This window comes from Ovis aries, chromosome X (genome assembly GCF_016772045.2).
Source record: "Ovis aries strain OAR_USU_Benz2616 breed Rambouillet chromosome X, ARS-UI_Ramb_v3.0, whole genome shotgun sequence".
Classification (NCBI taxonomy): domain Eukaryota; kingdom Metazoa; phylum Chordata; class Mammalia; order Artiodactyla; family Bovidae; genus Ovis; species Ovis aries.
The window spans coordinates 140,846,800-140,918,888 of record NC_056080.1 but is presented as its reverse complement, the minus strand read 5'-3'; the positions used below and the strand labels follow the sequence as shown (position 1 = coordinate 140,918,888).

At 37.2% G+C, this 72,089-nt stretch overlaps 2 protein-coding genes across 12 annotated transcripts; one reads left to right on the top strand and one right to left on the bottom strand.

The window, feature by feature from the left end:
- Window positions 1–25,443: 25,443 nt before the first annotated feature.
- Window positions 25,444–28,028, bottom strand: NAP1L3 (nucleosome assembly protein 1 like 3). Its single transcript, XM_027962924.3, is given in 3 exon segments — window positions 25,444–26,607; window positions 26,610–26,795; window positions 26,798–28,028. Coding segments are annotated over 3 exon segments (1,416 nt in total). The 5' UTR covers window positions 27,705–28,028; the 3' UTR covers window positions 25,444–26,284.
- FAM133A (family with sequence similarity 133 member A) lies at window positions 27,879–68,334 on the top strand. 11 transcript variants are annotated; one of them, XR_006058216.2, is made up of 5 exons: window positions 28,595–28,663; window positions 29,083–29,152; window positions 46,764–46,850; window positions 65,364–65,470; window positions 68,126–68,334. XR_006058216.2 is itself a non-coding variant. In XM_027962927.3 (4 exons), the coding sequence occupies exon 4, from the start codon at window positions 65,467–65,469 to the stop codon at window positions 66,217–66,219; it is 753 nt and encodes a 250-aa protein (XP_027818728.1). In that variant the 5' UTR covers window positions 27,879–28,288; window positions 29,083–29,152; window positions 46,764–46,850; window positions 65,364–65,466; the 3' UTR covers window positions 66,220–68,334. The 11 variants fall into 11 exon arrangements, 9 of the variants coding, with proteins under 9 accessions (XP_027818728.1, XP_027818727.1, XP_027818733.1 ...); XR_006058217.2 differs by having other exon boundaries at window positions 28,595–28,816; XM_027962927.3 differs by lacking the exon at window positions 28,595–28,663 and adding an exon at window positions 27,879–28,288 and having other exon boundaries at window positions 65,364–68,334.
- The last annotated feature ends 3,755 nt before the right edge of the window (window positions 68,335–72,089 follow it).

Sequence of the window (72,089 nt, the reverse complement as noted above, 5' to 3'; positions counted from 1 at the left end):
ACACTGACAAATACGGAATACTATGCCAGAATGCCTATGTATGTTCTCATAAATGTACTTAGTGACTTCTACCATGTGAAAGAAGCCAGAATTCACTCAATTGGATATTAATTACTGCCTGGAAAACCCTTCTTCCACACTAATATCTCCATGAATGTTTCCCTTTAAATATCAAAGCTTTCCCTCTACGAAAACCTTGTCACATGCAGAGAACTGGTTAACCGGGGGGTGGGTGGCAAAGAGATATTTGATAGGACGTTTTTTGCCGACATGCATCTAATCTGGAAATCTCCAACTTGAACACACACCTTTAAGCAAATTTGTACTTCAGAGACTTTGAAAAAGATCCTAAGTCCCAGCCTCTAGGAAAAAATTCATCTCCTGCCAGTATATTCCATAAAATGGAATGCTTCTGTGAAATATACTCATCTTGAAAGTATTAAAGGATTTAGAGAAGATATGTTGTTGCTAATATTATTAAGCTACATCTGCAAAGTCATGCACACTGGATAATAAAATAGGTAAATATATTCAGCTATATTTATTTGCCATGGTCCAGTCTAACCCTTATGATTATACAGTGGAAGTGAGAAATAGACTTAAGGGCCTAGATCTGATAGATAGAGTACCTGATGAACTATGGAATGAGGTTCTTGACATTGTACAGGAGACAGGGATCAAGACCATCCTCATGGAAAAGAAATGCAAAAAAGCAAAATGGCTGTCTGGGGAGGCCTTAAAAATAGCTGTGAAAAGAAGAGAAGCAAAAAGCAAAGGAGAAAAGGAAAGATATAAGCATCTGAATGCAGAGTTCCAAAGAATAGCAAGAATAGATAAGAAAGCCTTCTTCAGCAATCAATGCAAAGAAATAGAGGAAAAGAACAGAATGGGAAAGACTAGAGATCTCTTCAAGAAAAGTAGAGATACCAAGGGAACATTTCATGCAAAGATGAGCTCAATAAAGGACAGAAATGGTATGGACCTAACAGAAGCAGAAGATATTAAGAAGAGGTGGCAAGAATACACAGAAGAACTGTACAAAAAGATCTTCACAACCCAGATAATCACAGTGGTGTGATCACTCATCTAGAGCCAGACATCCTAGAATGTGAAATCAAGTGAGCTTTAGGAAGCATCTCTATGAACAAAGTTAGTGGAGGTGATGGAATTCCAGTTGAGCTATTTCAAATCCTGAAAGATGATGCTATGAAAGTGCTGCACTCAATATGCCAGCAAATTTGGAAATCTCAGCAGTGGCCACAGGACTGGAAAAGGTCAGTTTTCATTCCAATCCCAAAGAAAGGCAGTGCCAAAGAATGCTCAAACTACTGCACAATTGCACTCATCTCACATGCTAGTAAAGTAATTAATGCTCAAAATTCTCCAAGCCAGGCTTCAGCAATGTGTGAACTGTGAAATTCCTGATGTTCAAGGTGGTTTTAGAAAAGGCAGAGGAACCAGAGATCAAATTGCCAACATCTGCTGGATCATGGAAAAAGCAAGAGAGTTCCAGAAAAACATCTATTTCTGCTTTATTGACTATGCCAAAACCTTTGACTGTGTGGATCACAATAAACTGTGGAAAATTCTGAGACGGATGGGAATACCAGACCACCTGACCTGCCTCTTGAGAAATCTGTATGCAGGTCAGGAAGCAACAGTTAGAACTGGACATGGAACAAAAGACTGGTTCCAAATAGGAAAAGGAGTATGTCAAGGCTGTATATTGTCACTGATTATTTAACTTATATGCAGAGTACATCATGAGAAACGTTGGACTGGAAGAAACACAAGCTGGAATCAAGATTGCTGGGAGAAATATCAGTAACCTCAGATATGCAGATGACACCACCCTTATGGCAGAAAGTGAAGAGGAACTAAAAGCCTCTTGATGAAAGTGAAAGAAGAGAGTGAAAAAGTTGGCTTAAAGCTTTACATTCAGAAAACTAAGATTATGCCATCTGGTCCCATCACTTCATGTGAAATAGATGGGGAAACAGTGGAAACAGTGTCAGAATTTATTTTCGGGGGGCTCCAAAATCACTGTAGATGATGACTGCAGCCATGAAATTAAAAGATGCTTACTCCTTAGAAGAAAAGATATGACCAACATAGATAGCATGTTGAAAAGCAGACACATTACTTTGCCGAATATGATTCGTCTAGTCAAGGCTATGGTTTTTCCAGTAGTCATGAATGGATGTGAGAGTTGGACTGTGAAGAAGACTGAGCACCGTAGAATTGATGCTTTTGAACTGTGGTGTTAGAGAAGCCTCTTGAAAGTCCCTTGGACTACAAGGAGATCCAACCAGTCCATTCTGAAGGAGATTAGCCCTGGGTGTTCTTTGGAAGGGAATGATGCTGAAGCTGAAACTCCAGTACTTTGGCCACCTCATGCGATGTGTTGACTCTTTGGAAAAGACTCTGATGCCGGGAGGGATTGGGGGCAGGAGGAGAAGGGGACGACCGAGGATGAGATGGCTAGATGGCATCACTGACTCGATGGACGTGAATCTGAGTGAACCCCGGGAGTTGGTGATGGACAGGGAGGCCTGGCATGCTGCAATTCAAAGGGTCGCAAAGAGTGGAATACGACTGAGTGATTGAACTGAACTGAACTGAGTGTAATCCTGAAGATTTCAAGAATTCTAAAAGCCACAGTGCTACCACCCTACCCAATCATCTCAGTCACAGAGAATAAGACCTGCTGGCCCAGTTCTCTAGTCAGAGTTGATAATAAACAATAGATAATGTATTGTGACAGAGAATATATTTTTCATGAAATATGCATGGAAATGTTTTGTTTAACAGGTATGTTACTTATCTGGAGAAGATCTCCTGTGACAACATTCCTGTATTTTCATGTAGGTGGCCAAAATCATGTTTTGGGCCCGTTGTTAAACTTTTTTTTTTTTTTAATAGCAATTGGAACTAGGTTTGAACCCAAAAGTCTAGAAATATTTGAACTACTAATTCCTAATACTCTGAACTTTTTGTTAAAAGGTAAACTCTCATTTCTAACAAGTGCCTCACAATAGACTCAATGATCTGAAATATTTCCTCTATGTATATATGTATAATTAAATTGCAAAAGTTAATACATATAATATTTATTAACTTTTATTAGTATAGTATTTTATTAATAGTATAAAGAATATGGACAGAGACCTGATTCATAATTCATATATCCACTACTTTTAAAAGTGATTACCTTGCCCAAGATGACACAACTAATAACTGAAAAAGCAATATGCTTTTGAATCCCAGGTCATACTCACTCCAGAGTGAAAAATATAAAAATTTTATGGAGATTTTGCAAAGAACATACTTCTTTGTATGCAAAGAAAAAATTTAAAGCAAAGAAAAATTTAAAGCTTATTCATGCATGAATTTTTACTTTAGTAAAAATATAAGCAATGATCTACTTGAGCAACTGGAATGTAATATCATTATAAAATTTCCTTTGCTTAGAAACTCAAGAACAGGGGTTGTTTTATGACAGGTAATGATAAAGCTGTCTATTTTGTAAAACTGCACTCAAAATAACATCATTATTTGATCATAATTTTCACATAGAAAGTCTTAGGCATGTACTTTGCGTGTGTGTATGCATATGTGTATATATATGTGTATGTATGTATATATAGTGGTATGTGGGATCTAGTTCACTGGCCAGGGATTGAACTCATGGTTATTATTATCAAAAGGAAGCACACACACCTATGGTCAATTAATCTTTGACAAAAAAGGAAAGAATATACAAAGGGAAAAAATCTCTTTGTTAAGTGGTGGAAAACTTAGACAGCCACATGTAAATCAAAAATAACACACCCTCTCACAAAAAAAATGCACAAAAATAAACTCAAAATGGCTTAAATACTTAAACATAAGACATGACAACGTAAAACTCCTAGAAGAGATCATAGGCAAAATTCTGACATACATTGCACCAATGTTTCCTCAGGTCTGTCTCCCAAGGCAACAGAAATAAAAACAAATGAAAATAAACAAATAAGACATTTCAAACTCACAAGTTTTTTTGTATATCTAAAGAAGCCATAAAGAAACAGAAAGACAAATTACAAAATGGGGGAAAAATATATGCAAACAATGTGATTGACAAGGGTTTAATGTCTAAAATATGCAAATACAACTTAACAACAAAACCAAAAAACCCAATTGAAAAATGGGCAGAAGATCTAAACAGACACTTCTGCAAAGAAGAAATACAAACAGCCAACAGGTACATGGAAAGATGTTCAACATCGCTAATTATTAAAGAAATGTATATCAAAACTACAATGAGGTACCACATTGTACCAGTCAGAATGGCCATCATTAAAACTCTATTACTACAAACAACAAATTCTGGTGACAGTGTGGAGAAAAGGGAACCCTCCTACAATACTGGTGTGTATGTAAGTTGATACAGCCACTATGAAAAACAGAATGGAGGTTCCTCAAAAAAACTAAAAATAGAGTTATCAATTCAGCCGTTCAGTTGTTTCCAACTCTTTGTGACCCCATAAATCACAGAACGCCAGGCCTCCCTATCCATCACCAACTCCCAGAGTTCACTCAGACTCACGCCCATCGAGTCGGTGATGCCATCCAGCCATCTCATCCTCTGTCGTCCCCTTCTCTGCCTAACCCAAATCCCTCCCAGCATCAGAGTCTTTTCCAATGAGTCAACTCTTTGCATGAAGTGGCCAAAGTACTGGAGTTTCAGCTTCAGCATCATTCCTTCCAAAGAAATCCCAGGGCTGATCTCCTTCAGAATGGACTGGTTGGATCTCCTTGCAGTCCAAGGGACCCTCAAGAGTCTTCTCCAACACCACAGTTCAAAAGCATCAATTCTTCAGTGCTCAGCTTTCTTCACAGTCCAACTCTCACATCCATACATGACCACTTGAAAAACCATAGCCTTGACTAGATGGACCTTTGTTGGCAAAGTAATGTGTCTGCTTTTCAACATGCTATCTAGGTTGGTTATAACTTTTCTTCCAAGGAGTGTCTTTTAATTTCATGGCTGCAGTCACCATCTGCAGTGATTTTGGAGTCCCAACAAATAAAGTCTGATACTGTTTCCACTGTTTCCCATCTATTTCCCATGAAGTGATGGGACCAGATGCCATGATCTTCGTTTTCTGAATGTTGAGCTTTAAGCCAACTTTTTCACTCTCCTCTTTCACTTTCATCAAGAGGCTTTTTTGTTCCTCTTCACCTTCTGCCATAAGGGTGGTGTCATCTGCATATCTGAGGTTATTGATATTTGTCCTGGCAATCTTGATTCCAGCTTGTGCTTCTTCTAGCCCAAAGTTTCTCATGCTGTACTCTGCATATGAGTTGAATAAGCAGGGTGACAATATACAGCCTTGATGCACTCCTTTTCCGATTTGGAACCAGTCTGTTGTGCCATATCCAGTTCTAACTGTTGCTTCCTGACCTGCATACAGATTTCTCAAGAGGCAGGTCAGGTGGTCAGGTATTCCCATCTCTTTTAGAATTTTCCATAGTTTATTGTGATCCACACAGTCAAAGAATTATCATATGGTCCAGCAAACTGGCTCCTGGTATATATCTGGACAAAACTCTTAATTCAAAAAGATACGTGCATCCTTATGTTCATAGCAGCACTATTCACAGCAATCAAGACATGGAAACAACCTAAATGTCCTTTAGCAAAGGAATGGGTAAAGAAGATGTGGTACATACATGCAGTGGAATACTACTCAGCCATAAAAAATGAAATAACACCATTTGCAGCAACATGGATACAATAGAGATTATCATACCAAATCAAGTAAGGCAGAAAAAAAACACATAAATACTATATAATATCACTGACATGTGCAATTTAAAAAAGACACAAAGGGACCTATCTAAGAAATGGAAACAGACTCACACACATAGACAACAGACTGGCGATTACCAAGATGGAGGGGACTAGGAGACAGAGTGGGAGATTGGTGTTAGCAGATGTAAGCTATTATATATGGAATAGATAAACACTAAGGTCCTAGCATATAGCACAGAGAATTATATAATGTAATGTATGATAGACCATAATGGAAAAGAATACTTTAAAAAATTATATCTATCTATCTATCTATCTATATATGACTGAATCACTTTGCTGTACAGAAATATTAACACAACACTGCAAATCAAAAATACTTTAATAAAAATAAAAATTTAAAAAGGAAGTAGATCTACTCCTTTCTCTTGTTCACTTTTAAAAAGTCAATTGATAATCAATAATTATATATCATCTTTTAGATCTGGCTCAACATCATTAGTCATCAAGAATATTCAAACCAAAATCATTTTGAGAAACCACTTCACACTCTCTAGAACCACTGGAATCAACAATAGAGATAATGACAATTATTGGAAAAGATACAGAGAAATGAATCCTTCATATTTAACTGGTAGGAATGTAAAATGATGCAACCACCTTTGAAAACAGCCTGTCATTTTCTCAAAACGTTAAACAGAGTTATCACATGACCCAGAAGTTCTGCTTTTAGATATATACTCAAGAGAAATTAAAACACATGTCCACGTAAATGTTCATAGTAGCATTATTCATAATAGTCAAAAGTGGAAGCACCCAAATGCCATCACATTATACAAGAAAATGTGATACATCCATACAATGGAATATATTTAGCCATTAAGAGGAGTGAAGTATTAACTCGTGATACAAAATGGATGATCTTTGAAAACACTGTGGTAAGTGAAAAGTGCCAGTCATAAAAGGCCACATTATATATGTTTCTATTTATAGGAAATTTCCAAAACAGGAAAATCTATAGAGACACGTAGTAGATTAGTGGTTGCCTAGGGCCGGAGAAAAAGAGAACTGGGAGAAATAAGGAGTGACCACTAGTAGGTATAGGATTTTTTCATGTGATGAAAAAAATGTTGATCATGGTGATCATTTCACAATTCTGTAAATATACTAAAAACCATTAGATTGTATTATACATTGTAAAAGTAAATAGTAATATCCATGAACTCTCTCTCAAAAAAGCAATTATTTTCAAAAGGATAGAACAACAAAATAATAACTTTTGAGGGTTGGAGGAAGGAGAGGATTTCTTGATTTTTCCTTTGCGATCATGAAGAGGGAGGAAAGGGAAATTAGAGAGGGAAAAAAATGTGTGCTACTTTTACTCTAGTATTAGTTAAAATAAAAGTTATAGAGTTGTTTCAGGTATTTAGCAATTATAAAAAACATATTAACAAGAGAAGTGGAAGTCTTAGAAGAATATAGAAGAAGGTATGTTCAGTATCAATATATACTCTATTTTGATTTCTATACTGGGGATGTTTGAATTTTTCAGGCATTTTCTGCTACTGAGGGTTCTGCTGTTAGTGCATTTTGTATCTTTATGAAGACAGTGTCTCTGTTGGGATGTCTTCTCATCTGAGATATTTAGAACCAGATACATTGGCAAATCTATCATACTTAATTTAGAAGTAAAAACAATCCCCTTGTCTGAGAATTTCAATTCATCTTTATATATTATAGTACATTAACTATCAAAAACGGTATAGAAAAGGAGTAAGTAAGTCAAAATTTACTTAATCATTTGTCTAGGAAGCAAAAAGCAACAGAACATGTGAAAAGACAAGAGAAGGAGGAGTGAAGATAGACAAAGTCAGAGAGAAAGTAGAACACTAGAAAAAGTGAGAGACAAACTGAAATAAAGAGAACAAAAAAGAAGCAACTGAAAAGATGATTTAGGCCTTGCAACTGAAAATCCTTTGTTGGTTCACAAAATAATAACTTCAGAGAGTTTAAGGAAGGAGAGTAGTTGGATAACAGAAGAAGCAAAAGATCATAGAAAAAGGAAGAGAATTCCAGAAAAACATCTACTTCTGCTTCACTGACTACACTAAAGTCTTTGACTGTGTGGATCTCAACAAATTGGGGGAAACACTTAAAGAGATGGGAATACCAGACTACCTTGTTTGCCTCCTGAGAAATCTGTATACTGGTCAAGAAGCAACAGTTAGAACCAGGAGTATGACAAGGCTGTATATTGTCACCTTGCTGATTTAACTCATATACATCATGCAAAATGCTGGACTAGATGAAGCACAACCTGGAATCAAGATTGCCTGGAAAAATATCAATAACCTCAGATATGCAAACATCACCACCCTTATGGCAGAAAGAGAAGAGGAACTACAGAGCCTCTCAATGAAAGTGAAAGAAGAGAGTGAAAAAGCTGGCTTAAAACTCAACATTCATAAAAACTAAGACCATGACATTAGTTCCAATCACTTCATGGCAAATAGATGGGGATACAATGGAAACAGTGACAGATTTTATTTTCTTGGGCTCCAAAATCTCTGCCAATGGTGACTGCAGCCATGTAATTAAAAGACGCTTGCTTCTTGGAAGAAAAGCTATGATCAACCTAGACAGCATATTAAAAAGCAGACATTATTTTGCCGAAACAGGTCCGTCTAGTCAAAGCTATGGTTTGTCCAGTTGTCATGTATGAATGTCAGAGTTGGACCATAAAGAAAGCTGAGTGCTGAAGAGTTGATGCGTCTGAACTGTGGTGTTGGACAAAACTCTTGAGAGTCCCTTGGACTGCAAGGAGATCAAACCAGTCAGTCCTAAAGGAAATCAGTCCTGAATATTTATTGGAAGGACTGATGTTGAAGCTGAAGATCCAATACTTTGGCCACCTGATGCAAAGAGCTGACTCACTGAAAAACACCTTGATGCTGGGAAAGATTGAAGGCAGGAGGAGAAGGGGATGACATAGGATGAGATGGTAGTATGTCATCACCAACTCAATGGACATGAGTTTGAGCAAGCTTCGTGTGTTGGTGATGGACAGGGAACCCTGGCCTGCTGCAGTCCATAGGGTCTCAAAGAGTCAGGCATAACCAAATAACTGAACTGAACGTACATATAAAGACCAGACTGAGAAATATACTATTAAAATTATTCTATCTGGAACATTGTTGTGGCAATGATGGAGTTTCTGCTGAAGGAAATGAGGTTTTTAACTTTCCCATTGGCAAAACAACAGTCCTTTGACAAGGAGAGAGGAAGAAATTCCTTTTTCTCTAATCTCCAAGACCAATTAGAACCTTAATCCCCTATAATGAAGAAGCGGGTCAAGAAACCCCAATGTGGGAAATAAGCTGGTGCTTGCAAGATATATGGCATCAGGGAGGACTGCAATTCAGGGACCCCTGTTCAAATGCACAGACAATGGACCTCTGATGGCTAGTTTTAAATTTTCCTGTTTCTAAAATAATAATAATAATAATAATCCAGTAGTGCAGACATAGAAAACAAACATATGGTATGGGGGCACAGGCATAGGAAAGGTAGGTAGGATGAATTGGGAGATTGAGATTGACATATAGACACTACTATGTATAAACTAGACAACTAACAAGAACGTACTGTATAGCACAGGGAACTCAATACTCTGTGGTAACATAAATGGGAAGTAAATCCAAAAAAGAGGGGATGTATGTATACATATGGTTGATTCACTTTGCTGTACAGCAAGAAATTAGCACACTGTAAAGCAACTATACTCCAACACAAACTAATTTTTTAAAAAACTTCCCTTTTCTGTCTGATAATTTTCTTCTGCCATTCCCAAACCATGAATAAATTATTGTTAAGCATTTAAGAGTCAGATATGAACTGTGTTTAGGGGTTTACTTTCTACAGTGATGTGTTCATTCTTAGTGTAATGTGGGTTGGGTAGGAGGCAGTCGCATGAAGAAGAAATTGTAAGACAGCACAATATGACCAGGGGAAAAGTCCGAAGCACATTCCTTAAGAAAGAACTTTTAAATAACCATCAGGCACACTTTTGGAACATACGACCAATCATTCTCTAGTATTTCTAGGAAATACTTAGAAAGGAAACTGGGCAGAGACTAGGTTACTTGATTAGGTTAGTTAGGTGACATGGGGGAAGGAAGGCTGAGGCTAGGTTATTTGGATATTTAAAAGGAAAAGAAGCCACTGAAGGTTAGAGAGGTTGGAAAAACTTGGATTCATAGTAATAGTTAATTATCCCAAAAATGGAAAGGGAAAGCATTATGGTTTTGTAAACCTCTTGTTACCTGGCTGTTGCATGACCTTAGATGGTATTTAGATGCAGTAAGCCCAATATTTTTCATCTATAAAATGAGGAAGTAGATCATCTTTAACATTCTGTTAGTGTCAGCATAATTGGAGTAAATGTTTGGTCTTAAGGTGATCACTGGGAAGGAAACTACACTTGTGCATATACTTTAAAAAGTTAGTTTCCAATATTACATAGCTCAAATATGTGCCTTATGGCACCTTCACAATTCCTCATTTATTTACTGACTCTACACATCTACATAATTGTTTATAATTCTAAAATGTTCCTATTTCTCCTGCTCTCTTTTCTGATCACAACAGTAAGCTCTGATCATTATATAAAATTTAGAATACCAAAAATCATGAATATAAATTACCTAAAACTCCATTACACATAGATAACTACCATCAACATTTTTGGGCACTACATATAATTTACATATATATGCATACATTTCCATATTTTGAGATGTTTTTCATTAAACAATTTATCTTAGCTACCTTTCAATGTTAGCATAGATTATTATTTTAAATGCCTTTACATTATGCAACTGTATGAATAAACAATAGCTTATAAATCGAATCCCCTCTTTTTGGACATTTAAATTGCTTCAGAAATCTCAGTATTGTGAGTTCAGTTCAGTTCAGTCGCTCAGTCGTGTCTGACTCTTTGTGACCGCATGAATCGCAGCACCCCAGGCCTCCCTGTCCATCACCAACTTCCCGGAGTTAACTCAAACTTACATCCATTGAGTTGGTGATGCCATCCAGCCATCTCATCCTCTGTCGTCCCCTTCTCCTCCTGCCCCCAATTCTTCCCAGCATCAGAGTCTTTTCCAATGAGTTAGCTCTTTGCATGAGGTGGCCAAAGTGTTGGAGTTTCAGCTTTAGCATCATTCCTTCCAAAGAACATCCAGGGCTGAGCTCCTTCAGAATGGACTGGTTGGATCTCCTTGCAGTCCAAGGGACTCTCAAGAGTCTTCTCCAACACCACAGTTCAAAAGCATCAATTCTTCAGTGCTCAGCTTTCTTCACAGTCCAACTCTCACATCCATACATGACCACTGGAAAAACCATAGCATTAACTAGACGGACCTTTGTTTGCAAAGTAATGTCTCTGCTTTTGAATATGCTATCTAGGTTGGTCATAACTTTCCTTCCAAGGAGTAAGCGTCTTTTTTTTTTTTTTTAATTTTAGTTTTTTATTTTTTTAATTTTAAAATCTTTAATTCTTACATGCATTCCCAAACATGAACCCCCTCCCACCTCCCTCCCCATAACATCTTTCTGGGTCATCCCCATGCACCAGCCCCAAGCATGCTGCATCCTGCGTCAGACATAGACTGGCGATTCAATTCACTTGATAGTATACATGTTAGAATGTCATTCTCCCAAATCATCCCACCCTCTCCCTCTCCCTCTGAGTCCAAAAGTCCGTTATACACATCTGTGTCTCTTTCCCTGTCTTGCATACAGGGTCGTCATTGCCATCTTCCTAAATTCCATATATATGTGTTAGTATACTGTATTGGTGTTTTTCTTTCTGGCTTACTTCACTCTGTATAATCGGCTCCAGTTTCATCCATCTCATCAGAACTGATTCAAATGAATTCTTTTTAACTGCTGAGTAATACTCCATTGTGTATATGTACCACAGCTTTCTTATCCATTCATCTGCTGATGGACATCTAGGTTGTTTCCATGTCCTGGCTATTATAAACAGTGCTGCGATGAACATTGGGGTACATGTGTCTCTTTCAATTCTGGTTTCCTCGGTGTGTATGCCCAGCAGTGGGATTGCTGGGTCATAAGGTAGTTCTATTTGCAATTTTTAAGGAATCTCCACACTGTTCTCCATAGTGGCTGTACTAGTTTGCATTCCCACCAACAGTGTAGGAGGGTTCCCTTTTCTCCACACCCTCTCCAGCATTTATTGCTTGCAGATTTTTGGATTGCAGCCATTCTGACTGGTGTGAAGTGGTACCTCATTGTGGTTTTGATTAAGGAATCCAAATTGGAAAAGAAGAAGTAAAACTGTCACTGTTTGCAGATGACATGATCCTCTACATGGAAAACCCTAAAGACTCCACCAGAAAATTACTAGAGCTCATCAATGAATATAGTAAAGTTGCAGGATATAAAATCAACACACAGAAATCCCTTGCATTCCTATACACGAATAATGAGAAAGTAGAAAAGAAATTAAGGAAACAATTCCATTCACCATTGCAACAAAAAGAATAAAATACTTAGGAATATATCTACCTAAAGCGTCTTTTAATTTCATGGCTGCAGTCACCATCTGTAAGCTTCACCAAAATGAATATTCTTATAACTGTTTTTGCTCACTATTATATCCTTGAGCTAAATTTCTTGAAGATTTGCCACATGAAAGAACATGCACATTTTAAAGGTTTTTATTAAATATTGCCAAATCATACTCCTGAAAATCTGTACCATTATACCTTCCCACTTGCAGCTTGTGGTCAGGTATTTTCTTCACATTTTGGAATGATGATGGAAAATTTTAAATTTTACTTTGCCAAGAAAACAGGTAAATAGCAGTATCTTATTTTAATGTTCATCTTTTTTATTAGTAGTATAGCAGACCATTTTTCATATATATTATCCAAAAGACTAACCTATAAAAATATTCTTTTGAATTACTTATTCATTTCCTTTCCAAATAATTTTCTCCTAAGATTTTCATTCCTCTTATACATTACCTTATAAATGGTGTTAGTGTGGTTTTAAATAGGAATTATCAAGACAGACTCTAAAATTGGATGAGAAATGTCAGCCTGTGTTCTCTCTCCTATTTTCCTTTAGGTACAAGGTACCGTTAGGAAAGTTATCACAAATCAGGTTGCTAGATAAAGAAGAAAAGCTAAATAAAAGCTCTTAGACATCAACAAATTCTGGTATTTTTAAAAAAATCATTTAATACATTTTTGGTAGATGAGAATTTGTTAATCTGCCCTGAGTAACAAAACTTTGACTCAACTGCACTTCACAATACACAAATACTTTTTGTGTACTAAAAAGGATGATAACATTAGGATAGAGATTTAAGCCATATTTAATATGAAATAAATGTTTCTGCAATAAATATTCTTTTTCACATATAAACATAGTAATTGAGGTAAGCCATTTGTGAGCTCTTGCTTCCTTGTGAAATCACTAATAATTATACTAATGGGAATATTTAATAACATGAGCTAAACAAACCTAAACACAACATTTCAAAAGATCTAACTTATTTCCAAAACAGTTGTGCAGAAAATCAACTGGGTATTTCCCTAAACTAGAGAAATTTTATGATACTTTCCCATGTTCTGCTTAGAGACTGATCATTTAGTAAAGTTGCAGTTGCAAAAAGTCGATCCATTTCCGTAAAGCCTCATCATCTATACAGATTTTTTGAAAATACCTATGCTCTTTTGCTAGCCCTTCAGCATAATTAAATGCAGCTGTAGTCTTCATGTAAAGGAATTTCTAACAATTAATTGGAAACCTGCTGAAAGTAATTATGCTGTGAAAATTCAACTTTTCCAATATTCAAAAGTATATTACGCTTGTTGAAATGTTTTCCTAGCACCCTGAACCTAGTCAAAAATAATGAAAAAATGTTTAAGCTATATATTTGTTTTGGTGCATTTTTAAATTTGTTTTTCAATCCAGAGACTGATGAATTCTATTATAACTTGAATTACACCTAAATAATTATAAGTAATGCATCATATTCCCATATTTTTACTGGATTAAAAGGGATGTTTTCCCTTAAAGCAAGACAGGCTGGTGCGAGTTAATACCAATTTCAACAGCTTTACAGCTGATATTTTATGTGAAGCTGTATATAGTTGTGACAGTTTAAAGAAATCATTACAAGAAAAATTTTTACTTTCCTCACATTTCATTTCTTACACAGTGCAATGCAAATGTTTTAAGTGATGCCATCTGCTACTTCTTGTGTTCTCTTAAACTTCTGCAAGAAGTTCTTATAAATGAATTTCCTGACCAAAAGAACATTTTTAGAAACCATGGCCAAATAAATAAATAAATAAATAAATAAAAATCACTGATCTGACTTCTATGTTCCCAGTTAATATCCTGGTCAAACCTAAGAGGAGGTTATGGGGAAAACAGTTCACACTGGTGATGGTTTGTAAACCACTATCTTGCACATAAATGCATGTCTGGGTTCTGGGAATGGTCCAGATGTATTCAACATTACCAAAGAAAAGGATTTGTCATAGACTTTTAATTAGAAAACAAACTGGGTAGAGTCCTGACTCCTTGGAGGAATGGATAAAAATTCAAATCACCTTCAAGGACTGTAGACATAGGGAGTAAGGAAGTATGCAGGCAGGTTGGTGTTTACCAGGAATTAGTTCAGAGCTAGTGACTTAGGGAGGAAAAATTCAAGAAAGAACAGTAGTGGTTATATGAAATCCATGAAAGAAAGAGGATTTTCTTCCTTGAAGACAGATAAACCTAAATAAGTTAATATCAACTCTAACATCTTTAACATCATGATATATTACCTGGAGTTATCAAGTAAAACTCAATTATCCTAAATATAGCAATAAATTCTTATTTGAGTGGTCACTGCATATCAAACACTCTAAAAGCACTTGATAAACAATATATCATGTAAACATTACAATAATTCTATGAGTAGTCAGATAACAAGCTTCCCAGATGACTCAGTAATAAAGCCTGCCAAAGCACAAGGAACAGGAGATGTGAGTTGGATCCCCAGGTCAGGAAGATACCCTGGAGAAGGAAATGGCAACTCACTTCAGTATTTCTGCCTGAGGAATTCCACGGACAGAGGAGTCTGGCAGGCTATAGTCTATGGGGTCGCAAAGAGTCAGACACGACTGAGTGACTGAGCACACACACACACACACATACACATACATTCAGATAAATAGGCCCATTTTAGAGATAGGAAAAACAAGGATTAGAGAGGCTTCGTAACTTGCAAAAGGTCACACAGCAATAAGTGACAAAAGTGGGAGTCAATACTAAGACTAATAGACTTCAAATATGAGCTTTCATCCTCTATATTGCCCAATTCCTGTAAATGTCCCTTGGGTGCTGCTCAAGGATGCTTAGGAGTAAACCACATTTTCAGCTTTTTTTCCCCTTCTTACACCTACTGATTGTTAGACTCTTGCAGTTCAGTTCACTTCAGTCGCACAGTCGTGTTTGCAACCCCATGAATTGCATCACGCCAGGCCTCCCTGTCCATCACCAACTCCCAGAGTTCACTCAAATTCACGTCCATTGAGTCAGTGATGCCATCCAGCCATCTCATCCTCTGTTGTCCCCTTCTCCTACTGCCCTCAATCCCTCCCAACATCAGAGTCTTTTCCAATGAATCAACTCTTTGCATGAGGTGGCCAAAGTATAGGAGTTTCAGCTTTAGCATCATTCCTTCCAAAGAACACCCAGGACTGATGTATAGAATGGTCTGGTTGGATCTCCTTGCAAACCAAGGGACTCTCAAGAGTCTTCTCCAACACCACGGTTCAAAAGCATCAATTCTTCGGCACTCAGCTTTCTTCACAGTCCAACTCTTACACCCACACATGACTACTGGAAAAATCATAGCCTTGACTAGATGGACGTTTGTTGGCAAAGCAATGTCTCTGCTTTTGAATATGCTATCTAGGTTGATCATACTTTTCCTTCCAAGGAGTAAGCGTCTTTTAATTTCATGGCTGCAGTGACCATCTGCAGCAATTTTGGAGCCCAGAAAAATGAAGTCTGACACTGTTTCCCCATCTATTTGCCATGAAGTGATAGGACCAGATGCCATGATCTTCGTTTTCTGAATGTTGAGCTTTAAGCCAAAGTTTTCACTCTCCATTTTCACTTTCATCAAGAGGCTTTTTAGTTCCTCTTCACTTTCTGCCATAAGGGTGGTGCCATCTGCATATCTGAGGTTATTGATATTTCTCCAGGCAATCTTGATTCCACCTTGTGCTTCTTCCAGCCCAGTGTTTCTCATGATGTACTCTGCATATAAGTTAATACGCAGGGTGACAATATACAGCCTTGACGTACTCCTTTTCCTATTTGGAACCAGTCTGTTGTTCCATGTCCAGTTCTAACTGTTGCTTCCTGACTTACATACAGGTTTCTCAAGAGGCAGGTCAGGTAATCACGGAATGATTAAAAATACAAGCAGTTGAAAAGGTAGAATAAATCTTTAGTAGTAATGGATCACTATATATTTAATTGAAATAGAAACTTACTAAGTCGTTCTCATCATACTTATGTGTATGATAAATACGACCTAGGGGCTTATCATTACCCAGTGGTCTCACTAAGTTACAAAATTTGATAAGATTTCTCATACATGGGTGACAAATGGATTCAGGGGACACTACTGCTGGGGAAGTGGAAAGGCATCCCCTTTTCTTCCAGGTTGTACTTATTTCTTCTCTGCTGCTTCCCTTGGGCCTTATCTACTCCTAAGTATGGACAAAGAAGGTGCTTCTCTAGGTGGTATAGCATGGTAGACAGGCGGAATAATAGAGCAGTTTAGAACATGGACTAGAACCAGATTCCCAAATTTAAAGCCTGACTTTGTCACTTACTGATTGTATGAGCTTAGACAAGTTACTTAATCTCTCTATACGTCAGTCTCCCCATTTGTTAAATAAAAGCAATAATTTACCTAATTAATAACATTGTAAGAAAAATTCAGTTCAGTACAGTTGCTCAGTCATGTCTGACTCTTTGTGACTCCATGGACTGCAGCACGCCAGGCTTCCCTGTCCATTGCAAACTCCCAGGGCTTGATCAAACTCATGTCTATCGATTTGGTGATGTCATCCAACCATCTCAGCCTCTGTCATCCCTTCTCCCACCTTCAATCTTTCCCAGCCTCAGGGTCTTTTCCAGTGAGTCAGTTCTTTGCATCAGGTGGCCAAAGTACTGAAGCTTCAGCTTCAGCATCAGTCCTTTCAATGAATATTCAGGGCTGATTTCATTTAGGACTGACTGGTTTGATTTCCTTGCAGTCCAGGGGACTCTCAAGAGTCTTTTCCAACACCACAGTTCAAAAGCATCAATTCTTTGGTGTTCAGCCCTCAGCTTTCTTTAGAGTTCAACTCTCACATCCGTACATGACTACTGGAAAAACCATAGCTTTGAGTAGATGGAACTTGTTGGCAAAGTAATGTCTCTGCTTGTTAATATGCTGTCTAGGTTGGCCATAGCTTTTCTTCCAAGGAGCAAGAGTCCTTTAATTTCATGGCTGAAGTCACTGTCTGCCATGATTTTGGGGCCCCCCAAAATAAAGTCTCTCATTATTTCCATTGTTTCCCCATTTATTTGCCACAACGTGATGGGACCAGATGCCATGATCTTAGTTTTCTGAATGTTGAGGTTTAAGCTAAGTTTTTCACTCTCATTTTTCATTTTTATCAAGAGGCTCTTTAGTTCTTTGTTTTCTGCCATAAGGGTGCTGTCATCTGCATATCTGAGGTTATTGGTATTTCTCCTGGCAATCTTGATTCCAGCTTGTGCTTCCTCCATCCTGGCGTTTCTCATGATGTACACTGCATATAAGTTAAATAAACAGGGTGACAATATACAGCTTTGATGTACTACTTTTCCGATTTGGAACCAGTCTGTTGTTCCATGTCCAGTTCTAACTACTGCTTTTTGACCTGCATACAGATTTCTCAGGAGGCAGGTAAGGTGGTCTGGTATTCCCATCTCTTTAAGGATTTTCCACAGTGCTGTGATCCACACAGTCAAAGGCTTTGGCGTAGTCAATAAAGCAGAAGTAGATGTTTTTCTGGAACTCTCTTGCTTTTTTGATGATCCAATGGATGTGTAATAAAGATTAATAAAGATTACACAAATAATAACATGTATACTCCTAGTGTACAGTAAGCACTGCATAAACATTTTCTGTAAGGAGATAAAACCAATCAATCCTAAAGGAGATCAACCCTGAATATTCACTGAAAGTACTGATGCTGAAGCTCCATACTTTGGCCACTTGATGTGAAGAGCTGACTCAGAAAAGATCATGATGCTGAGAAAGATTGAAGGCAGAAGGGGATGACAGAGGATGAGATGGTTGGATGGCATCACCATCTCAATGGACATGAGTTTGAGCAAGTGTCAGGAGATGGTGAAGGACTGAAAAGACTGGCATGCTGCAGTTCATGGGGTCACAGAGTCAGACGTGACTGAGCTACTGAACAACAAGAATTAAACTTTCAGAATTTGGGAAGAAGGACCTTTTAATTATTCCTTTTGTCCCTATGGGAGGTTCTTGCCACTGGCAGTCCTGTTTCCTTTCCACTTGTTTTTATTCTCCTATGGTGGTTGTGGTGGTTTAGTTACTAAGTAGTGTCTGACTCTTTGTGACCCCATGGACTGTAGCCTGCCAGGCTCCTTGTCCATGGGGTTCCCCAGGCAAGAATACTGGAGTGGGTTGCTATTTCCTTCTCCAGGGGATCTTCCCCACCCAGGGAACAAACCTGCATCTCCTGCATTGCAGGCAGATTCTTTACAGACTGAGCCACCAGAGAAACCCTTATTCTCCTATAAAGAGTCATAAATCAGTGATTAACATGCTGGAATACTATTCGGCAATAAAAAGAATAGCTTATTGATACAGGTACAAATTCTACGGATTGTAAGGTTATTTAGCTTAGCGAAAATATGTCATCCTCAAAAGGTTACATGCTATATCAATCTATTCATGTAACAATCTGTATAATTTTTTCATTTCAAAATTGAGAACAAAGTAATAGTTTTCAGAATTTAGGGGCAAGAGGAATAGTTTTGAATTTTGATTTTAGTAGTAGTTCCATGAATCTATACATGTGATAAAATGACAAGGAACTACACACAAATACACATTCACACTCATACACACACAGAGAGAGGAATGCATGTAAAATCTATCAAAATCTGAATGACATCTGTAGACAATCCAATGTTAATTTCCTGGCTTGGGTATTTAGTCATGTAAGATGTTATCATTAGTTGCAGCTGGGTGAAGGGTATACAGGAATTTTCTGTACTATTTTTGCAACTTTCTGTGAGTCATTAATTATCTCAAAATAAACTTTTTAAGTGCTGATTAAGGATGCTTTTCCTAGTAGATAAAGCTGGGCTAATTTCCTTATTTGTCCAAGGCCAAATTCACCAGACTGGTATTTCAGAACACTATAAGTTAGGACAATTGTTAATAGCTGTGCTGCAGAAAAGCTTTCTGAGGTCAATACATTTAGGGAACATGACATACCCCATCCCCTCTTGGAGAGTCCCTTCTACATTGCTCTGTTGTTTTCAATCCTTCCTGTGGACCAGAATTATCCAAATAAAAATTAAAGGCAGAAATGATCTTTAAATCAAAGAAATCATCACAATCCTTAGCCACACACTAGAAATAATATCTTCCACTTACAATGAAATTTAAACAAAAATATTGTATGACTCTGAGCTAACGCTTGCTTTTCCCTTAAGTGTTCAAGCTGTGAATATCTGATTTAGGCCTGTGACAGACATTGAAAGCAGCAAGAAATGGCCTATTAGGAAAATAGCTTCATAAGATAGAACAAAAAGGGAGCTGGAGTTAAGGAGAAATTATACCAACACATCATCTTCATTTTCAGAAGGCAGCTGGAGACTGCTTCAATATGAGGAGGCAGATAAGCAACAGATAACGAAAGATGCCAGCCAGTCTGTTGAGCAGAAATTAACGAGAAGATTGCCACAGAATACCTCTAAAGCAGGCATTTCACTGAGTCATGCTGACCTACTCAATCCAAAGCTGGCACTAGTGAGGGCTGAGAAAGTAGAGAATACACTAACCTGAAGATAGAAATGGCCTCCAGCAGAAAATGAATACAGCAATTCAGAAAGAGAATGAGACAAACCTGAATTGAAGTTTCTGTCATGCACAGGCTCATTCCTCCTACCACTTCACACATCAGCAAACGCTTGCTCCCATTCAAAGCTGGAAATAAAAGGGACAATGCCTAAGCACAGATGATTTTAAAACATGAAGCAGAACAGCATAAGCAAAAAGTAGATGAAGGAAGAAGAAACTGAAGAACAGGCTTTGAATATTCTTTAAAAGCCTCTTTAACAGGTAAACTCTACAGTTCTACTGAAGGATATTAAACACAGTTTGTCCTTGGATAAGAAGACAATAATATGCTACTCCTGATTCTCTGTAAATGAAATCATAAAATAATAATCAAAATATCAATAGGCCTTAGGGAGGGAGCCTGAAAAAAACTGATATTACAGTTCATCTCAGAAAATAAATAGATGAAAATATCCCTCCAAAATCTTAAAAACAAGTTTTATAAGGACCTTTCTTACCAAATAATAAAATGTATATGAGAAATTTGTTTTAGAAGATTTATACTGGCACAAGAATAACACTACTAAACAGAACAGTCCAGTTCAGTTCAGTTCAGTCACTTGTCGTGTCCGACTCTTTGCGCCCCCATGAATCGCAGCACGCCAGGCCTCCCTGTCCATCACCAACTCCCGGAGTTCACTCAGATTCACGTTCGAGTCAGTGATGCCATCCAGCCATCTCATCCTCTGTCATCCCCTTCTCCTCCTGCCCCCAATCCCTCCCAGCATCAAAGTCTTTTCCAATGAGTCAACTCTTCGCATGAGGTAGCCAAAGTACTGGAGTTTCAGCTTTAGCATCATTCCTTCCAAAGAAATCCCAGAAATTGGTACAAACACATAAGGGAATGGATTACATAATAAAGGCAGGAATTAATTACATTGGATATTCAATATTCAATAATGGTGTCAAAACAAGTGATTAGTTGTGTAGAAAGACAAAAAGTCATATAGCTACCTAAATTCTTGCTTGGGCTTGTGCTTACTCATTCAGTTGTGTCCAGTTCTTTGCAACTGCAACACTTTCCCTTAATTCAAAGACAGTTCTTAAAATTACCAATCAATTAGAAAAATTTGCTCTTAAAACTATACCCTTGTAACAGAGTTTGGGATTTCACTTTGTCCACTCCTGGCATGTCACTGTTTGTTATCAGAGCAAAAAACAAACAAACAAACAAACAAAAAACCAAGATTCTTCAAGTCAGACTCAGTGCACTACAATTATCTACAAAAGCACAGGGATAGAGAGGGAGGAAAAATGGCTAAGAGTAGATTTAAGAATCAAAAAAGAAAGAAAGAAAGAAAGAAAACTCCCCAAATAATGATAGCCTGAGTTTTTATAGTTTTGGGGAAGAGATATGGAACATGGTGGTTAAAAGTATTAGATCTGGAGCCAAAACCTATGGTACATCCATAAAATGGAATATTCTTCATCAACAAATAGAAATGAGCTATGAAAAGACATCAATGAATGATAGATGCATACTGATAAATCAAAAAAAGCTAATCTGAAAGGGTTACATACACTATAATTCCATTAATATGACACTCTGGGAAAGGCAAAACTAAAAAGATAGTTAAAAGCACAGTGGTTGCCATGGGCTGGAGGGTGTAGTTAAATAGGCAAAGAATCTAGATTTTCTTTACATTTGTTAAAACCAATAGAACTTAACGACACAAAGAATAATGTATACAAATCTTTATATATGTAAATAAAGTAAAACATTTAAGAAGTTGTTGGATCCCAAGATGAAATGATAACTGTAACAAGAATCTAACTGTATTACAACTATATGAAATAATTTCAATGAAGGTGGTGGTGGAAAAATGTTCTAACGTAGGTGACCTTGGAAATTTAGACAAAAAATAATAATAATAAAGCAAAAAGGAACCATAGTCCTCTTTTGGGTAAAGTATTTCTCATGGAGAACTGGTTAACAATTTTGAAACCATTCACTTCAAATATATAGTGGGAAGAACAATTATGTAAAAGGATAGCAGATAGTCAAATCCATGTTTCTCACTGTTGGAGTGGTATGTTAGAAACAAGAGGGGAAGGCTAGATTAACATATATTAATCCATGTGTTAACAGATTAGAGTTGGAGGCATCAGTATGAATTCATGAGTACCTAAATATAGAAATGAGTAGTTAAATATAGAAATATAAGTATAGGCATATGTTAATACATATACATATATTACCTTGTGCTCTCAGTTGAAATGGATTAGAAGCAAGAAAACCTATGGAACAAGCATACCCAGCTTCCAATGTTGTCTCCAATAAAAGGAACCATGATCTTTGCAGAAATGGTTGGTTTTTAGGACCAGGGCAGAAATAAAAAAAGCAAACCTGGAGCATCTTATAGTCCCAGAAAATAAGAAAGTGATAAAAAAAAAAAAAAGATGGATCTATCAAAGCGACACAGGATCCAACTGAAAGAGCTCCCAATGGTCAGAGTGGAATTATGTTGTATTCAACAACATACCCAAGGCTTAAATTTTATATGAAAAGATGAGACACAATAAAATTATTGTGGAAAAGTCAGACATAGCTGGTGCATCAAATACATACAAGGAAATTCTATATGCTTGTAAAAGGGCATTAGGTAAAAATGAAGGCAATATGAATAAAATATTAATATATATTTAGTTAATAATTATGTATCATGTTCTTTATTAATTGTGAAAAACACACCATACTGCCATAATATTTGAATAGCAAATGAAACTAAATGTGGGATATTTGTAAACTCTGTGCTATCTTAACAATTTGTATATAAAGCTTAATTTTCCTGAAAAAAAAAAAGAAAAAAGATTCTCCTAACCTAAATGCCCATAAGAAACTGATGAAACACATTATGATATATTATGTTAAGCAGAATGAAGTTTACATGCTCTGATTGAGAAAGGGTTCCAAAATATATCAAATGAAAAGTTAAAGGGATAGCAGTACATTAATAAAAATGATAAAAATATTTTCATGTGAAATGTGGTTATCTTTGAAGATAGGATTGTTTAAAATATTTTTTATACTTTTCAGTATATTTTCCATATTTTCTGTAATGAATGTATTTTATAATCAAGATATAATAATAAAGTGATAACTTACAGTGAAGTATACTGCAAAAATATACTTAATACCCATAGTTTACATAACTTATGTCTAAAAGATGAGAAAACCGCTTGCCAACACTTTTACTAGCAACACAGAAGGAAATAATATCTCCATTATGTTTATTTTTTCTTTGGAAATACCTCTGTTATGCAAAATTTAAAAACATAAATAATTTAGAAGTGGAATTAATGTGTTATTAAAATTCATAACTCTATGCTTACTTTAAGTCAGTGATAATAATGTACTATATGTAAAGTACTATAGCATAATAAATAATTTATAATTTATAGAACAATAATAAGATACATCTGGTCGAAGTTGATTTAAACTCTTTGTAACTCTGAGGAGCAGACATCACACATGTAAACTGGCTCTGTAAAGTACTTTTTTTTCCTCAAGTAAATATTAGCTTCAGTGGAGTTCTGATAATTTTCCCAGTTACACTCTAAAAGGGCATCATAAGGACTAAACTATATAGAGGCTTTACAGAATGTGTTGTGTTCTACATCTCTTGTAAAGAAGTGTATTTCTAAACGCTGTGTTACAATACTTAAATTTTTCATTTTTAAATTTGAAAGACACTTACAAAAAAAACACAAAACATAAAATTTGAATGCATGTGTATTGGAGTTATTATACTGCAGGTTGTCCTAATCCTCGTGAACACCTAATCAAGTGAGGATTTATCCTTTTTTCCAAAGCGGCCAATTCCTTTTTAAACTCAGCTTCTATCTCATCAATTAACCCCTGAAGCTCTTTGAGGTCTAGGACACCTATACCGTTAGACCCAGTCAGAATGGGGGCATTTGCATCATTTGACTATCTGTGTAGTCTCTTTCTTAACTCCTTTCTTCCCTGACCTCTTCAGGAGCCCCTGCTGCTGTTTAGGAAAGCCCTTCCATTATCTACGTTTGCCATGTTAAAGGGAAAGAACAAACTTTTAGAGTGACGACCTGGACCCTCAAGGCCAAATTCAGGTTGCTAAAAACTCTCAAAGGAGAAGGCGGGGATGACTGCAGCAGCGGAGGAGGTGAAGACCTTTAGGTCAGGCTGGGGGAAGAAAGGAAACGGCTGGCCTCATCCTTAAGCACTGCCAAAGGAAACAGCACACTAGTAAGAAAGCACTGAGGAAGACCCCATAAAACAAGCAATCATTTGCTTCCTGATTTTGTATAAATCATAACCTAAATATCCAAACATGCATGACTGGTTAAACATATATTTCATGGGTTGGGACATTTTTACATTTATAGACACGAAGGGGCTTCACAGTGGCTCAGGTGTAAAGAATCTTCCTGCAATGCAGGAGACACCAGTTCAATCCCTGGGTTGGGAAGATCGCTTGGAGGGCATGGCAACCCACTCCAGTATTCTTGCCTGGGAAATCCCATGGACAGAGGAGCCTGGCAGGCTATGCTCTGTGGGGTCGCAAAGAGTCAGACACAACTGAAACGGCTGAGCACACAACAAACACATAGACATGAGGGGCCACTGTTAAGCAGGGATAAATGCATGATACTAAACTATATATGGTGGGATCTGGGAAGACTATTGGGTAATTTCATGGCAAGAGACCCTGAAATTCGCAAATCCTGTCTTCCTCCTGCTGCAACTCTTTCCTGTAAGGTCTTGAAGAAAATATATGCAGTTGGGGAAATGGCAGATGTGAAATAAAGCATTATTTGCTGTGCTTGTGACTTTGTGCCTAGTACAAAGCACTCTGGTAAACTGAGTTTAAGGGGTCTCCTCCTTAAAATAAATTCAAACCAAAATCTTAGGATCATGCATAATATTACTTACAAGGAAAAATAAACCACACAAGGGAGGGAGACCTCCTCCCAAGTCACAGTGGAAGATGGGCCTGGGTCATTTCAGATCCTAGTCTGGGAAGTGAAAACTTTTATTGATGTCCTTTCTGGGTGAGGCACTCCTGCCTATCTCCCCCCTCCCCCATCCCCACTTCTTCCCATTCTTCCCACTCCCTACCCTCCTCCCTTCCCTTCTCTCCTCTCATTTCCCATCCCTCTCTCTTCCACTCTGTTCTCCTTCCACCCCCTCCTCACCCTCCCTCCCCCTTCCCACTTTCTCTACTTCAACCCTCTTCCCCTTCTCTTCCTCTCCCCCGTCCCATTTTTCTACAATCACTTGAATGTATATCCTCCAAAAAAGACCTAAGATCTAGCAAATGCATCAGAACATTAATTATAATCATATATTTTAAAATATCCCTTTTCCTAAGGATTCCCTACTTTTTCTATAATAAGCAACACATTTTTTATAATGAGGCAAATATTGTAGATTTTTATAGCATGATACACTTTATTTGACATTTCTTTATTTTAGGTTGCAATAGAACATGAAAAATAAATACCAAATGATATAAAGTGATCATTTCCAGTGAAAGGCAAAATAGAACATATTACAAAGAAAATGTGGTTAGTACCTTTAGTTCACAGTTACACAGGATAAGATGAGCAGAATTTTTAAAAAAATGCTATGTTATATTAACACCTCAGTAGTAAACAGTAACTTCATTATCCTTAAATTTATAAATCACTATGTCACATTAACATGCTCAGTCATATCATACATGGTTTGATGGACATTATTAAATGTATGGTAATCTTTTTTCAAGCAGTCAAATTTCACAATGCACTGTTCAAGATAGTATAATATTGTATTTCTGTAGCAAATGAAAGCACAGCTAGTACAAAGCAGATTTAAAGCCTTAGTCTTCCAGTCTGGGAAAAAAAAAAAAAAAAAAAAACACTTGCATTGATATTTCAGGAACTTTGTTTTATTTCAAGGAAATATTGTCTTGGTTAACAATTCTTACAGTTTTCACAGCTATATTGTAATAGGAACACAACAAAAAATTTCACAAAAATTAGAACCTTGTAGCACCAAACAACATGCTTTAGACAACTGACAGCAAGTTACACGTTTTGAAGAATATTACACAACAACAGGCTAGATAGAATTTAAGACAATTTAAGACAATATTTTAGGCTATGAAGAAAGTACAAAAACTCAAGACTATGAGGAATACTAGTGTTGAGATTACAGGGCAGGTTTTTTCAAGGCTATATAAACCTGTTTCATTTCTGCTTGAAATTTGAGATTCCTGAAAATTCTTTCATGCAGCCTCTTTTATATTTTCGTTATTTCCTATTTCCATAGTCTTTATGGACTCATAGGTACCATTGACTTCTCTTGTATAGTAATAGATTGATTTCAGGATGACGTTATCATGCAAAGTTTGACCAATTTCAAAATCTTCATCAAGGATAGCATCTTCTCGTGGTTCAAGCTTTCCGATAGTAGGAATCTCAGGAGGGCTAAAGATATTGAAGAATGATGCATCAGGAACCACTCTTGGCTGGGTTTCAACTTGTCCAGTAGCTGCTGTGCAACTCTGGGTGGTTGTCATTGTAACATCCTTTCCTCTTCTCCAATCTTACAGCCTTTGCAATCTTGGATTTCCCAGTCCCAAGAGAAGAAGGGATCATTGTGATCTGGCTTTGACTTTATTATATATCTCTTGGTCAGCACCTCATTCTTGAAGTATGGATTGGGTAGAAAGCAAAATTCAAATGTGTAACTTACAGGCCTGCTGGGTTTTTAAAACTTCAGGCTAACATCAGACAGAAGTTCAGAATGGGCTCATCATACTTCTGAATCATGGGCCCCAGCTTGTCAACATTCTTGAACACAGTCAGCCAATAGTCAGGAATGCCTTTAGGATCTTATCTTTTAGGCTTTCCTTTTCGAGCTCTTTTAAGAGCTCTATCTTTAGGCGTGACCTCAGGAACTCTTTTTGGAGCCTCTTTTCCTGGAGTCCTTGCCTTAGCCTCTGCTGCTTTAGCCTGCCCTTTATCTTCTGCCTTTGCCTGGAGGGCTTATTTTGGATCTTCTTTTACTTCAGGCCTGGCCTCCAGAGCATCTTTGGACTGTGCTTTTTCTTCAGTCTTTGCTTCGGAATTTTCTTTTGGTGTTACATTTTCTTCAGCCTTGACCTCAGGTTTTGCTTCCAGGTCATCCTCTTCTTCCTCACTCTCTAAAGCAGGCATCTCACTAGAGTCTTCCTGCATCTCTTCATCGCTGCTGAACACCTCATCCTCCGAATTCCATTCACATTTTTCTTCCGTGGGCTCATATTCTGCATTGATGATTTGGAATCGCCGGTTGTACAGAGCCCTATTGAGTTCGGCATATTTTCGTTCGAGATCATGAACTGCCTTTAAGAACAGGGCGTCTACCTTGTCACATTCGTCTTGAATATTTCTGAGAGCCTGCACACGATTTCTAACCGCCCGAGGCAGCTGATCCACGAAACTTCTACCTGACGGAGCCCGCCTCACACTTCTGGAGGGCCCAGGTACACTTATACGTCTATAGAATGGGCTGCGGCCACTGCTGCTACTGCAACTACTGCTGCTGCTACAGCTGCTGCTGTCAGATTCGTCCCCAGAATCGCTAGACGAGATAGCTACCATCTCTCCATCCACCCCCTGGGCGGCAGGTTCCGAGACCCTGTTAGGATCCGCTTCTGCCATTCTGCAAGTCTGCAAACCTCTTAGGTGGTCACTACCGCGTGCCCAGAGATGGGTAGAAAATGACTCACGGATGCTTGGGTGGTGGCGGCGGAAGCCGGGGCTGAGGAAGTGGCAGCGGTGAAGGCAGCAGGAGCGCTGGGCGGGGCGCGGCTGGGCCGAGGTGACTGCACCGGAGGTGGCGGCGGCAGCGGAGGCCTGGGCGACAGTGGTGGAGGCAAGGCCTCTCTGACCTGCAGCTGCGGCGGACTGAGGTGTGACGCAGCTGAATATCGCACTGCGAGAGCCCGAGATCTCTTCACTGCTTACATCTTGAGCCCCCTCCCCTCGCAGTCAGACCTCCAGTTCCTTTAGTTCCCAGTGTGCCTTTAGCTCGCACCTCATTTGCTAGACAAACTTGATTGACCTTGATTGACAATGCATCAGCCCAATAAGTGCGCAAGCACACCGCCGCCTCTAGGCTCCGCCTTCCTTTCCAGTCGCTCCTTGGTTGCTGAGGCACACACCACTGAAGACTTTTTTCCCCTTAAAATTCTGTCTTTATAGTTTTATAATTTCAAAAAAAAAAAAAAAAGCTTAGATATGAGGTAAAAATACTAGTCATGGTTCCTAACAAGGGAAGAGGAGTACGCTCCCATCCACTCATCCTTAATTCCCATTTGGTTTGTCAGGGGCCTCGTGACAAAAAGCTGTTCTTAAAAAATTGGAAGAAAATGCTCCAAATGGCATCATTGGATAGTATGATTATGGATTTCTTTTTAAATTCTCTTTCTTTTATCTGAATGTCTTATGAGCATGTATTTTTACACTGGGTAAAAAGGGGGAGTCGTTTATTGGCGAAGGGGGGAGGGGCTAGAAAGCAGGCATATTGAATTCCACGTAGCAGCTTTAATAAGTGCTGTTTGTGATGTTTGGCAAGCCTGTTTTATATCCATCTACAAGGTTTGCGAACCCATGTTGCCGTGAGTCAGTTACACCATTTTTTTTTACTGTATTTCTCTTTTTAATCTGACATGTCATAGACCCTGTCCTTGCTGGTGATTTGCCACGTAGTCTTTCTCCATGCTTTTAACAATCTTGTAGATAAAAAGGATAAACGGGCATTCAAATGTTAGGTAGTAGTATTTAAAAGCAGATGGTTTATTCTATACTTTTGTGGCAGCAGCTTTTAATTTCACGAATAGCAGGATGGGAGGGGGAATGTGTTGATGAAACTGCATCCTCTGTCAGGGTGTACTTTACAATGGCATCTGCCACCAGTTTCCTTCTAACATTGTACAATTCTAGCCATACTGAAGTATGATTTACAGGTTCAGTAATAGATGAATACACTTTTGCAAAATGAAGTTTAAAAACAGGTATCTGTTATTTTTATTTACAGGATTCTTTTCTGCAACAGAACGACTCCCTTGGTACAACCAAAAAGACCAGTGTTTACTTTTCATTGAAAGGTAAGGAACATATTTAGCCCATTTTTATGAATGACAAGAATTACCTATCTATATTTAAATAAAAATTCACAAGATGTAGCCTTTTATTTGGAAGATATCTTGTTAGTTCCATGGAAGCAGAAAAATCCACAGAGGTGATTTGGAATACTAATGTAGAAAATAACCTAATTAATCACATTCACTTTTCTGAACTTGCTCATAGACTACAAGTAACAAATTAAAATATAAAATATGATGAATTATTCATTTCAAATGAGGAAAAGTATTAAAGTTAGATTACCTCTTATCTTTCCTTTTTATTACAGAATTTGTGCTTATTTAGTTGTATTTTTTAAGTTAGGAAACACTTTTATTTCTATTTTATAAATGAATTTACTTTTATTATTTACTCCTGATTGTCAAAGTATGTAAGTATTGTAAGGAAAAATACAGCATAGAAAATTTCAATGGTAATACAAACACAATCAAATGATAACCACTGTTAGAATTTTGATGCATTTTCTTCCAGAATTTTCTTTGTAAATATATACATATGCCTGTTTACACATGCTGTTTTATCTATGTGACATCATATTGTGTTTTGTAATCTGCTTATTTATCAATTAATTGTGGCTATATTTTCACAGTAAATGGTTGAACATCTCATTTTTAAATAGATGCATATTCCATGAAAATATTTCCCGTAGTTTAACCAGATTCCTATTGTACAGCAGCTACTTATACTACCTCTCTACTAGTAGACGTATTTTTCCTGTTAGAAAATAGTTATCTCAGATACCTACTCTATGCACTTGTAAAAATTAGCCATATGATGAATTCCTAGAAATGAGAGTCCTGAAATAAACTGCCTGATCATTTTACTCTTTGATACATAGTGCAAAACTTCTCTCCAGAAAAAATTATCACAATTTGCAATTATACCAACAATGCATCAGTTCATTTATTTAGTCATTCAACTATTATATTTTTGTGCCTGCCATGTGCCAGGCACATGTGGTAGAGGAAGATGATATAAGTCTCACTAAAACTTACTGGGTGCATATCCTTTCATTTTTATAATTTTAATTAAAATATATACTATAGAAACAATGATTTAAATCAATGAAGCTATGCTGTAAATATTGTTCTATAAATTATTATTTTCCCTTAAAATGATGGACACATTTTGTTAATGAAGGAAGTTATATTTTATAGTACTTTAATGGTTTAATATACATGTTAAGTTTTGTACCAACAAGAATTAGTATTTTGGTTCTTTTTTAATTTTTTAAATTTTTTTATTTTACTTTACAATACTGTATTGGTTTTGCCATACATCAACATGAATCCACCACAGGTGTACATGTGTTCCCAATCCTGAATCCCCCCTCCCACCTCCCTCCCCATACCATTTCTCTGGGTCATCCCAGCACACCAACCCCAAGCATCCTGTATCCTGCATCGAACCTAGACTGGCAATTCATTTCTTATATGATATTATACATGTTTCAATGCCATTCTCCCAAATCATCCCACTCTCTCCCTCTCGCACAGATCCAAAAGACTGTTCTATACATCTGTGTCTTTTGCTGTCTTGCATACAGGGTTATTGTTACCATCTTTCTAAATTCCATATGTATGCGTTAGTATACTGTATTGGTGTTTTTCTTTCTGGCTTACTTCACTCTGTATAATAGGCTCCAGTTTCATCCACCTCGTTAGAACTGATTCAGATGTGTTCTTTTTAATGGCTGAGTAATACTCCATTGTTTATAATAGCCAGGACATGCAAGCAACCTAGATGTCCATCAGCTGATGAATGGATAAGAAAGCTGTGGTACATGTACCCAATGGAGAATTAGTATTTTGAAGTAAGCAGTGAGTTTGGGATTCAGACTTTTTAATGTATTTTTATTAGCTAGTTAATTTTCTGAGTATCACTTATTTGATAATCTTTCTATCTCACACATATTTGAAGTGTCACCTTTATTGTATTAACTAAATCATTTGGTTCTGTTTCTGAATTCTGTTTTCTGATCCATTCTCCATAAAGTTAGTTAAAGTGTTAGGTGCTCAGTCATGTCTGAATCTTTGCAACCACATGGACTGTAGCATGCCAGGGTCTTCTGTCCATGGAATTCTCCAGGCAAGAATATAGGGGTGGGTAGCCATGACCTTCTCCAGAGGATCTTCCCCACCCAGGGATCAAACCTAGGTCTCCTGCACTGTGGGCAGATTCTTTACTATCTGAGCCACCAGGGAAGCCTGATCCAATCTCCATAATTTATCTACAAATAACTAAGGAGGGAGTTTTTAAAATAACTTTATATTTTCTAGAAATAATATGGATTGAAGGAAGTCAGTATGTTGAATTCCAAAAAATAAATTTAAAATAACTCAAAACATGCTGATAGTCACCATTCACATTTTAATAAACATCTCCAAGTTAATTTCTTATTATTATGCATTTGTATTTCTTAGATTAGTGGTAAAATTGAATGTCTTTTCATATGTTTATCGTCCACTTGGGAATTGCTTATTCATATCCTTTGTTTTTATGCTGAATTCAGAAAAAAACTAATCAGTGGTTGAAATCCTAAGGGTGAAATAATTTTGACCTTAAGACAACTGTGACTCATTTAGAAAATACCTCTCTTCTAATTTATGATATTGGATAAATATGGCTCAACCACAGCTTTCATTCTAAAAGTACCTACTTAGAGCATTGTTTACATGCTTTTCAAGCATTAGTTTCTTAATCACTCATGCTGATACAGAAAAATTTGGAATGGAACAGGGAGAGTAAAAAGAGAAAAAAGTACTTGTGAAAAAAACCTCATACAAAGATAATATATTAATGAGCTATGCTGTTTTTGATTGGAAGTATACCCTCTCCCACCAAGCCATAGATTTTAGGTGCCTATTTCTAACAATGGTCTATTTTTGATGTGCGTGCACTACTTTAGGTATCTCAAGAAACACACTTATTTCTGTAGCTTTTTTTGGGTCTATAAGTTAATTTTATAATGGCAGGTCCCTAAAAGAAAATAAATATTGTATTCATATAATGAATTTAATTTATGTATAATACCATTGTTTTTCTATTTTAAGTATTAGGGCTAGTATATAATATGCTATTTTTCTTCATATAAGGCTATCTGTAAATTTAATTTAGTTCAGTTCATTTGCTCAGCTGTGTCTGACTCTTTGTGATACCATGAATCATAGCACACCAGGCCTCCCTGTCCATCACCAACTCCAGGAGTTCACTCAAAAATCAGATCCATCGAGTTGGTGAAGCCATGCAGCCATCTCATCCTCTGTAATCCCCTTCTCCTCCTGTCCCCAATCCCTCCCAGCATCAGGGTCTTTTCCAGTGAGTCAACTCTTCACATGAGGTGGCCAAAGTACTGGAGCTTCAGCTTCAGCATCAGTCCTTCCAAAGAAAACCCAGGACTGATCTCCTTTAGGATGGACTGGTTGGATCTCCTTGCAGTCCAAGGGACTCTCAAGAGTCTTCACCAACACCACAGTTCAAAAGCATCAGTTCTTCAGTGCGCAGCTTTCTTCACAGTCCAACTCTCACATCCATACAAGACCACTGGAAAAACCATAGTCTTGACTAGATGGACCTTTGTTGCCAAAGTAGTATCTCTGCTTTTCAGTATGCTATCTAGGTTGGTCATAACTTTCCTTTGAAGGAGCAAGTGTCTTTTAATTTCATGGCTGCAGTCACCATCTGCAGTGATTTTGGAGCCCTCCAAAATAAAGTCTGACACTGTTTCCACTGTTTCCCTATCTATTTCCCAGGAAGTGATGGGACCAGATGCCATGATCTTCGTTTTCTGAATGTTGAGCTTTAAGCCAACTTTTTCACTCTCCACTTTCAGTTTCATCAAGAGGTTTTTTAGTTCTTCTTCACTTTCTGCCATAAGGGTGGTGTCATCTGCATATCTGAGGTTATTGATATTTCTCCCAGCAATCTTGATTCTAGCTTGTGCTTCTTCCAGCCCAGTGTTTCTCATGATGTACTCTGCATATAAGTTAAATAAGCTGGGTGACAATATACAGCCTTGATGTATTCCTTTTTCTATTTGGAACCAGTCTGTTGTTCCATATCCAGTTCAAACTGTTGCTTCCTGACCTGCATATAGGTTTCTCAAGAGGCAGGTCAAGTGGTCTGGTATTCCCATCTCTTGAAGAATTTTCCAGTTTACTGTGATCCACACAGTCAAAGCCTTTGGCATAGTTAATAAAACAGAAATAGATGTTACTTGTATAGTAATATGATCTCTGTTCCACTGTTATATGATATTCTTTTGCTGGGTTAAATGTTCATCGTTCTACATGAGATGGTTAACACAGAAACTATTTCAGGTTGAACATGACTCTTGGACTTCTGTTTATACCTTCCCTATTATGATAATATACACAGTCCTACCCACCACCCCTGCCACACAAGCACGATACACAATACACAATGAAAACTGCTCCAGCATTATCTTTTGTTGTAGATGTTTAAGAAGCCAAGCATTGCAAATTCATTTATTTTTGGACTTTTTTTTTTTTTTAGTTCTTCTAGACAGATTTTTTCTGAGTAAAAAAAAAATAGTTATTTTTAAAACAATTTTACTGAAGTATAGTTGACCCTGCAACAACAGTTTTGAGCTGCATGGACCCATGCATATTTTTCAATAAATATCACAGTACTACACAAGCCACAGTTAGTTGAATCTCAGGATGCAAAGATGTGGATACTATGGCACACTATAAAGCTATACACAAGATTTTTGAATGCACAGAGGATCAGCACCCCTATACCCAGAGTTGTTCAATGGACTGTGAAAGAAATACAATCATACATAAGTGCAGTTTGCTAAGTTTTAAAAATTTATTGATTTTAATTGGAGGCCAATTACTTTACTATATTGTAGTGTTTTTGTCATACATTGACATGAAGCAACCATGGGTGTACATGTATTCCCCATTATGTAGCCGCCTCCCATATCCTTCCTCATCCTATTCTTCTGGGTCATCCCAGTGCACCAGCCCTGAGCACCATGTCTCCTGCATCGAACCTGGACTGGCAATCTGTTTCATCTATGATAATATACATGTTTCAGTGCTATTCTCTCAAGTCATCACACCCTCAACTTCTCCCACAGAGTCCAAAACACTGTTCTATACATCTGTGTCTCTTTTGCTGTCTCACATGTACGGTTATCATTGCCATTTTTCTAAATTCCATATATATACATTAGTATACTGTATTGGTATTTTTCTTTCTGGCTTACTTCACTCTGTATAATAGGCTCCAGTTTCATCCACCTCATTAGAACTGATTCAAATGTATTCTTTTTAATGGCTGAGTAATATTCCATTGTGCATATGTACCACAGCTTTCTTATCCATTCATCTGCTGATGGACATCTAGGTTGCTTCCATGTCCTGGCTATTATAAACACTGCTGCGATGAACATTGGGGTACACATGTCTCTTTCAATTCTGGTTTCCTCGGTGTGTATGCCCAGAAGTGCGATTGCTGGGTCATATGGCAGTTCTATTTCCAGTTTTTTAAAGAATCTCCACACTGTTCTCCATAGTGGCTTTACTAGTGTGCATTGCCACCAACAGTGCAAGAGTGTTCCGTTTTCTCCGCACCCTCTCCAGCATTTATTGTTTGTCAACTTTTTGATAACAGCCATTCTGACTGGGGTGAAATGGTACCTCATTGTGGTTTTGACTGGGATTTCTCTGATAATGAGTGATGTTGAGCATCTTTTCATGTGTTTGTTAGCCATCTGTATGTCTTCTTTGGAGGAATGTCTGTTTATTTCTTTGGCCCATTTTTTGATTGGGTCATTTATTTTTCTGGAATTGAGCTGCAGGAGTTGCTTGTATGTTTTTGAGATTAATTATTTGAGTTGTTTCATTTGCTATTACTTTCTCCCATTTTGAAGACTGTCTTTTCACCTTGCTTATAGTTTCCCTCGTTTTGGAAAAGTTTATCAGTTTAATTAGGTCCCAGTTGCTTATTTTTGCTTTTTTCCCCATTACTCTGGGAGGTGCGTCATAGAGGATCCTGCTCTGATTTATGTCGGAGAGTGTTTTGCCTAGTTTTCCGCTAGGAGTTTTATAGGTTCTGATCTTACATTTAGATCTTTAATCCATTTTGAGTTTATTTTTGTGTATGGTGTTAGAAAGTGTTCTAGTTTCATTCTTTCACAAGTGGTTGACCAGTTTTCCCAGCACCACTTGTTAAGACATTGTCTTTTTTCCATTTTGAACATATTTCTCCATCTATTTTTGTCCTCTTTGGTTTCTTTCATCAGTGTTTTATAGTTTTGTATATATAGGTTTTTTGTTTCTTTAGGTAGATATATTCCTAAGTATTTTATTGTTTTCGTTCCAATGGTGAATTGAATTGTTTCCTTAATTTCTCTTTCTTATTTCTCATTGTTAGTGTATAGGAATGCAAGGGATTTCTGTGTGTTAATTTTATATCCTGAAACTTTATTATATTCATTGATTAGCTCCAGTAATTTTCTGGTGAAGTCTTTAGGGTTTTCTATGTAGAAGATCATGTCATCTGCAAACAGTGAGAGTTATACTTCTTTTCCAAATTGTATTCCTTTTATTTCTTTTTCTGTTCTGATTCCTGTGGTCAAAACTTCCAAAACTATGTTGAATAGTAGTGGTGAGAGTGAGAACCCTTGTCTTGTTCCTGACTTTAGGGGAAATGCTTTCAATTAATGTTTGCTGTGGATTTGTCATATATAGCTTTTATTACATTGAGGTCTGTTCCTTCTATGCCTGCTTTCTGGAGGGTTTTTATCATAAATGAATGTTGAATTTTGTCAAAGGCTTTCTCTGCATCTATTGAGATAACCATATGTTTTTTTTTTCTTTTTTAGTGTTAATGTCAACTTCTTTATTTTTTTTTAATTTTTATTTTTACTTTATTTTACTTTACAATACTGTATTGGTTTTGCCATACATCGACATGATTCCACCACAGGTGTACATGCATTCCCAAACATGAACCCCCTTCCCACCTCCCTCAACATAACATCTCTCTGGGTCATCACCGTGCACCAGCCCTAAGCATGCTGTATCCTGCATCGGACATAGATTGGCGATTCGATTCTTACATGCTAGTATATATGTTTCAGTGCCATTCTCCCAAATCATCCCACCCTCTCCCTCTCCCTCTGAGTCCAAAAGTCCGTTATACACATCTGTGTCTTTTTTGCTGTCTTACATACAGGGTCATCATTGCCATCTTTCTAAATTCCATATATATGTGTTAGTATACTGTATTGGTGTTTTTCTTTCTGGCTTACTTCACTCTGTATAATTGGCTCCAGTTTCATCCATCTCATCAGAACTGATTCAAATGTATTCTTTTTAACGGCTGAGTAATACTCCATTGTGTATATGTACCACTGCTTTCTTATCCATTCATCTGCTGATGGACATCTAGGTTGTAAAATATACAAGCAACTTATGCAGCTCAATTCCAGAAAAATAAATGACCCAATCAAAAAATGGGCCAAAGAACTAAATAGACATTTCTCCAAAGAAGACATATGGATGGCTAACAAACACATGAAAAGATGCTCAACATCACTCATTATTAGAGAAATGCAAATCAAAACCACAATGAGGTACCACTTCACACCATTCAGAATGTCTGTGATCCAAAAACCTGCAAGCAATAAATGCTGGAGAAGGTGTGGAGAAAAGGGAAACCTCCTACACTGTTGGTGGGAATGCATCCTAGTACAGCCACTATGGAGAACAGTGTGGAGATTCCTTAAAAAATTGCAAATAGAACTGCCTTATGACCCAGCAATCCCACTGCTGGGCATACACACCGAGGAAACCAGAATTGAAAGAGACACATGTACCCCAATGTTCATCGCAGCACTGTTTATAATAACCATATGGTTTTTATTTTTCAATTTGTTAATGTGGTATAGTACATTGATTGATTGTGGATATTGAAGAATCCTTGCATCTCTGGGATAAAGCCCCTTGGTCATGATGTATCATATTTTTAATATATTGTTGGATTCTGTTTGTTAGAATTTTGTTAAGGGTTTTTGCATCTATGTTCATCAGTGATATTGACCTGTAGTTTTCTTTTTTGTGGCATTTTTGTCTGGTTTTGGTATTAGGGTCCTGGTGGCCTCATAGAATGCATTTGGAAGTTTATCTTCCTCTGCAATTTTCTGGAAGAGTTTGAGTAAGATAGGAGTTAGATCTCTAAATTTTTGGTAGAATTCAGCTGTGAAGCTGTTTGGTCCTGGGCTTTTGTTTGCTGGAAGATTTCTGATTACAGTTTGGATTTCCGTGCTTGTAAATGGTCTGTTAAGATTTTCTATTTCCTCCTGGTTTAGTTTTGGAAAGTTATACTTTTCTAAGAATTTGTCCATTTCGTCCAAGTCGTCCATTTTAGTGGCATATTGTTGCTGATAGTAGTATCCTATGATCCTTTGAATTTCTGTGTTGTCTGTTGTGATTTCTCCATTTTCATTTCTAATTTTGTTGATTTGATTCTTCTCCCTTTGTTTCTTGATGAATCTGGCTAATGGTTTGTCAATTTTATTTATCTTCTCAAAGAACCAGCTTTTAGCTTTTTTGAATTTTACTATGGTCTCTTTTGTTTCTTTTACATTTATTTCTGCCCTAATTTTTAACATCTCTTTCCTTCTACTAACCTTAGGGTTCTTCGTTTCTTCCTTTTCTAGTTGCTTTGGTGTAGAGTTAGGTTATTTATTTGACTTTTTTCTTGTTTCTAGAGGTAAGCATGTATTGCAATGAACCTTCTCCTTAGCACTACTTTTACAGTGTCCTATAGGTTTTGGGCTGTTGTGTTTTCATTTTCATACATTTCTATACATATTTTGATTTCTTTTTTTTGTTTCTTCTGTGATTTGTTGATTATTCGGAAGCATGTTGTTCAGCCTCCATATGTTGGAATTTTTAATAGTTTTTCTCCTGTAATTGACATCTAATCTTATACTGCATTGTGGTCAGAAAAGATGCTTGGAATGATTTCATTTTTTTGAATTTACCAAGGCTAGATTTATGGCATAGGATGTGATCTATCCTGGAGAAGACTCCATGTGCACTTGATAACAAGTTGAAATTCATTGTTTTGGGGTGAAATATTATATAGATATCAATGAGGTCTAACTGGTTTATTGTATCATTTAAAGTTTGTGTTCCTTTGTTAATTTTCTGTTTAGTTGATCTATCCATAGGTATGAGTGTGGTATTAAATTCTCCCACTATTATTGTGTTATTGTTAATTTCCCCTTTCATACTTGTTAGCATTTGCCTTACATATTGTGGGGCTCCTATGTTGGATGCATATATATTTATAACTGTTATATCTTCTTCTTGGACTTATCCTTTGATCATTATGTAGTGTCCTTTTTTGTCTCTTTTCACTGCCTTTATTTTAAAGTCTATTTTATCTGATATGAGTATTGCTATTCCTGCTTTCTTTTGGTCTCTATTTGTGAGGAATATCTCTTTCCAGCCCTTCATTTTCAGTCTGTATGTGTCCCTTGTTTTGCGGTGGGTCCCTTGTAGGCAACATATATAGGGGTGTTGTTTTTCTATCTATTCAGCCAGTCTGTGTCTTTTGGTTGGGACATTCAACCTATTTACATTTAAGGTAATTATTGATAAGTGAGATCCCGTTGCTATTAACTTTGTTGTTTTGGGTTTGAGTTTATACACCCTTTCTGTGTTTCCTGTCTAGAGAAGATCCTTTAGCATTTGTTGGTTTGGTGGTGCTGAATTGTCTCAGCTTTTGCTTGTTTGTAAAGTTTTAGATTTCTACTTCATATTTGAATGAGATCCTTGCTAGGTACAGTAATCTCAGTTGTAGGTTTTTCTCTTTCATCACTTTAAATATGTCCTGCCATTTCCTCCTGGCCTGAAGAGTTTCTACTGAAAGATCAGCTGTTATCCTTATGGGAATTCCCTTGTGTGTTATTTGTTGTTTTTCCCTTCCTGCTTTTAATATTTGTTCTTTGTGTTTGATCTTTGTTAATTTGATTAATATGTATCTTGGGGTGTTTCACCTTGGGTTTATCTTGTTTGGGACTCTCTGGGTTTCTTGGACTTGGGTGACTATTTCCTTTTCCATTTTAGGGAAGTTTTCAACTATTATCTCCTCAAGGATTTTCTGATGGCCTTTTTTTTTTTTTTTTTTTTTTGGTCTTCTTTTTCTGGGTCTCCTATGATTCCAATGTTGGACCATTTAAAATTGTCCCAGAGGTCTCTGAGGTTGTCCTCATTTCTTTTAATTATTTTTTCTTTTTTCCTCTCTACTTCATTTATTTCCACCATTCTATCTTCCACCTCACTTGGCCTATCTTCTGCCTCCATTATTCTACTGTTGGTTCCCTCCAGAGTGTTTTTTTGTCTCATTTATTGCATTATTCATTATATATTGACTATTTTTTGTTTTTTTCTAGGTCCTTTTTAAATATTTCTTGCATCTTCTCAATCCTTGTCTCCAGGCTATTTATCTGTAACTCCATTTTGTTTTTAAGATTTTGGATCATTTTTACTATCATTATTCAGAATTATTTTTCAGGTAGACTCCCTATCTTCTCCTCTTTTGTTTGGTTTGGTGAGCATTTATCCTTTTCCTTTACCTGCTGAGTATTTCTCTGCCTTTTCATCTTGTTTAGATTGCTGTGTTTGGGGTTGCCATTCTGTATTCTGACAGTTTGTGGTTTTTCTTCATTGTGGAGGTTCCTCACTGTGGGTGGGGTTGGATGAGTGGCTTGTTAAGGTTTCCTGGTTAGGGAAGTTTGTGTCAGTGTTCTGGTGGGTAGATCTGGATTTCTTCTCTCTGGTGTACAATGCAGTGTCCGGTAGTGAGTTTTGAGATATCTATTAGTTTGTTGTGACTTTTGGCAGCCTATATATTGAATCTCAGGGCTATGTTCTGTGTTGCTGGAGAATTGTCATGGTATGTCTTGCTCTGGAATTTGTTGGCCTTTGGGTGGTGCTTGATTTCAGTGTAGTTATGGAGGCTTTTCGATGAGCTCATATTGATTAATGTTCCCTGGAGTCAGGAGTTCTATGGTGTTCTCAGGTTTTGGACTTAAGCCTCCTGCCTCTGGTTTTCAGTCTTATTCTTACAGTAGCCTCAAGACTTCTCCATCTATACAACACTGATATAAAACATCTAGGTTAATGATGAAAAGCTTCTCTACAGTGAGGGACACCTGGAGAGGTTCACAGAATTACATGGAGAAGAGAAGAGGAAAGAGGGAGATAGAGGTGCCGAGGAGGAGAAGAGGGGGAATCAAAAGGCGAGAGAGCAAGCTAGCCAGTAATCAGTTCCCTATGTGCTCTCCACAGTCTGGACCCCTCAGAGAGGTTCACAGAGTTCTGCCAAGAAACAAAGAGGGAGGAAGGAGACAGAGGTGACCAGGAGGAGAAAAGGGGGAATCAAAAGTAGAGAGACAGATCCTGCAAGTAGTCAGTTCCCTAAGTGTTCTCCACAGCCTGGAACACACAAGGAGATTCACAGAGTTGGGTAGAAAAGAGATGGGGGAGGGAGAATATAGAGGTGACCTGGTGGAGAAAAAGGAGAGTCAAAAGGGGGAGAGGGCAATCAAGCCAGTAATCACACTCCCAAGTAAAAGTGGGTACTGAAGATTGGGTTCTTAAATGTACAAAATTGATAACAAATACCAAAAAGCAAAGAGTAAAAATCTAGAGTAGGGGTTAGATTCTCAAAAAAATACAATATTTAAAAAAAAAAACAAAGTCAAAAAATTATTAAAGATATATATGAAGTTTTCTTTAAAAATAAGGTCTATTTTTTCAAGCTAATAGTACATTATAAAAATGAAAATTAAAGGAGTAATAGAGGACTTAAAATTTAAAAAACTTAAAAAAATCATAATAGTAAAAATATATCTAGGAATTTCTCTTGAGCTGTTGCGGACAGTGTGGGGTCAGTTCAATTTCAGATAGTTCCTTGATCTGGCTTATACTTCTTAAGATCTGTAGGCCCCTTCCAGTGTAGTCAGTGCTAACTATAGGGTTTTAATGTATTGCACCTGTCACTTCCAAGGAGGGTCCCTCTGTTTTAGCTTCTGTTTGCTGGTCTCTTCAGTGTCTAATTTCCACCCTGTCACAAGGGGGCGCAGGTGATCACTTATTTAGGCTCACTTGTTCAGTCATGCTGTGGGAAGGGAGGAACACTGCAAAGAAATCTCACTGGCAAGTGTGGGGAGAGCTCACAGTGTCTCGCCTGCATTGGGTTTGCCCCACTCACAGCGTGTGTGCTTTCCCAGTCTACACGTTTCATTGCTCTGCCAAGGAAATGTCTGAAGCAGGCCCTGGGTTGCCTGTACTCCCCAGGTCTAAGCTGCTCAGGTTCAGGTTTGGGGGTACTTCACAAAGGCGCAGACTCAGTTGGGCCTGTGTTTGTGCCTTCCCAGGTTCGAACAGCTCAGACGACCAGATACTTGGTGAGTGCAGTCTCCCCAGGTGGGGAGTGCATCTTATCACCTCCCTGGTGATAAGCCTCTTGGTTTTCTGGGTGGCTGTGGGCGCGCCCATCCCAGGTGTGCCATGTGTCTCTTCTGGGAGCTGATCTCTGGCTGCGACCCTCCCGGCAGATGTCAACTGTCCGGAATCCCAGCAAGTCTTGGTTAGCAACTGGAAGCCTGCTTGCAGTTTGGTAGAGGATGTCTCTCTGGGGCCAAGATTGCCCCTTTCCAGCTCTGGCTGCACCCCGCCTGCCTCCCTGTGTCTGGTGGGGGTTGGGCCCGTCTGCAGACACCTAGCTTTCCTCTGGTATTCGCTCAGTTCTTTGTTCTGTGAGAGGGCCTGGCAGTGCCTTAGGTTAGGGCTTTTTGCGGGATAGTTCTTTCTTTTTTTTTCCCTCTGTCTGTCTCTGGCTGTCTTACAGTTTGGGTTGCTATCTCATGTTAGTTCCCTCAGATTGACCTCAGGGCATTCAGGCTGGGTCCTTACCCTAAGCAATGTATCTGGTGCCTCCCTGTTCAGTCCCAGCTTGCTGGTGGTGGATGCGAGTTCTAAGAGTTGCCATTAAGGACGTAATCTGTGGGTTTTATTTATTTTTTTCTTCCCCATTATGTTGCCCTCTGAGATTCTAAAACTCCCGACAAACCCGCCGGTGAAAGGGTTTCCTGGTGTTTGGAAACTTCTCCTCTTTTAAGACTCCCTTCCTGGGACAGATCTCCGTCCCTATCTCTTTTGTCTCTCTTTTTATCTTTTATATTTTGTCCTACCTCCTTTAGAAGACAATGGGCTGCCTTTCTGGGTGCCTGATGTCCTCTGCCAGCATTCAGAAGTTGTTTTCTGGAACTTGCTTAGCGTTCAAATGTTCTTTTGATAAATTTGTGGGGGAGAAAGTGGTCTCCCTGTCCTATTCCTCTGCCATCTCTGCCATCTTAGGACCACCTGCAGTTTGCTAATTTTTGATAAATCTATGTAGCTGTGAAGCCATCACCACAGTCAAAATAATGAATGTTTTCATCACTCTCAAAAGTCGTTTTCCTATTTTGTTACTGAGTAGTTTCCCATTGCTTGGATATATTACAGTTTGTTGATGGGCAGTTGTGTTTTGAGCTTTAGACTATGATGAATAAAGTTGTTATGTTCATTTATATATAAGTCTTTGTATGAACATATAGTTTCATTTCATTTAGAAAAATGCCAGATATGGTATGACTGCATCACGTAGTATATGTTTAATTTTTTTAAAAAAAATTAGCTGTTTTCCAAAGTGGTTGTAAAATTTTGCATTGCTGGTAGGAGTCCCAACATTTGGTATGGTCAGACTTTTTAATTTAACCATTCAAATAGGTATGTAAGAGCATCTCATTGTGATTTTAATTTGCAGTTCCCCTTTCTATGTAATGATTTACCATCTACTTACCTTCTTTGTTGAAGTGTCTATTCATATTTTGCCAATTTTTCTATTAGGTTGTTGTGTTACTCTTGAGTATTAGAAATTATTTTTCTACTCTGGATACAAGTCCTTTATCAGGGATAAGCTATGCAAATATTTTCTCCCCATACATGATTTTTTTTTCATAGTCTTAACAGAGTCTTTCAGTTTTTTAGAGAGCAAAAATTTGTAATTTTGATGGTCTAATTTGTCATCTTTTTTTGTTCCTTTTATGGTTTATGCTTTTTTGCCTAGGCCAAGGTCACAAGGATATTCTTTTTTTTTAAGTTTTGTACTTTAAGATACTATATTTCAATCTGATCTATTTTTGTTCATGGTACAAGATGTGGATTTAAATTATTTTTATTTATTTACTTACATTTTTGCAAATGGATAACCAATTGTTCCAGCATAATTTGTTGGGAAAGCTCTACTGAATTACTTTTGCACCTTCATCAAAAATTTATTTTCCATGTATGTGTGGGTGTGTGTTAGACTCTTTTCTGTTCCCTTGTTTATTGATTTTAATCATCTAATTTGTAAATGTTTGTTAGGTATATTTGAGAGGAAAATAGACTTGAATTATAGGATAAAAGAATTTCATTGCAGTGGAGATAGTTACAGAAGCTGGATCTTCATCTTTGGCCTTTCATTTCTGCTCTCAAATATCTGTGAAAAAGAGGCAAATAACAGCAGTAATAGTCTAGAAAACCAATCAGCACAAGAAACATCAAATGCTCTTCTGTTTTCTGGAGTTGCCAGTGTATAGCTGATAGGAATGGTAGCTATTCAGGAGCTACCATTATTCAGGAGCACAAGTAATGCCACTATATTTCTTTCCTTTGATAGAGAGACCTGTTTGGTGAAATTAAATAGATACTGTTTTCAAGCTGTTAATAAACTGTGGTTTAAAAAGGAATAGTAATAAGATTGGTTATTATTTCACACTATTGTTTTTCAAGTCAAAATTATATCATTTCATACTCATTCCTAAGGTAGGGATACACATAAATGAATAGAATAAGGCATATAGCTATAACTTTTTTAGTTTCAAGAAGCTTGATTTAATAAACATATCAAACTTTGTGCCAGTAAACATGTATGATCTTTTCTGACACAAATGGAATATGCCCCCATAACATTTGATTTTTAAAAGGAGCTATTTGTAAATTACGTTTCTGGCATTATAGCCTTACCTGCATGGAATTTGTCAGGGTTATCGTTACCATCTTTCTAAATTCCATATATATGTGTTAGTATACTGTATTGGTGTTTTTCTTTCTGGCTTGCTTCACTCTGTATAATAGGCTCCAGTTTCATCCACCTCATTAGAATCTGATAACACTTAGCCTGTAATGAAATCTAGGACTCTGCAAAAAAATAAATAAAAATAAAAATATAAAAAACCCTATATAATTCTGAGCTTGAGCATTAGTGGACTTTACCTTGAATAGCACTGTTTTACAGAAAAAAAAATTGCTATATTTAAATAAGCCTGTGGTTCTTAAAGCAATTTTTGACTGCTGGGCAAAATTCATGATTTCTGTTAGGTTTCTGTTATAATGACATCATAGTCAGTTTCAGACCTCTAGTCAGAACTGTGTGTTCAAATCACAGCAAGGATTGAGGAAGTGGATGTCAGGTTTGTAAGGATAACAGACAGGGTCAGGACTAAGGGAAGACAAAATGGCTGCCATCTTCACTGTACTGTGTGCCCCAAGGTGAGGAAAAGAAAGTGGAATCCTTTGAAGTCTTCCCTGTTCAGGAGCAGAAGCAAATAGGTAAGTGTCGATGCAAAGATGCAGCCTAGGCAATATAAGCCCCTTCCAAATTCTTATCATCTCCACATCTCCAAGTGAGACAATCTAAGTAAAATCAATGTGCTTCCTATGAAAATGCAACTTTTAAGTCCATAACTTTTTCTGATGAGAAGAGCTGACTCATTAGAAAAGACCTTGATGTTGGGAAAGATTGAGGGCAGGAAGAGAAGGGGATGATAGAGGATGAGATGATTGAATGGCATCACTGCCTCAGTGGACATGAGTTTGAGCAAACTCCAGGAGATGGTGGGAAACCTGACGTGCTGCAGTTCAGGGGGTTGCAAAGAGTTAGACACAACTTTGTGACTGAACAACAACTTTCACTCAGAGCCAGATTGCTGCCCCTAAATACCTCTTATATACAAATTTTCCAGCTTACTCTGGAAATGAGGAAGTATTTACTTGAGTATGTGCAGTTGGAGGAGGATTCAGGAGATGCAAGTGAGGGGAAAGTAAGAGTAAGAAATTGGTTGGTAGAAAGTGGTATAGGTTAGGATGACAAACAAGAAGTAGCAGAACTAGAGTTTGAATCCACCAGACTCCAAAGTCTATATACCTCTTTAGTAAATTTTTCTAACATTAATGTATTTAAGAATTACCTGAGGGTCATGTTAAAAAGATACGTTCATGACCCCAGAAGTTATGATTTAGTAGGTCATATATGGAGTCCAGAAACCTATATTATAATCAAGTATCACAGATATTAGTAATTCTGATGCAGATGGTCAGTGGACATGAATATTTTCTTAGAGGAATAGTTCTGAAACCATTTGGTTTAAGGATCCCTTTACACTACTAGAAATTACTGAGAACCCCAAGGAGCATTTGTTTATGTGGTAAAGAATATCTGATAAATAATAGCTATTGATATATATGGTATTAAAAACTAAACAGAAAATTTAAAATATTAATCCATTTGAAAATGCCAATAATAAAACCATTAAATTTTAACTAGATAACATTTTGTGAAAAATAATTATATCTTCAAAATTAGAAACATCTAATGAACAGAGATGTATTAGTTTACCATTTTTCAAATCTCTTTTATGCTGACTTAATAATTCTCATATATATTTCTACATTCAATTTTTGTGATGTAATTTTTTGGTTGAAGTATATGAAAAAAAAAAAAACACTCAAGCCTCACACAAAAAACATATTTGCAGATAATGTGTAAAGATCCTGGAGACTCCCATGGATACAGGCATCACACTTTGACTTAGCGTCTTAAAGTAATAACTATTATTGCTATCAGAAATGGTTATGTTCTTCAGTCTGTATTAGTCATCAAAGTTTAGGGACCCTAAAGAAGGTAGAAAAATTAATTTGTTCCTTAGACTGTGTGGAGTTGTTAAATGTTTCATAAAATTTATCCCAATATTGTTCTTTTAGTAATTTGCTTTATACATTTGAAAGCACTATAGAAATATAAAATAGGAGTCCAGGTGTTTGGGCAGAATTTTGTTTAAAGAAATTGGGATTCAGAACAAAGATTTCTTTCAGGGTAGAGGAATATCAATAGGAAATGAGGCAGAAATACATTAGGTGAACATAGGAATACATAGGTAGGAAAAGTATAAAAGCAGCAAATAATCTGGAGTTGTTTATAGTGGATATTTACAATTGAATAAATAACTATAATGGTGAGAATGTGCTAATCATAACCTTTTAAGAGTTATTACTTTGCCTGAATAAAAGAACCCTTTCTTCTGGTCAGCACACCTCTTCAAAATTGGTTACTTTTTGTTGTTGTTGTTACTTTAAGTTTTAGTTCTGTAACCTAAAACTTGCTGCCAAATTATGCAAAGACTTTAACAAACATTATCTCATTTCTTATCTTTGGTCAAAGTGGAAACACCTGAAAAGGAGATTGGGAAAAGGCAGCTGGGAAAGTGAGAGAAAAATTGAATGTTTGTAATCTTGGCAGCCATTTGAGGTAAGTGTTTCAAGGAGGAGGGAGGGAGTAATCCAATGTGTCAATTGATGCTGATTGATGAAGTTAAGATAGAAAATGAAAATTGATCGTTAGATTTACTGACATGAAGGTGATTAATGACCTGGACAATAAAAGTTCCCATGGAGTGGTTGAGGTGGAAAAGCCCCAAGGTGGTTTTCATTGGTTTAAGTGATACAATAGCATGTTTCTATGCTAATGTGTTTTTCAAGAGCTTCAGTAGTGGACACAGTACATACAAATCTTTTCCTTATAGAACCTATAATCCAGTAATTCAAGCTGATGAAAAGCAAGTTTTCTTCTGTTTCAGCATGCTGTACACATACAACATGCCCAGGTAGCTCAGTGGTACCACTGCCTGCCAATGCAGGAGCCACAGGAGACTTGGGTTCGATCCCTGGGTTGGGAAGATCCCCTGGAGGAGGCAATGGCAACCCACTCCAGTATTCCTGCCTGGAAAATTTCATGGACAGAGGAGCCTCGTGGGCTACAGTCCATGGGGTCGCAAAGAGTCAGACATGACTGAGCAGTCTCATGCAGATACACATTTTAGATGTTTCTCTAATTTTTAGGATATCAAATTTATTTTCAAGATGAGAAATTTCATGCTAAAACAATTTGGAATAGATCAGCCAAATAGATTACAAAATTTTGATAGGCCTGCTTATCAGAAGAGTTAAAGGATTACATAAGTAATCTGTGTGCTCACATTCAGTGCTGTTCAGCAATTTGGGGTTAGAATTGACTCATTCAATAGAGAAAAATAGTTATCTAGAGTTACTGACTCTGAAGTAAATCAAGAAAATGTACTGAGATCTTCAGGTTCCTGATTCAGACAATGATACAGGCAGATTATTTCAGCGTCTGTCAAAGGGTGAAAAAGATTCAGGGGAATCTAGGTATAAGACAGCTGACTTCCTAGTGTGAAATTTCCTATATTCCTGTCTACTGCATGATAACTGCTTCTGGCAATGATATGACAGATAGGTAAAAATAGCTGATATGACATGTTAAATATCAGGTTAGCAAATTCTTTGATTCAGAATATCTGCGAAAGTAGTGGACAGAGAGCATGGTAATCTGAGCAGTACTACAGTCTTTACTCTTTAGGAATCTACAATCCAGTGAGGGAAAAGGAAATTACAAGTGACATTCTACATATACACGGCAGGAAGATAAACAGCCATGAAAAGGGACAGAGACAGGTAATAAGTAATCTGGACTGTGCACTTCTCTGGTGGCTCAGCTGGTAATGAATCCGCCTGCAGTGCAGGAGACCAGGGTTTGATCCCTGGGTTGGAAAAATCCCCTGGAGAAGGGAACAGCTACCGACTCCAGTATTCTAGCCTGGAGAATTCCATGGACTGTATAGTTCATGGGGTCTCAAAGAGTGACATGACTGAGTGACTTTCACACACAATCTGGTCTATTAAGGGAAGAAACTCTTAGTAATTTATAGATTATCTAGACTGTTTTGAATAGTTTCCATTTGCTTTTTGCTGATTATAATTAACACTGTTCCTTGAGCATCCCCATACTTGCAGATGTGAAGAGAGATGGGAAAACTTGAATCAGTCCATTTTAGCAACTCTGTTAACCAGGTTGGATAAAGAAAGAAATGAAAATAGTGAGTGAAATGGTGTTTTTGAGTTTTCTATACATTTCTATTTTCCAAAGTTATCTTCATTATCATTAAAGTTAGTTGTATCCACCACATGGTTATGCAGAAAAACATATTGACTAGTTTAAGCTATACTCCCACACCCAAGAAAGATTTATGCTTCATGTATCTGAAAATTCTAGATTAATATGGCAATTAATAGAACATCTGCTACAGGTTGTCCCAGTTTGTAGAAACTGATATTATCAACCAATTTAAATTTTGTTAACATTAGACACTTTCCTGCTCTTTCAAGGGAGCATTTGTCCTGTGACCTTCTGAACTTAAGGGATAGATGTACAGCTGCAAATAATCATCATATTTTCAATAGAGTCCTCAGCTAGAATTTGCAGCCATTTTTCATGCTATTAATATAACATTCTTTAACAATGCAGGCTTTAAATCAGGCTGCCAGGGGTCCAATATTGGTTCTACTACTATCAGACATTGGAAAAATTATTTAACCTTCCTGAGACTGACTTTGCTCATCTGTCAAATGGGAAAGTAATAGCATCTACTTCATGAAGTAGTGAGAATTCAATGCGATGATCCATGTAGACCACTTGAAAGAGTACCCATTCATGGTGAATACTGAATAATAGAAATCATTATTACATGACTGGTGGAAATAGTCATAGGAATATCAAGTCTTTACATTTATATAGACTTTAATACTTTTTAGACTATGGCCAAAAAATATTTCATTTGAACCTGGGAGCAGGTGACAGGCTTGAAAACTGAGACACAGAGAAGTTATGTAATTTGTCTGAGAGCACTCAGTAAGTTAAGAGGGAAGCTGGTCTTTCACCTCTATAATGATACTGAATTCTAATGATGATTGCTTCATCAGTGAAGTTAAACAGCTTGCCTAGTGTATTTTCCTAAAATACTTTATCTGCCTTCATCAAGCCAACTCTTCCTCAGTGTTTTTCTTGGAATTGAGAACTAATTTTTCTTCCCCTTGAGATGAATACTGAGTTATCTCTTTCACATGGTTTTCCAAATCAGGCAAGTCCAGCATACTAAACTATTATTAATACAAGTTTTCACACTTTCCGATGCTGTTCAGTATACCTCATTATTGTTTCAAATAAGCATCTATAAGTTAGTTATTATAACAAGTCTGTATGATCTGGCCTTTGAATTTTTAGGAAACATGCATATGTGGTCATTTGTGAGATGAGAGGTGACTCATATAAATGTACCTAGCTGTGCTACTTTTAGTTTATAGCCAATATATTCATGTGTACTGCTGCTAAGTCACTTCAGTCGTGTCTGACTCTGTGCGACCCCATAGACGGCAGCCCACCAAGCTCCCCCGTCCCTGGGATTCTCCAGGCAAGAACACTGGAGTGGGTTGCCATTTCCTTCTCCAATGCGTGAAAGTGAAAATTGAAAGTGAATTCGCTCAGCCGTGTCCGACTCTTAGCAACCACATGGGCTGCAGCCTACCAGGCTCCTCTGTCCATGGGATTTTCCAGGCAAGAGTACTGGAGTGGGGTGCCATTGCCTTCTCTGATTCATATGTACACATTACATCAAATTATCTATTCTGTTTTTAGAAATATACTTTAAAAAATTCATGTAACAGTGGCAGAGTACAGAAGGTAGTAATTGAAGCTTTTTTTTAAATTTTTTTTTAATTGAAGCATTAATAGATGAAAAAAACAACTAAAGCTATTTAAAGCTGTGCATAAATAAATGTGTTTTGAACTGTGTTCCCTGGTGAAATAATAGCTTCCCAGGTTTGCTTCCTATGCTTAGGACTTATCTTTCATATGTTGTTGGAAGAGCTGACAAGTGTATCCTGGCACAACTAGATACAGGGAAAAGTTGACAGATTTTAAACTACAACTGAGTTTGGATTCACAGTACATTGCATCAATAAGCATCTCATGATTCTCTTATATAAAATAAATCACTTTTAACACAAAGTGTAGATAAAATTATAAGGAATAAATGAAAGATACAAGTCTATCTCACTTTGAACTTCTAATATCTGAGTTATATTCCATTTGCATGACTGATCAGATGTGAATGAAATTGATTTTATATGTTCAGTGCTGAAAAACACAGACAAGCTTTGTGACTTGAAGTATCTTGTCAAGGGTTTACATAAAACTTATTTATTAAATAGAAATTGGGACAATGGGGGAGAAAAGATGTGGCAAGACTTACTTGGAGAGTCTATTTTCATAGAAGTAATATCACACATTTGAAAAGAAACTAGTATTCAGTTAGCACTGGTTCATGTAAGGTGATCCCTTGAGTAGAGGAACTGGAATTTTCAGTGGTCCTAGGATGTTTTGGTTATGTTATGTATAATCATGAGTTACCACATCTAAAGACACACAACAGGGCAAAATCTGTTGTTAAAGAAGACTCAAGAAAGTAATTAGTGAGCATCCAAAACTTATCAAGTGCACTGACAAAATAAGTACCTTTTTGGCAAATGCTTAGTTGAATTTGGTGTGTGTATGTGTGTGTGTGTGTATGTGTGTGTGTGTGTATATATATATATATATATATACACATACATAATGGTTTTCTACAGAATGCCTCTTATTTTGTTCATGGCTTCTTGACTAGGGCAAAATGCTAAAGGGGCAAAGTTGTTCTTCTGAGAGCCTTTGCCCTTTTCTTTAACTATACTCAGAATTTTCAAACATTTTCAGAAATGTAGGCAGGAGAGTGCCATTCCTACTAGTTGAGAAATAACCATGATAGGGACTCTATTGACGATAAGTCAGTCATGTCACCTAGATGCCAGGTTATAGTAAACACAGTGTTTTGTGTTCCATCTCCAAACAATTTATATTTGTCATCCAAGTGCCAGATACTTAGTTCAAACTTAGTATGTTATTGAATAAATTAAATTCATTTCCTATTTCCTATCTCTGTCTGCTGAAAGAGTCCAGAAGCAGCAATATTACAATGGGGGCTCCTGCAGAGGATATACAAGATGATCCTAGAGTGTCTTGTAGAATCAGAAAGTAAGGACGTATTTAGGAGACAAAATGATAAGGGTGTGTCAAAAGGATACAGAAGCCAACTAAAGGAGCCCCTAAAGGCCAACACTGAAATAATTTCAACAACAAAATAAGTAAAGTAGTATCAAAATATTGCCCAAAGTAAGAACCTAATTAATACTCATGATTTATACTGATACAGTGATCAAATCTCCCATACAAAAGAATTTAAAATATTTTATGTAGCTATTTCCCATTAAGGAGGTAGAGCATAAATCTCCATTACTTAAGTGTGGATTGGACACATCCTTTCGAAGAGTACAGTATGGGAACAGAGTATGATCTTGCAGTGGAAAAAGCTGGCAAACATTCACTACCTCAGTCTTGTGATCAACATTAACATCAATGATAAGTCATCTTCACATGTACCCTCAATGTAATGCAGTGAGAATAGTTCTTGACTTGTGTTCTTTCTTCCAAGAACTTGCAGTCTAATTCTAAACATGAAAAAAAAAAATCAGACAAAGCCAAATTGAAGAGTGTCCTGAAAAATCAACATCTGATCAATACTCCTCACAACAAAGAAAATTCTGAGTAACTGCCAGTCTAGAAGAGCCTGGGAGACATGATTAATAAATGTTATATGGTATACTGGATGGATTCCTGGAACAGAAAAAGGATATTAACTTTAAAACTAAGGAAATTTGAATAAAGAATATTTAGTTGATATGAACGTGTCAGTATTGGTTCATTAGTTGTGGCAAATGTACATAGTAATGTAAGACATTATCAATAAGAAAACTAGATGCAAAAGATTCTTGCAACTTTATTATAAATCTAAAGATATTCTAAAACAGAAAGTTTGTTTTAAAAAACATTTTACTTCATCATCATAAAAGCTAAATAATAACAATGATTTGTTTTTCTGAATATAAAATCCAAAATATATTACTATATTAAGAGAAATAAGAGAGTGCTCATTTCTTTAAAATAAACAATTATCTAAAAATTATACTTAGCCTTTCTTTTCCATTTTATATGTTGTATCTGCAAAATTTTATTGCTGCTCTACACTTTCTGGTATGATCATTAAGATATTAGAGACTGATCTCTTGCCATTTGACAATTCTGTAGACAGAAAACGAGGCAGTATTTCAGATTCTACACCTTTTCCCTGGAATGATAAATGTGCCATGACACAGCTATGCTAGAGGGAATTCACCTGAAGTGAAGGCTTTTAACATAGCACAGCTTTGTATCATGTTGATTCCAGTCAAAATAAGGGATAATTTCTCCCTCAGAACAGTCATGTTACCAACTAGAATAGAATGTGTTGTTGCTTGAGTTTTATTTGGAAGAAAGATATCATTTTATATATACTTGCTAAAACTAGTATTTTCAGGAAATTTTCAAGTATCATTAACGTCCCCATAAACCCTCTATTTTTTTCTTATTTGGCCTGTGAATTCCATAAAACTGTGACGATCCTATATATTATCAGTCGGTGTGAAATAGCAGAACATAATGATAATTAAAGGTATTGGTAGTATATATGTATGTATATACGTGCATATGTCATGCAGTCAGTTCAGTTATCAGATGTGTCTGACTCTTTGCGAACCAATGGACTGCAGCACACCAGGCCTCCCTGTCTATCACCAGCACCCGGAGTTTGCTCAAACTCAAGTCCATTGAGTCAGTGATACAATCAAACCATCTCATCCTCTGTCATCCCGTTCTCCTGCTGTCCTCAATCTTTCCCAGCATCAAGGTCTTTTCAAATGAGTCAATTCTTTGCATCAGGTGGACAAAGTATTGGAGTTTCAGCTTCAGCATCAGTCCTTCCAATGAGTATTCACGATGGATTGCCTTTAGGATGGACTGGTTGGATCTCCTTGCAGTCCAAGGGACACACAAGAGTCTTCTCCAACACTGCAGTTCAAAAGCATCAATACTTCAGTGCTCAGCTTTCTTTATAGTCCAACTCTTACATCCGTACATGACTACTGGAAAAAATAAAGCATTGACTAGAGGGACTTTTGTTGGCAAAGTAGTGTCTCTGGTTTTTAATATGCTATCTAGGTTGGCCATAACTTTTCTTCCAAGGAGTAAGTGTCTTTTAATTTCATGGCTGCAGTCATCATCTACAGTGATTTTGGAGCCCCACAAAATAAAGTCTAACACTGTTTCCACTGTTTCCCTATTTCCCATGAAGTGATGGGACCAGATGCCATGATCTTCGTTTTCTGAATGTTGAGCTTTAAGCCATATTTTCACTGTCCTCTTTCACTTTCATTAAGAGGCTTTTTAATTCCTCTTCACTTTCTGCCAGAAGGGTGGTGTCATCTGCATATCTGAGGTGATTGATATTTCTCCCAGCCATCTTGATTCCAGCTTGTGCTTCTTCCAGCTCAGCGTTTCTCATGATGTACTCTGCATATAAGTTAAATAAGCAGGATGACAAAATACAGCCTTGACATACTCCTTTTCCTATTTGGAACCAGTCTGTTGTTCCATGTCCAGTTCGAACTGTTGTTTCCTGACTTGCATACAGATTTCTCAAGAGGCAGGTCAGGTGGTCTGGTATTCCCATCTCTTTCAGAATTTTCCATAGTTTATTGTGATCTACAGAGTCAAAGGCTTTGGCAAGCAGAAATAGATGTTATTCTGGAACTCTCTTCCTTTTTTTGATGATCCAGTGGATGTTGGCAATTTGATCTCTGGTTCCTCTGCCTTTTCTAAAACCAGCTTGAACATCTGCAAGTTCATGGTTCACGTACTGCTGAAGCCTGGCTTGGATAATTTTGAGCATTACTTTACTAGCTTGTGAGATGAGTGCAATTGTGCAGTAGTTGAGCATTCTTTGGCATTGCCTTTCCTTGGGATTGCAATGAAAACTGAACTTTTCCAGTCCTGTGGCCACTGCGGAGATTTCCAAATTTGCTGGCATATTGAGTGCAGCACTTTCACAGCACCATCTTTCAGGATTTGAAACAGCTCAACTGGAATTCCATCACCTCCACTAGCTTTGTTCATAGTGATGCTTTCTAAGGCCCACTTGATGTCACATTCCTGGATGTCTGGCTCAAGGTGAGTGATCATACCATCATGATTATCTTGATCATGAAGATCTTTTTGTACAGTTCTTCTGTGTATTCTTGCCAAGTATTCTTAATATCTTCTATTTCTGTTTGGTCCAGACCATTTCTGTCCTTAATCGAGCCCATGTTTGCATGAAATGTTCCCTTGATATCTCTACTTTTCTTGAAGAGATCTCTAGTCTTTCCCATTCTGTTTTTTTCCTCTATTTCTTTGTATTGATACCTGAGGAAGACGTTCTTATCTCTTCTTGCTATTCTTTGGAACTCTGCATTCAGATGCTTGTATCTTTCCTTTTCTCCTTTGCTTTTTGCTTCTCTTCATTTCACAGCTATTTGTAAGGCCTCCTCAGACAGCCATTTGGCTTTTTTAATTTCTTTTCCATGAGGATGGTCTTGATCCCTGTCTCCTGTACAATGTCATGGACTTCCGTCCATAGTTCATCAGGCACTCTATCTATCAGATCTAGGCCCTTAAATCCGTTTCTCACTTCCACTGTATAATCATAAGGGATTTGATTTAGGTCATACCTGAATGGTCTATTGCTTTTCCCTACTTTCTTCAATTTCAGTCTGAATTTGGCAATAAGGAGTTCATGAACTGAGCCACAGTCAGCTCCTGATCTTGTTTTTGTTGACTGTATAGAGCTTCTCCATCTTTGGCTGCAAAGATTATAATCAATCTGATATCAGTGTTGACCATCTGGTGACGTCCATGTGTAAAGTCTTCTCTTGTGTTATTGGAAGAGGGTGTTTGCTATGACCAGTGCATTTTCTTGGCAAAACTCTATTAGTCTTTGCCCTGCTTCATTCCATATTCCAAGACCAAAATTGCCTGTTACTCCATGTGTTTCTTGACTTCGTACTTTTGCATTCCAGCCCCCTATAATGAAAAGGACATCTTTATTGGGTGTTAGTTATAAAAGGTCTTGTAGGTCTTCATAGAACTATTCAACTTCAGCTTCTTCAGCATTGCTGGTTCAGACATAGACTTGGATTACTGTGGTATTGAATGGTTTGCCTTGGAAATGAACAGAGATCATTCTGTCCTTTTTGAGACTGCATCCAAGTACTGCATTTCAGACTCTTTTGTTGACCATGATGGCTACTCCATTTCTTCTGAGGGATTCCTGCCCACAGTAGTAGATATAATGGTCATCTGAGTTAAATTCACCTATTGCAGTCCATTGTAGTTCACTGATTCCTAGAATGTCGATATTCACTCTTGCCATCTCCTGTGTGACCGCTTCCAATTTGCCTTGATTCATGGGCCTAACATTCCAGGTTCCTATGAAGTATTGCCCTTTACAGCATTGGACTTTTCTTCTATCACCAGTCACATCCACACCTGGGTGTTGTTTTTGCTTTGGCTCCATCTCTTCATTCTTTCTGGAGTTATTTCTCCACTGACCTCCAGTAGTATATTGGGCACCTAATGACCTGGGGAGTTCCTCTTTCAGTATCCTATCATTTTGCCTTTTCATACTGTTAATGGGGTTCTCAAGGCAATAATACTGAAGTGGTTTGCCATTCATTTCTCCAGTGGACCACATTCTGTCAGACCTCTCCACCATGACCTGCCCGTCTTGGGTGGCCCTGCAGGGCATGACTTAGTTTCATTGAGCTAGACAAGGCTGTGGTCCTAGTGTTATCAGATTGACTAGTTTTCTGTGATTATGGTTTCAGCGTGTCTGCCCTCTGATGCCCTCTTGCAACACCTACTGTCTTACTTGGGTTTCTCTTACCTTGGACATTGAGTATCTCTTCATGGCTGCTCCAGCAAAGTGCAGCTGCTGCTCCTTACCTTGGACAAGGGGTATCTCCTCACTGCCGCCCCTCCTGACCTTGATTGTGGAATAGCTCCTCTAGGCCCTACTGCGCCCATGCAGCCACCACTCCTTGATTGTGGGATTACTCCTCCCAGCCGCCGCCCCTGGCCTTGGGCATGGGGTAGCTCCTTCCAGGTACCACCCCTGACCTCGGACGTGGGGTAAAGTCTCAGAGCTATTGCCACCTATTTACAAAGATTTTTCAGATGAAGTTCCTATGTCTGTGAGAGAGAGTACGTTGCCTACAGTTTGACATATCATTAAAAATTGAATGAAATGATTTGTAAAATAGAGAGGCTCTTTAAAGTAACTAGCTTTGGTGATAGTGACAATTGAAATTAAGACTGTGAAAGATCAAAATATGCTTTTAATTAATTTGAATTCATATTGACTTTCACCTGAGCATGTTCAATGAAAAATGCTGTTGATAAACTCCCTTTTAACATGGAGAATTGGATATGATGACTGGTTTACAACAGCACAGTAATGTGAATATATGCATTGCATTTGACTTTTCCTTTTCACCTTGGGGCCTTAGTATCTGATATTCCTTGTGACTGGAACATACAGTCAACTTTGGCTCTTTTATTACTCTTTTACTCTTTAATCACCTTCATTTGCTGCTGCTGCTGCTAAGTCACTTCAGTTGTGTCCGACTCTGTATGTCCAAATAGAGGGCAGTCCACCTGGCTCCTCTGTCCCTGGGATTCTCCAGGCAAGAACATTGGAGTGGGTTGCCATATCCTTTTCCAATGCATGAAAGTGAAAAGTGAAAGTGAAGTCGCTCAGTTGTATCTGACTCTTAGCTACCCCATGGACTGTAGCCTACCAGGCTCCTCCATCAATGGGATTTTCTAGGCAAGGGTACTGGAGTGGGGTGCCATTGCCTTCTCCACGCCTTCATCTGGCTAGCTCTAATTTATCTGTCAAGTCTCAGATTACATGTTAATTTTATGTTAGTATCTCAGATTTGACCTTCTATTCTAAATTAGTTCACCTATTATCCATAGTGACCTATGCTTTTCCTTTATCATTCTAATCATGATTATGATTAAAACTCACTTGTTTGATATTTGTGTAATGACTTTTACCTTTACTAGATCATAGTCTCCATGGAATATAACATAGTATCTGGTGCATAATAGATGATCAAAAGGGAGTTGCTATAAAAATGAATGAACAGATAATTGTTATAACACTTTGATTACCAGCAAGGCTGTTACAATTTGTATCTAATATTTATATAAATTCAGCATACTTCATACAAATGAATAGAGATAAAGAAAATACAGTTTAGCTTCTAAAATAGAAACAGAAAGTAAGCCACAGTACTTTTAAGACAGAGTACTTGAGTAGGAGACTTTGTTGCTGTTATTATTATTATTATTATTATCTCCCACAACACTTGTGTGGTATTATTCCAAATTGCAATTATTTTTCTCAAAACTCCTATGCTATCTCAACCTGTCAATCTTAGTAGATGATCTTGGCATGTATGATTGAGTGAAAATGAAGGCTCTTATTTGAGAAATGCTTCAAATTTTCCCCTTTCATCTTCCCTGTCACTAACAAAAAAAAAAAAAACTATGCCCATACTCTTTATTCTTCTCGTCTGCTCTTTCAAGAAGGGAGTTCCTCCAACTATCCCTTTGATTCCTCTCTGTTTCCTCTATGGCTTTGCCACAAAGAGTTATTGCCTCTCTTTCCTGTCTTCTTTAAAGTCTTTCTATTTAAACATTGTCAGCCTCTGAATATGTTCAGGTTTCTTCTATGATAAAAACAAACAAGAGTAAAAAAATATTTTTTGAAAATTCTTCATCTATCTTTGGGCTTCACTGGTGGCTCAGCTGGTAAAGAATCTGCCTGCAATGAAGGAAATACAGGTTCAATCTCTGAATCAGGAAGGTCCTCTGGAGAAGGGAATGGCTACCCACTCAAGTATTCTTGCCTAGAGAATTTCATGGACAGAGAAGCCTGGCAGGCTACACTCCATGGGGCTGCAAAGAGTCAGAAATGACAGAGCAACTAACACATACCCTAAGTCTCTAATTTCTCACCTCCAATTTACTCTTTAACCCTCTGTCATCTGGTCTCTGCCCTAACTAATTGAAATTGTGTTAGCAAAAGTTGCCAATAATTTCTTCACAGTCAAATATAATGGACATTTTCAGATTTTATCTTATTTGACCTATTTGACTTAGTATAGTTGTCCATAACATCATTTTTTCTGGATTTTTTAAAAGTTAAACTTAATACCTGCTAATTGTAAAAAAAATATATAAATAGTATAGGAAAACTTACAAAAGGAAATAATGCTTTCTCATATGCAGAGATAACCAGTAGTTACATTGGTGAACTTTCTGTATGTGTGTACTATAATTCATACAACCTGTTTGTTATTGATGAACATTTAGGTTTTTTCCTCAAATTTCTAAATGAAATTCCTCAAGTGAAATTTATGAATCTTTAAGGATGATTGCCCTCACCTTGAAACTTTATTCTCCCCACTCTCTTTCTGTGACCTTACTTTATATTCTGATACTGCTGTAGCTCTTTCCACTCTGGCTAATTTTCTGATGTCTTCTTTGTAAGTTTTACTTTCTCTGCCAGCCCCTTGTGTGTTTTTCATTTGGACCCAGTGCTCAAACCTTTTTTCATATGAAATCTTCCCTCAAGGTAATTTAATTTTCTCTCATGACTTTAGCCATCACACAGTGACTGCCAATCCTGTATCTCTAACTCAGGTCACATTCCAGAGTTTTATCACCCATACATCCAATTTCCTACATGTAGGTTCATTCACATGTTTCAAGCTTTATAAATCTAACATTGAACCTAGAACATTACTCAAAGTCTATGTCATTTCCTATAGTATCCAGTCATTGGCCTTTTATCTTGTCTCACCAGCCAGAAAAGGCAGAGGAACCAAAGATCAAATTGGCAACATCTGTTGGATCATAGAAAAAGCAAGGGGATTCCATGAAAAAACATCTACTTCTGCTTCATTGACTATGCTACAGCCTTTAACTGTGTGGATCACAACAAACTGTGGAAATTTTTTTTAAAGAGATTGGAATACTAGACCACCATACCTGCCTCCTGAGAAACCTGTATGCAGGTCAAGAAGCAACAACTAGAACCAGACATGGAACAACAGGCTGGTTCCAAATTGGGAAAAGATTATTTCAAGGCGGTGTATTGTCACTTGCTTATTTAACTATTATGCAATGTACATAATGAGAAATGCCAGGCTGAATAAATCACAAGCTGGACTCATGATTGCCAGGAGAAATATCAACCACCTCAAATATGCAAATGATACCACTCTAATGGCAGAAAGCTAAGAGGAACTGAAGAGCCTCTTGATGAGGGTGAAAGAGGAGAATGAAAAAGCTGGCTTAAAACTCAACATTCAGAAAACTAAGATCATGGCATCCAGTCTCATCACTTCATGGCAAATAGATGTGGAAAAATTGGAAATAATGATAGATTTTATTTTCTTGGACTCCAAAATCACTGTGGATAGTGACTGCAGCCATGAAATTAAAGACTTTTTGCTCCTTGGAAGGAAAGCTATGACAAACCTAAACAGCATGTTAAAAAGCAGAGACATCACTTTGATGACAAAAGCCCATATAGTCAAAGCTATGTTTCTTCCTGTAGTAATGTAACGGATGTGAGTTGGACCATACAGAAGGCTGACCACCGAGGAATTGATGCTTTCGCAATGCTGAGAGTCCCTTGGATTAGAAAGAGATCATACCAGTCAATTCAAAAGGAAATCAACCCTGAATATTCATGGGAAGGACTGATGCTGAAGCTGAAGCTCCAATACTTTGGCCACCTGATGTGAAAAGCCAACTCATTGGAAAAGACTCTGGTTCTGGGAATGATTGGGAGCAGGAGGAGAAGGGAGCGACAGAGGATGATAATTAAATGGCATCACCAACTCAATGGATGTAAGTTTGAGCAAACACCGGGAGATATTGAAGGATAGGGAAGCTTGCCATCCTGCAATCCATCGGGTGGCATAGGGTCGGACACTGAGTGACTGAACTACAACAACAAGCCAGAACCTTGCCCTAGATTCTTTTCTCTTCCTCATGCTTTGTATCTAATTGCTCATTAATTCCAGGAGAATTTCCTTAGTATGGATGATATTTCCCCCCTTTTCACCCATAATACCACTGTTTTTATTTCAGATTCTTTTCTTATCTGTATGAATACCTGAATTAACCTCATTATCTTCAGGTTTACCTACCTCCAGCTCATCTTTCATACTGTAAGAAATTGTCTCTTAAATACTCACGTGTGATCATATCACTCTCCTGCTTAAAATAGTCACTATCTCCCCATTAGCTTCATTATAACTCTCATAGAATAAATTAAAACTTCAGCATCTCATTCAAATCTTTTTGAACTGGTCTTTGCCTGTCCTTCTAGATGATATTAGGACTAAGTTTCAAGGAACTGTAATTAGAATGGATTATGTGGAAAATTCTGAGAGATGGGAATTCCAGACCACCTGACCTGCCTCTTGAGAAATCTGTATGCAGGTCAGGAAGCAACAGTTAGAACTAGACATGGAACAACAGACTGGTTCCAAATAGGAAAAGGAGTACGTCAAGGCTGTATATTGTCACCCTGCTTATTTAACTTATATGCAGAGTACATCATGAGAAATGCTGGACTGGAAGAAACACAAGCTGGAATCAAGATTACCAGGAGAAATATCAATCACCTCAGATATGCAGATGACACCACCCTTCTGGCAGAAAGTGAAGAGGAACTAAAAAGCCGCTTGATGAAAGTGAAAGAGGAGAGTGAGAAAGTTAGCTTAAAGCTCAACATTCAGAAAACAAAGATCATGGCATCCGGTCCTATCACTTCATGTGAAATAGATGGGGAAACAGTGGAAACAGTGTCAGACTTTATTTTTTGGGGGCTCCAAAATCAGTGCAGATGATGATTGCAGCCATGAAATTAAAAGACGCTTACTTTTTGAAAGAAAAGTTATGAGCAACCTAGATAGTATATTCAAAAGCAGAGACATTACTTTGCCGACTAAGGTCCATCTAGTCAAGGCTATGGTTTTTCCAGTAGTCATGTACGGATGTGAGAGTTGGACTGTGAAGAAGGCTGGGTGCCAAAGAATTGATTGGCTTGAACTCTGGTGTTGGAGAAGACTCTTGAGAGTCCCTTGGACTGCAAGGAGATCCAACCAGTCCATTCTGAAGGAGATCAACTGTGGGATTTCTTTGGAAGGAATGATGCTAAAGCTGATACTGCAGTACTTTGGCCACCTCATGCGAAGAGTTGACTCATTGGAAAAGACTCTGATGCTGGGAGGGATTGGGGGCAGGAGGAGAAGGGGACGACAGAGGATGAGATGGCATCACTGACTCGATGGACATGAGTCTGAGTGAACTCAGGGAGTTGTTGATGGACAGGGAGGCCTGGCGTGCTGTGATTCATGGGGTCACAAAGAATTGGAGACGACTGAGTGACTGAACTGAACTGATGCTATTCCAAGTGTGCAGTAGTGGAAACAACCACCAATTGAATGTGAACTAAAATCCTTAAAGGCATTTGATGATCAAATATGGGAAACAGTGATATTTGGCAGACCTTTGGGTTCCAGTAAGAACGAAAATGACAAAAATACCCAAGAGAACTGAAGAGGAGGGACAGTAAGTTAACACAACAAATAAAATCCAGAAACTATTACCAAGAGTCACTGTAAAAATATGTGGCATTGAGCTTATGGTGGGTAGGTATATTAGGTCGACTTAAAGGGTCAAATTCAGGATGGAGAGTGACAGAAAAATCTGTGATATATCTGATCAGCTTTCTCTTCAGACTTTGTGTTGGCTTCCTAACAACTATAGGACAAAATCTAAGATGTTAAAATGACCTAAGAAGGCCTCTATGATCAGGCTATTTACTTCCTATGCAGCCTTACCTCCTGCTACTGCCCTCTTTCACTTTAGGCTCCATCAACACTAAATACGGTGATCTCTCAAGTCTCTCTTTTTTTTTTCACGTTTTTTTTTTTTCCAGGTAAATCCAAATTTTATTTTTTAAAATTTTTCCAAGTTTTCACTTTATTTATTTTTAATTCAAATTTATTTATTTTAATTGGGGGCTAATATCTTTACAATATTGTATTGGTTTTGCCATACATCACCATGAATCTGCCACAGGTGTACACGTGTTCCCTATCCTGAAACCCCCTCCCACCTCCCTCCCCGTACCATCCCTCTGGGTCATCCTAGTGCACCAGCCCCAAGCATCCTGTATCATGCACCGAACCTGGTCTGGTGATTCGTTTCTTATATAATATTATACATGTTTCAATGCCATTCTCCCAAATCATCCCACCCTTTCCCTCTCCCACAGAGTCCAAAAGACTCTTCTATACATCTGTGTCTCTTTTGCTGTCTTGCATATACAGTTATCGTTACCATCTTTCTAAATTCCATATATATGTGTTAGTATACTGTATTAGTGTTCTTCTTTCTGGCTTACTTCACTCTGTATAATAGGTTCTACTTTCATCCAACTCATTAGAACTGATTCAAATGTATTCTTTTTAATGGCTGAGTAATACTTCATTGTGGATATATACCACAGCTTTCTTATCCATTCATCTGCTGATAGACATCTAGGTTGTTTCCATGTCCTGGCTATTATAAACAGTGCTGCGATGAACATTGGGGTACACGTGTCTCTTTCTATTCTGGTTTCCTCAGTGTGTATACCCAGCAGTGGGATGCTGGGTCATAAGGCAGTTCTATTTCCAGTTTTTTAAGGAATCTCCACACTGTTCTCCATAGTGGCTGTACTAGTTTGCATTCCCACCAACAGTGTAAGAGGGTTCCCTTTTCTCCATACCCTCTCCAGCATGTACTGCTTGTAGACTTTTGGATCGCAGCCGTTCTGACTGGTGTGAAATTGTACCTCACTGTGGTTTTGATTTGCATTTCTCTGATAATGAGTGATGCTGAACATCTTTTCATGTGTTAGCCATCTGTATGTCTTCTTTAGAGAAATGTCTGTTTAGGTCTTTGGCCCATTTTTTGATTGGGTCGTTTATTTTTTTGGAATTGAGCTGCAGGGGTTGGTTGTATATTTTTGAGATTAATTATTTATCCATTGCTTCATTTGCTATTATTTTGTCCCATTATGAAGGCTATCTTTTCACCTTGCTTAGAGTTTCCTTTGTTGTGCAGAAGCCATGTATTGTTTCTTCTGCCTAGAATGTCCTTCAGTTCCTCATTTCTTCAGTGAACTCCTATTTATTGTTTAAAACCTTGTACTGACATCACCAACTTCAGGAGCCTTCTCTGAACACACCTCTCTCACAGAGTTACCCATCCATCAATCCACTCATTTGTTTGTTTATTATTGAGAAATATTTATTGAGTACTTAGTGTGGACCAGATGCCATGTAAAGTACTGGGAACATCATGGCTAGAAGACAGGCCAAATGTGACCTTTACCCTTCTTGGCCTTATATTTAGAAGTGAATATACATATGCATATGCACGTGAACACACATGCATCACACACACACATACACACACACAAATACACATTCAAATAGATAAAGAAAATAATCATCAGTTTTTTAAGTGCTATGAATAAAAGAGGCAAGAAACTGTTATACAGAATAATGAGTGTAAGGGATAGATACAGAAGCAACATAGTATAAGGTTGACCCATGTGAAATTGCTAGTATTTGAGTATTTTTGTTCCACGTAATTGGTGATTTTATATAGTTCAACCTAATAGTTGCCTTTCTGAGGAACTGACTTTAAACTTAGATCTGAAGATGAGCTAAAACTGGCTAAGGTGGCTAAGCTTGAAGCTTAGCATGTTTCAGAAACCAAGAGAAAACTGAAAAAGATAGAATTGAGAAAACTGTTGAAATGTAAGAGCTATAAGTAGGACAGATTGTATTGGATCTTTATAGGAATTTGGATTGATTTTCATTGAAGTATAAAGCGACTAGATTATCTTAAAATCCTTCTGATTTCAGTGTGGTACTGAAAGGGAAGAGAATAAGGGCAAAAAATAGGGCTGTCAAGAAGTTGATATCAAGAGGCAATATAATGTTGTGCTAAGTGTGCAGGGTTTGCCCTCATGCTGCCTTGATTTAAATCCTGGTTTTACCATTTGCCATTTATTATGTCACTTTATGCAAGTTACTCAAACTCTCTAAGCTTCAGTTTTTTCATTTGTATCATAGGATAATAACGGGATCATCTTCATAGAACGTTGATCTATGACTAACCTCTAGATTAGTCTAGAGACTGAATAAGATTATCCACTGCACAACACTGAGCAGTCCCTGGCATCTAATAGAGATTAATAATCCAACGACAGGTGACAGTACCTGCACTATTTTGATGACAGCATATTTGAAGAGAAGTGAACAAACATGAGACCTCTTGTTGTGGGGGTTTAAGCAGCAAAATTTATTAATGAATTGGATATGTGAATTGAGGGAGAAGGATTTTCAGGCATGACTCCTAGGTTTCTGTCAAAGAAAGGAATGGATTGTGTTGCACTCTACTAAAATGAGGAAGGTCTGCCTGGTATATTATTTGGCTACAGAAATTTCTCTTTCATTATACCATATAAGGCAGAATGAAAGAAAGAAAAAAGGTAAGTACCATATAATATAAAAATAAAGTTATTTAAAATTTAGATAATAGAACCCTACATGAGATATGAAAAACAATTTATTTTATATTTATACCACAATGTCTAAAGCATGTAAAAATTTTGTGTATATATTATTTTTTTCTGAAACTCTAAGATTTTGTAAATCTTTTTACCATACTATGTGATAAACAATGAACAATTAAACTTATGTGCTTACTTTGTCTTATATTAAAGGCGTTTTGTAATCATTCCATCTGCTTCTCTCACAGAATGGAACCTTCTTGGTATACCAGCAGATGAAGAATTTAAGGAGGGTGTCTATCTTTATTCTCTTTAGCAACTGAGAGTCTGCTCTGGGAACCATCAGGCACCATGGGTAAGCGGGACAATCGGGTGGCCTATATGAATCCTATAGCAATGGCCAGATGGAGGGGCCCATCTCAATCTGCAGGCCCAACAATACAAGATTATCTGAATCGACCAAGGCCTACCTGGGAAGAAGTGAAGAAACAATTAGAAAATAAAAAGAAAGGCTCCAAGGCATTAGCTGAATTTGAAGAAAAAATGAATGAGAACTGGAAGAAGGAACTAGAAAAAAGCAGAGAGAAATTATTAAGTGGAAATGAGAGCTTATCCAAAAAAAGAGACAGAAAGAAAAAGAAAAAGAAGAAATCTTGTCGGTCTTCATCTTCTTCTTCATCAAGCACTGATTCTTCAAGCAGTTCTCCAGATTCCGAAGATGAGGAAAAGAAACAAGGAAAAAAGAGAAAGAAAAAGAAGAACGATTCATACAAATCATCAGAAAGTTCTCCATGTGATTCTGAATCAGAGAGCAAGGAATCTGTAAAAAAGAAAAAGAAGTCAAAGGATGAAACAGAGAAAGAAAAGTGTATTAGAAGTCTCAGCAAAAAAAGAAAGAAGACTTGTTCTGAGGATAAACCTTTATCATTGGAGTCCTCATCAGAATCAGATTATGAAGAAGAGATGCAAGCAAAAAAGAAGAGAAGACGTGAAGAGCAAGAAAAAACAACAGAAAAAGCAAAGAAGAAGAAGAAGAAGAAACAGCACAAAAAACATAGTAAGAAGAAGAAAAAGAAATCAGGTTCAAGTCACAAATCAGGATAGTATGAAGAAAAAAAAAAAAAAAAAGGAAGATTTACCTGTTGAAAAAAGCAAGGAAGGTCTATAGGAAAATTCAACTGTGAGTGTTATAGCATATTTACCAAAATGCATGAGTTCTCCTGTGTTAGTAGAATTATTCCTGGACTTTGTTGCCAGTCAAATGCCACTGTGCCAGAAAGGGCCTTAATTGTTGCCTGCAGCTTAAATGTAGGGTTTTGTTTTGTTTACGTGTTTTTCCCTACACTGGCTAGTTTCTCTGAGAGCTAAAATCGTGTTGTCATGCTAGTGGTTAAAATGTTTAGAATTAAATTAAATGTTTTAGATGATAAATAATTCTGACCAAACAATGTATCTAATGTCAAAAGTATCTAATTTGGATACATCTTTAAAATGTATTCAGAAATATCCAGGCAACAATACCTTTTTGAAGCATAGACTTAACATTAATGTCTCAAAATATTTATGTTTGAAGAGTAAAATTTAGTTTATTTTTCTTTTCTCCATAATAAACTTTTGTTTACATGGGGAAAGGGCTTGTGAGGGGAAAATAGTTTGCTATCACTTTGGCGAGCTGAATAGTGTGCCTTTGATACTTATACATCCTATTTTTGCTAGTGCAGCAGCCATTCTCTTCTTATTTAGTAATGTATGCTGCTTCACATGAACAAGAAAGACAGCAACTTACTGTATATGTAAAACCCCAGTTTTATAAAACTTACCTCCACTTCAACAGTACTGAATAATATTTAGTGTTAGAGTGTTACATGATTTGAATTAACTTTGATATCCTTTGGAGGAGAATCATTTTAAATAGACCTGGTATTTTTTTTATTAATAAATCTTTATCCTGAAATGTTCTGCATGTTTTATGCTATTAAGTTTTGATTATCCAGGGATGTTCTATATAATCAGTAATCCTTTTTTAATATGATTTATGCCTACGGTACAAGTTTCAAGTTTTTAATTTACTAATTTTACTATATTAATTTTATTACTGTGTTTGATTGCATACTTTCCAAAATATTTAGCATGTAAAAAGAAGGTTATAAAAAATATTTAATGCCTTCATATTGAAGCTGGTTTACTGTAAACAAGTTGAGTGCCAGACCTCTAGTATGCTATATGTCTTGTTATATAAAACTACTGCCAAAATCTTAGTATGCTGTTTAAACATTTGCTGTCTTAAGCATTAATTTGAATTAAAATTGGAGTTAAATTAGGAAATTATAGTTTGTTTCACATTTTACTAAGATTTGGAGTTTGTTGCCAATTCATGTTTACCACTAAGCTGAAATAAGTTGAAATTTATTTTTGCTTTACGTATTTTATATAAGAGCAATATGAATTATAAATTGATGCCTAAAAACACCCATTACAGAGGATGTGCTAATTGTAATGTCGTATGTACAAAGTATTTTGGCATGAGGAGAGAATAGATAGCTATTTTTTTAAGTAGGTGATTTTATGTCAGCTCCCTTGTATCACAAGTAAAATTATTATAAAGATAGAAAACGTCTGGTAGATAAATATCATATTGACTCCCCAAATTTTTGCAGTGTATACATCAGAATCTCTCAGTAACATAATTGGAACATTATAATGCCTTGTTAGGTCAAACTGAAGCTTCATAACTGTAGCTGTTTCCTAAAACATAGCTATATCTATATGCCAATAAAAACTATTATATTTAAGGGATATTTTTATCCATATAGAGTTTTCAAAAATTATTTTTTATTGAAATATTAAAAAGCATGTATTATTTGTAGAATGTGGCAAAGACATTAACAACTATCAAATATCTATGGGCTCGCATTCACTTCCCAGCCCCTTGTAGTTAGGCAATGTCATTTATTACTTCTAGCAGAGGGATTACAGAGAGATTGTTAACAAAAGTGATGTTTCATTTCAGTACCGGTACAGTAAAAAGTCTTGTGTGACCCTCCAGCTCTCTTTACCTGTCATGTGGACCTGAAAGCAGTGTGCTCCAAATAGTGTACCTACAAGATGGATGCAACCTGTATCTCTAAGTCTCTGTAAGGGACCTGCCCTGAAGAGCTGATGGACTTGGTGTGAATGTTTTGAGTGTGAGAAATAAACTGTTATGTGTTAAGTCACTGAGATTTTTGGGTCTTCCTTTTCATTACTGCAGCAATCAACTATTGTATTCTGAATAGTAACATACAACTCTAGAATATCTGTTTCATTATTTACATAAAATACCTCACTTATTTCTATCACATCTTCATGTAGTCAGCAGAATGATTAAAAAGTAATCATTTATGCCATAACAGAAGGAAATGTTATTTTATTTGCATTGGTTTTTATGTAATGACTGAAGAAGAGGGTGGCCTAGGATATTTCACACTTATCAGCAATGATAACTGTCTAGGAAGTAAAACTACTTCATTATTCCTCTGATTATGGCCAAAACAATCTTCTAGTAAAGGTTTTTGGAAGGCAGTTTTAAAGCACTCATAGAAATCAATGAAGAATAGGGATGCTATTTTTTTACATATAAGTATAGATGATGGTTAAAAAAAAAGTGATAAGGAAATAAATAGAAGACAATAGACTAAGTAGATTTAGGTGAACATTTAGTATGTTGCCTGCAGACTAAAAGCTAAATAAGTTATCCCTTATGTGAAAAGCACTACAACTGTTACTAGGATTGTGCTCTATGTGATTCATAAGAATAGCTTTAGACAAAATACTTAAGTAAATTTGTGGGATAAGAAGCAGTGGGAAAGTCAATAAGAAAGTAGACAAGAGATGGGGGGAATCAATACAATCTAGATTAAGAATGTAATTGCAAGCAGAAAAAGAAAAAATTAAAAGATCTCAGACTGAAGATAAAGATTATATTGGAGATAAGGAGAATGAATAGAATTGGTGGTTCTGGTTTTGTATCTTGTGATACTTTCTTTGGCTATTACAAATTTGTTTTGAGAAAGGTTCACCTTTGACATTGTAGTTCTGTGATCATTTTCTGTTTAACCATATTTATTTTACCGAAAAAAGAAGTATTTAATTTGTGATGTAGGTTTGAAGCTACTTCATGACTCATGAAAATTGTAGTCAAACATTCAAGCATACCTATGTACTTCAGAGCTGAACTAGTTTTCTTAGTCCTACTTGAGCTGCAAATAAGATGTGTTCTTTCTTCAAATGACTCTGTCACTTTTGATTCTCATGACACATACATCAATCTACCTTTTTCTTGTTGTTGTTCAGTTACTAAGTCGTGACTGATTTTTTGCTAGTTCATGGACTACAGCTTGCCAGGCTCCTCTGTCCTCCATGATCTCCTGGAATTGGTTAAAATGTATGTACCTTGAGTCAATGATGCTATCTAGCCATCTCATCCTCTGCTGCCCCCTTCTCCTTTTACCTTCAATCATTCCCAATATCGGAGCCTTTTCCAATGAGTCAACTTTTGCATGACATGGCCAGAGTACTGGAGCTTCAGCTTCAGCCTCAGTCCTTCCAATAAATATTCAGGGTTGATTTCCTTGAGAGTTGGTTGGTTTGATCTCCTTGCAGTCCACGGGACTCTCAAGAATTTTCTCCAGCATCACCATTCAAAAATATCAATTCTTCAGCACTCAGCCTTCCTTATGGTCCAACTCTCACATCTGTATATGACTACTGGAAAAACCATAGCTTTGATTATATATAATCTTTCCTGATAACTTAGTTGGCAAAAAATTCACCTGAAATGCAGGAGACCCTGGTTCGATTCCTGGGTTGGGAAGATCCACTGGAGAATAGATAGGCTACCCAGTCCTGTATTCTTGGGCTTCCCTGTGGCTCAGCTGGTAAAGAATCCACCTGCAATGTGGGAGACCTGGGTCTGATCCCTAAGTTGGCAAGATCCTCTGGAGAAGAGAAAAGCTACCCACTCCAATATTCTAGCCTGGAGAATTCCATGGACTGTATAGTCTATGGGGTCACAAAGAGTCAGACACGACTAAGTGACTTTCACTTTCACTTTGATTATACAGACCTTTCTCACCGAAGTGATGTCTCTGCTTTTAAATATACTATCTAGGTTTGTCATAGCTTTCCTTCCCAACAGCAAGTCTTTAAATTTCATGGCTGCAGTCACTGTCTGCAGTGATTTTGGAGCCCAAGAAAATAAAATCTGTCATTCCTTCCAATTTTTCCCCTTCTATTTGCTGTGAAGTAATGGGACCAGATATCATGATCTTAGTCTTTTGAATGTTGGTTTCCAGCCAGCTTTTTCACTCTCCTATTTCACTCTCATCAAGAGTCTCTTCAGTTCCTCTTTGCTTTCTGCCATAAGGGTGGTATCCTCTGCATATCTGAAGTTATTGATATTTCTCCTGGCAGTCTTGATTCCAGCTTGTGCTTCATCCAGCCCAGCATTTCACATGATGTACTCTGCAAATAAGTTAAATAAGCAGGGTGACAATATACAGCCTTGTCTTACCTCCTTCCCAATTTTGAACCAGTCAGTTGTTCCATGTCTAGTTCTAACTGTTGCTTCTTTACCTGCATACAGGTTTCTCAGGAGACAGGTAAGGTGGTCTGGTATTCTCCTCTCTTTAAGAATTTTCTAGCTTGTTGTGATCCACACAGTCAAAGGTTTAGTATAGTCAATGAAGAAGAGGGAAGTATTTTTTTTTGGAATTTCCTTGATTTCTTCATTATGCAACAGATGTTGGTAATTTAATGTCTGGTTCCTCTGTCTCTTTTAAACCCAGCTTATACATCTGGAATTTCTGGCTTCACATACTGCTGAAGCCTAGGTAGAAGGATTTTGAGCATAACCTTACTAGAATGTTAAATTAATGCAATTGTATGGTAGTTGGAACATTTTTTGGCACTACCCTTCTTTGGGATTGGAATGAAAACTGATCTTTTCCAGTCCTATGACCCCTGCTGAGTTTTCCAAATTTACAGACATAGAGTACAGCAGTTTAACATCATCTTTTATGATTTGAAATAGATCAGTTGGAGTTCCATCACCTCCACTAGCTTTGTTTGTAGTAATGCTTCCTAAGGCCCACTTGACTTCACACTCCAAATCTCTGGCTCTAGGTGAGTGATCATACCATTGTGGTTATCCAGGTCATTAAGACCTTTTGTGTATAGTACTTCTGTGTATGCTTGCCAACTCTTAATCTCTTCTTCTTTCATGAAATGTTCTTGATATCTTCAATTTTCTTGAAGAAATCCCTAGTCTGTCCCATATCTTTTGTTTTCCTCTATTTCTTTGCATTGTTCATTTAAGTTGGCCTTCTTGTCTCTCCTTGCTATTCTCTGGAACTCTGGATTCAATTGGGTATATCTTTCCCTGTCTCCCTTGCCTTTTGCTTTTCTTCTTCCTTTCGCTAGTTGTAGAGCCTCCTCAGACAACCACTTTGCCTTCTTGCATTTGTTTTTCTTTGGGATTTGTTGTTGTTGTTCACCGCCTCCTGTACAATGTTATGAACCTCTATCCATAGTTCTTTAGGCACTCTGTCTACCAGATCTGATTCCTTGAATCTAGTCATCATCTCCACTCTATAATCATACAGGATTTTATTTAACTCATACCTGAATGACCTCATAGTTTTCTCTATGTTCTTCAATTTAAGCCTGAATTTTGCAATAAGGAGCTCATGATCTGAGCCACAATCAGCTCCTGGTCTTGTTTTTTAGTTTCTTCATCTTTGACTACAAAGAGCATAATCAATCTGATTTTGATATTGAGTGATGTCCATGTGTAGAGTCATCTCCTGTGTTGTTGTAAGCAGGTGCTTGCTATGACCAGTGGGTTCTCTTGACAAAACCCTCTTAGCCTTTGCTCTGCTTCATTTTGTACTCCAAGGCCAAACTTGCCTGTTTTCCAGATATCTCTCGACTTCTTA

Excerpts from the sequence above, each read along its gene's own strand:
- FAM133A (XM_027962932.3), top strand. The coding sequence starts at position 65,467 with ATGGGTAAGCGGGACAATCGGGTGGCCTATATGAATCCTATAGCAATG.